We start from the raw sequence: 60,948 nt of genomic DNA, 5'->3' as shown, positions 1-60,948 counted from the left end.
TAATTATATTCAAATTATATCTTTGAATTAGAAAATATATATTAGTAACATAGATAAAATATTTTTTGTCTTTATTTTTGAGAAATAAAAAAATTTATAATTTCATCTTTATTTTCTTGCCTTTCTTGAGTTTGCTTCTTTGTGTGATAGATAAATAAATTTCCAAGTCCATTTATTTTTGTGTTATATTTATGTAATCATGTCTAAAAAATCATTTCTTATCTATTGAGTCAATGATTTTTAACATTTCACTTTAGTTAATTAAGTAGTTAACTATTTACTTCAGAAATAGATTTTTCAATTTTTTTTCTCTCCGATAATATTATGAAGTATAATTTTTTATATACAACATTCATAAATATTCTTTTTTGACAAAAATGAACATGATCCGAGTATGGAAAAGAAGGGTGAAAAAATGCGAAAAAGAAGCAGCAGCTGAACTGAAACACACCATAACAACTTGTAGACTTGGAAACCAAAAGAGAGTAATAAACATAAACCCCATTGCAGAAGCAGAGAGCGCTTAATCCCATCTCCAACACTTGTGGTCTTCTTGAAGCGTTTTTATCTCCTTCTTTTTTTCCTTTTTTAATCAGTTTCATAGGCACCGTTTGGTTTTCTTCACCATTTGGAGCACACATTTGTGAACGTTGTGCTTTGAAACGTGGAGGGGCAGTGCCAAGACTCTTCTTTTTTTAGTGGTGGAGTTGCCCTTTGATGCATTGCACGTAGATCCAGTTGCAAGCTCAGTTCTTGATCCCATCCCCATTCTCAAAATGGTATCTATTTTTCTTGGTCTTTTCTCGTCAATTCCAAGTCTGTTCTGTGAATGCCTTTTGTTTTAGTTGCTTGATTATGCATAAATTTATTTAGAGGGGCAAATGAATTCTACTATGATTAGTTAAGCAAAGTTGGACACTTTGTGCACTGTAGGTTGCTGCTACCACTCCTATAGTTGGGTCCCATGTTTGGGTTGAGGATTCTGAAGTAGCATGGATAGATGGTGAAGTCTTGGAGGTTAATGGAGAAGAAGTTAAAGTCTCTTGCACTTCAGGGAAGACGGTGAGGGTCCTTTCTTGTATTGCAATATGCCCATGCTTTATTGGGTGTAATGCTAACTCAAATTTTGGAATTTCCCTTTAATTTTGCCTTGAAATTCAGGTTGTTGTTAAAGTGTCCTGTATTTATCATAAAGACACTGAAGTTCCGCCAAGTGGAGTAGACGATATGACAAAGCTTGCATACCTACACGAACCTGGTGTACTAGAAAATCTGAGATCAAGATATGATATCAATGAAATTTACGTATGTATTTCATATTTTGATGATGTTGTATGGTTGGAAATGTGGAATATTATGCTAATTAGTCCAATACTTTGCTTCCAGACTTACACTGGAAATATATTGATTGCGGTGAACCCTTTTGTAAAGCTTCCTCATTTATATGATAGTCATATGATGGCACAATATAAAGGAGCAGTGTTTGGTGAGCTAAGTCCACATCCCTTTGCCGTTGCAGATGCTGCATATAGGTAATCTTCTTTGCTGCACTGTAAATGGCGTATACTACTACTACTACTACTACTACTACTACTACTGCTACTTTATAAGTCTGACCATATAAATTATTGTGGTATGAAAGGCTTATGATAAATGAGGGAATCAGCCAGTCAATATTAGTCAGTGGTGAAAGCGGAGCTGGTAAAACAGAAAGTACTAAGTTGCTCATGCGGTATCTTGCCTACATGGGAGGGAGAGCTGCTGCTGAAGGTAGAACTGTTGAGCAAAAAGTCTTGGAGGTAAGAGAATCAAACTTCATGAGTTTAGTTTCGCAAGCTCATTTGAATGCCGTAAATTTATTTCTTTGTTAATCATTTCTAGTACCTAGTTTTCATAAAAATTATATAAACATGAACATTTTTGCTCTTTTGTGATTTATAGTCCAATCCTGTTCTTGAAGCCTTTGGGAATGCAAAGACGGTTAGGAACAATAATTCAAGGTGGGAAATAATAGTAAGTTTTCTTCTTATTTAGTTATATAGCATTATTTTTATCCCATGCTGTCTTACTATAATTTGTGACTTCTGCAGTCGTTTTGGTAAGTTTGTGGAGATTCAATTTGATCAGAGGGGAAGAATTTCAGGAGCTGCTATCAGAACATATCTGCTGGAAAGATCGCGTGTTTGTCAGCTATCAGACCCAGAGAGGAATTATCACTGTTTCTACATGCTCTGCGCTGCACCGCAGGAGGTAGTGGGATTCTTTTTCTTGCACTAATTTGTTTCTGGATGAAATCACACATTTGAGTGACTGATAATTAAACAAAAATCCCCGACATAGGACCTCTAGAGTGTTTGGTATACAGTGTTTGTCGTACATTATGCCCTTTTGTTTAATTATGGTAATGCATGCGGTTGTTATTCATTGTGGTCTTTTTTCAGTGCTTAGAAGCTTAGAGCACGTCATTATTCATTATTGGTCTTGCTATTAGCTCTAGCTGATAATTTGAATGGGGTAACAGAAATTTAGCATGATAGGACTTTGTTTTGACAGGAGATTATGAAGTACAAGTTAGGACATCCAAAAACATTTCATTATCTGAATCAATCAAATTGCTATGAGTTAGAAGGGATTGACGAACATAAAGAATATATAGCTACAAGGAGAGCAATGGATGTTGTTGGAATGAGTTTTGAGGAGCAGGTATTTTATAGGAAGTTTCTTTAAATTCATGATTAGATTCTTAAATCTTGACCTGTGCTTCAATGCTTTGCCTTTCCATTTTCCTGTCATTCTTCAGGATGCAATATTTCGAGTTGTTGCTGCAATTTTGCATCTTGGCAACATTGAGTTCATGAAAGGGAAGGAGATAGATTCATCTGCTCCAAAAGATGAGAAATCTCGGTTCCATCTACAGACTGCAGCTGAGCTTTTCATGTGAGCAAATATTGCACTGTTGCATCGACTAAAGGTTTGCATTTCATATCTTGTCAACCTTGGCTGATAATTTAATTCAGGTGTGATGCTAAGGCACTTGAAGATTCTCTTTGCAAACGAGTAATTGTTACTCGTGATGAAACAATTACAAAATGGCTGGATCCAGAAGCTGCTGCACTCAGCCGAGATGCTTTGGCTAAGATCGTTTATGCAAGGTTGTTTGACTGGTAAGCCTATAACCAGATTGCATGAAAATGTATTTATTTGAACCTTGGTTACACTTTGGAAAATTTGATCAAATTGATCCAAGTATTAATCTCTATTTCTGTAATTTTGTCTCATGCTCTTTTAGGTTGGTTGACAAGATTAATAGTTCAATTGGACAAGATACTGACTCAAAATCCTTAATTGGTGTGCTTGATATTTATGGTTTTGAGAGTTTCAATATCAACAGGTGTGTTAACTCCTACAACCTTTGTTTTGTTTTGTTTCCTACTAAATACATTTTATTGAAATGCCATTGCTTGTCTTCACTCGTTACTACCAGTCAAGTTGCAGTTCTATCATCTGCAAAGGTGGCATTGTTGATTTGGTATATTATTTATGTGTACTTTGCAGTTTTGAGCAATTTTGTATTAATTTGACCAATGAAAAGCTTCAGCAACATTTTAATCAGGTTTGTTTGTTATAGAGATATTATTTTGTTTATAATTGCTGGTGTCTCTTGCTTGTATCGTTGAAAGATAAACACCATTACTTCTTTTTCAATTTAAACATGTACTCATGATCTAAAATATTTGTTCTCCAGCATGTTTTCAAAATGGAGCAGGAAGAGTACAAGAAGGAGGAGATCGATTGGAGTTACATTGAATTTGTCGACAATCAAGATATTCTAGATCTCATTGAAAAGGTTCATAGTTTTATTCGTAATTCTTAACGTTGATTGTCTCTTATAGCATGCATTTTGGTATATGATCTTAATGTGTTAAATAAGGTGCTTGACTATTTTCTTGAAATCAAACAAGAGACATGAAATGGACTTCCTTTTTTTCCCCAGTAGCTAAAGGAATGGAAACTTAGTAATCAGTAACATTTTTATCAATCTGGAGACAAGGTTGTATCAACAGCCTTTTCTCAAAAGAGGGGGAAAAATTATATTACTGGATTTGATTATCATGAAATGAATTTCTATGTGAACGTACGTACACATATTTACTCTTATCTTCCTCCCCTTAAAGAGTGAAATAAAATGTTGAACTACTTCCATTGTCATTATTCTTGTTAGCATACAAATGATGCAATTGTGCTTGTATTTCTTTTAAAATAATTTTTATGCATTCGTTTTCAGAAACCTGGTGGCATTATTGCTCTTTTGGATGAAGCTTGGTAAGTACTTTTAAAATTAATTATTTCTTAAAGTATTTCTGTTCATGCTCTGATAGCTCTGCATCACTCTGTGTGTGTGTGTGTGTGTGTGTGTGTGATGCAGCATGTTTCCTAGATCAACACATGAAACTTTTGCTCAAAAGCTGTATCAGACCTTCAAAAACCATAAAAGGTTTAGCAAGCCCAAGTTATCACTTAGTGACTTCACAATTTGCCATTATGCCGGTGATGTAAGTTGAGCTCTTTTTTTGGGTTTTCTTTGTTTTTGGGGGGCGGGGGTTCAGATATCAGACCATAAAAGTTTAATTGCTATGCACCATCAATATAAAAAAGTTTTACATTGTCATTCGATGATTGGATGTTTCTGAAGAACTTTTTCACACTGATGATGCATACAAATTAAATTCATATCATAAATAGAACACACATATGGTATATTATAAGGCCATAATGCTACATGTCTTCTGTTTCTTCTTTGGAACATTTGCAATTAATCTGTGTCAATTTTAGGTCACTTATCAAACTGATTTATTCCTCGACAAGAACAAAGATTATGTTGTAGCTGAACACCAAGCACTTCTTTATGCTTCTAAATGCCCCTTTGTATCGGGTTTGTTTCCACCTTCTCCTGAAGAATCATCCAAACAATCAAAGTTCTCTTCAATTGGTTCACAATTTAAGGTTAGTTTTTTTCCCTTGTTGGACAGAACTTATTTGACTTGCTTAATCTTTGTGGTATTGACGTATCATATGTCCTGCAGCAACAATTGCAATCCTTGCTTGAAACTCTCAGTTCCACTGAGCCACATTACATCCGTTGTGTGAAACCCAATAATTTTCTCAAGCCAGCAATTTTTGAGAATAAAAATGTCTTGCTGCAACTCCGTTGTGGGGTAAGACTGCTAGCATTTTTTCAATGGTTTAATTGATGGTTAACCTGAGATTAATGAGTTTATGCTTATTAAATAGTATGTATGGTTGTAGGGAGTTATGGAGGCAATTAGGATTAGCTGTGCTGGGTATCCCACTCGGAAAACCTTTGATGAATTTGTGGATCGATTTGGCCTTCTTGCACCTGATGCTTTGGTCGGAAGGTATCTAAGTTGTTCATCTTCCTTATCATGCATGTCATATTCTAAAAATGACCACTTATCTCATGTTTTCGTTATCAGCTCCGATGAAGTTCAAGCTTGCAAGAGGATTCTGGAGGATGTTGGACTTGAAGGCTATCAGGTAACCACTGCTATGTTATCCTGTTTTATATTATAGTTTGATTCGTGGACGTAGGGATAAGTTTGTTTGGGTAGTGGGGCACAAAGAACAGTCTACTAAATAAGAATAACTTGGATAATTACATGGTTATTGGTTAATCCTTGATTCCTCAAAAGATCCCTTAACTATATATTCTTCTACGTACTCTTTCTCCAGTGTCTTTGTATTTGAAAAACTCTATGCTATGATGTTTAACATCACATCAGTTTGATTAGAGTGGCAACATAAGGCTTATTCTATGCAACTAACTATAGCAGATATATTTATTGCTGTAGATTGGTAAAACAAAGGTTTTTCTTCGAGCTGGTCAAATAGCAGAATTAGACACCCGCAGAAGTGAGATCTTAGGACGCTCAGCAAGCATTATTCAGCGGAAAATCCGCTCTTATTTGGCTCGCCAGAGTTTTGTCTCCCTTCGTTTGTCTGCTGTGCAGATACAAGCTGCATGCAGAGGTCTCTGCTAGATTTGCTTCTTCAAATATTAGCTCGCTGTATGGATTTGGTGAAAACCTTGTGAAACTCTGATCATTCTGACAAGTTTCTTTATACTGACTGCAGGACAACTTTCTCGGCATGTTTACGAGGGAATGCGGCAGCAGGCTTCTAGTTTGGTGATTCAGAGATATTTCCGCATGTATAACGCTAAGAAGGCATATGAAGAATTATATATGTCTGCTGTCTGTATTCAGACTGGTTTGCGGGTAATGGCTGCTCGTTGTGAGCTATGCTTTAGAAGGCGTACTAGAGCAGCGATTATCATTCAGGTAGGGAATATTTTTAAAATCCATCATTATAAAAATATGTTTAACAGTTCTACTATTCATATTTTTCAAATATTCGAATTCCATACAACGGTTATTGTTGCTTAATTTTTCTGTTTTATTTGATTTTTTTTTTTTCATTTTGGTTCAAATAGTCCCCGCCCCAAACTCTAATGAATTTGTGTATTCCAGAGCCATTGCAAGAAGTACTTGGCAGAACTTGATTTTATGAAATTAAAGAAGGCAGCAATTGCAACACAATGTGCATGGAGAGGAAAAATGGCGAGGCGAGAACTGCGGAAACTCAAGATGGTAATCCTTTGAATCCATCAATGAGATATGTTAAAATAAAATTGTAGGTCTCGATTACCTAGGCTCAATATTTTAGAATTAAACAAATCAAAGCTGTATTGACATTGAGGTTAGTGGAAGAATCCCATCATAGCTTAGCATTGATCCTTATGGTTTACTTCTGGTTAACCTTCTGATCACTTTGAGGAAATTATGAGAAGAAAACCCGACGTATTCGTTCTTATTCATGAACACTCTTTCAAAGCTAACCCATTATCAATGTAGTACTACTGCCAAAACTTCATTGGTTTAGATCTGGAAATCTCGACTTCAGTGGGCAACATTCGGACCGTGAACAATTTTACTCTTCAGCATTGTCTTTCTATATGCATATATTATCCATTTTCTTATCATTGTGTTTGTTGTAGGCTGCAAGAGAAACAGGAGCTCTCCAAGCTGCTAAAAATAAGCTTGAAAAGCAAGTTGAAGACCTTACATTGAGGTTTCAGCTGGAAAAACGTTTGAGGGTAAATGACTATGCTTTTGCTCAATAGCATGTTCTATTTGCTCAATAGCAAAACTTGTTTACAAACTTTTCTTAGTTGAGTAAACTTGATTTGTGTAACTGATAGAAATGGATTTTGTCTCTCCTTATCTTCTGACAAATGTAACAGTGATGTATTTCACATCTGTGCTATTTACATCACTCCTTGCAAAGTTTCTTAAATCTTCAATATTAATTATAGGTTGACATGGAAGAAGCGAAAACACGGGAAAATGAAAAATTACAATCTGCTTTGGATGAGATGCAACTTCAGTTTAAAGAAACTAAAGTACTTCTTGAAAAGGAGCAGGAGGCTGCTAAAAGAGCAATGGAGATTGTACCTGTCATACAGGAGGTTCCAGTTGTTGACCACTCTTTGTTGGAGAAGCTTAGTAGTGAAAATGAAAAACTTAAGGTAAGGTTGTTAGATGTTGGCACTATATTCGAAAGAAAGGCTTATTGATATATTTAAAATATTCTCGTCTTTTGCATAAGATAGGTTTCGATTTCGTATAATTAATTAAGTGCTTCCTGGATTATGTTACAGAACTTGGTGAATTCACTGGAAAAGAAAATTGATGAAACAGAGAAAAGGTATGAAGAGGCAAACAGAATTGGTGAAGAAAGGTTGAAGCAAGCTTTGGATGCAGAATCAAAAGTAATCCAGCTGAAGACTGCTATGCAAAGGTTTTGTTTGTGATTAAATTGATATCGTTTGAATCATGACTTGCTTCGTAATTTAACAGTCTTCATACATACTCAGAATTGATGACCATTTTTTCCGTTAATATTGATAGGCTTGAAGAGAAATTCTCAGATATCGAATCTGCAAACCATATTCTTCAGAAACAATCTCAGCTAAACTCATCTGTGAAAACAATAGCAGAACACATCGCAACACCTATAGATGAGGTCATTTTACTTACTTTCTTATGCAGTTCCTCATTTTCTCTTTGTGCGTGCACTTTTGGAAGACTGACATTTTTATCTACAGAAGCTGGAAAATGGTCACCATGTCGTTGAAGAGCATAAAGCTGTTGTAAGTGCATTTTTTTGCTACTCTTTATGTCTGATCCATCCTGTATGCCTGTTTAGTGGAATCTAAAATGAGTTTTCTTTACAGGAAATGTGTGTTACGCCTGTGAAACTATTTGGTACAGATTCTAACAGTAAATTGAGGAGGTCTTACATTGAACGACAACATGTATGTGCTTGAAAATATGAAACTCAATTTTGTTAGTTCTCAATTGAGAGTACTTTTCTCAATTTTAAACTTGTTTCATTGTAGGAGAATGTTGATTTACTTGTCAACTGTGTTATGAAAAATATTGGCTTCAATAATGAAAAGCCTATTGCTGCTTTTACCATTTACAAATGTCTTCTACACTGGAAATCATTTGAAGCCGAAAGAACTAATGTATTTGATCGCCTTATCCAGATGATTGGTTCTGCAATTGAGGTAACTTTATTATTAAATTCTGAAGTATGGACATAGTAAAAGTTTGGACATAGCTCTTTAATGACTTTGACAAACTTGCATTTTAATTTACTTAGTTGGGTAAGTTTCCTCTAAAGTGAACTTCTCTTTAGTGAGAAAGTAAGGATATACTTACCATCATAATCGCAACGTACTGAATAATTTAATGGTGGATCTGGTGGTGTGTTTTAGTCTAATTCTTGTTTCTAGGATGCATTTTCTACATGACACTATTCTTGTTATGAGTAATACATTTAGCACTGGTTAGTTTCGTGGTTTGTTGTTCCAGTTATCCCTCCATCCACTTCTTTAAAGATATGGACATTCATACGTGTATTTGTTGAAAAATGAATTCTTTTATGGCTATTTATGCTACTTTTCTGGTTTAATAAATGGTATTATGAAAGCACTTGCTGAAAATAAGTTTCATCTTCTTCTTCCCTACTCTCTTTTCTACCATACAGGATGAAGATGGAAATAATCTTATGGCCTATTGGTTGTCTAATACCTCTGCGTTATTATTTTTACTCGAACAAAGCCTTAAATCTCATGGTGCATCAACTGCTACCCCAGCTAAAAAACCACCTAATCCAACATCCCTCTTTGGAAGAATGACCAGGGTAAAGTATCTTCCTTATATTCTTAGTAATCTAATTTTTTGTTTAGCTATAAGATTCGCTTATGTACTTAATGGCATACTTGCAGAGTTTTCTCTCATCCCCTTCTTCTGCAAACCTTGCCACCCCTGCATCGGAGGTTGTACGCAAGGTAGAGGCTAAATACCCGGCTTTACTTTTCAAGCAGCAGCTCACCGCCTATTTGGAGAAAATATATGGCATCATTCGGGACAACTTGAAGAAGGAGTTAACACCAATGCTTGCATTATGTATCCAGGTGCGAGCTTTAAACCAATACTATGTTTCATCCCATATAGTACTCGTTCATTGGACCCCACATACTTCATTCTTAATATACTTTCTAGAAGCATTAAAAAGTAAACTCAAAATAAAAAAATTCGAGTCATTTTATTGCTTTTAGTCAAGTATGCTTTTGGTTCTTTTCCTTGCAGGCACCAAGAACATCAAAAGCAACGTTACGGTCTTCTGGTCGATCCTATGGTAAAGATTCTCCTATGGTTCACTGGCTGACTATTATTGAATCCCTCAACACCCTCCTCTGTACTCTGAAAGAGAACTTTGTAAGAAGCAACTTTCCAATTCCTGAATATTTAGCAATATCTCCATTAACTTGTCCATGCGATTTCTGAATATGCTGAAACATGATGTGGGTTTTAGGTGCCTCAAGTTCTTATCCAAAAGATTTTCAGTCAAACATTCTCGTATATTAATGTCCAACTCTTTAATAGGTAAGTAGATTTACCCCCCTTTTTTCACATACATCATTTAAACATAGAAGAAACCTACTTCATTATGATGTTTTCATCTTAAAATGTGGCAATGCTAACAAGTTTTTGTATATTATTACTAGTCTTCTTCTGCGCCGTGATTGTTGTACGTTCAGCAATGGGGAATATGTGAAAGCTGGATTAGCTGAATTAGAACTATGGTGCTGTCAGGCCAAGGAAGAGGTGTTTGGTTTTTGTTTGACTGTAATGAGTTTTGAGTTAGTTCATATATCAATTGGAATTTATTAATTTAATGAAATATGATGACCTTTGCCATTCTCCGTAGTTTTAGGAACATACAAATCTTCCGAAAAGCTCTTAAATTAATCTCCTTTGGTGTGCAGTATGCGGGGTCATCTTGGGATGAGCTCAAGCACATAAGACAGGCTGTTGGATTCTTGGTAACTGTTTGCTGTTTGATAATCTGACATTTTTCATTGTTGGTTAAATCTTCATTTGTTATAGTTTAATCATTGTCATTTTCAATATACAGGTAATTCATCAGAAGTATAGGATTTCCTATGATGAAATCATTAATGATTTATGCCCTGTAAGTCGTTATCTATTTCAATCTTCATAGTGCCTTTTTTCCTCCTTTTCTTTTTGTTATGAAGGCGCTTTGAGATTATGCTTATGCATATGATCATGAAAGCATTATTTCTTTTTATCTCTTCATCTATGTCTTCTCATTTTCTGTATGTCTCTCTCATGTCTTTTTCCACCAACTCTTGGTACTATTACGGCAGATCCTAAGTATCCAGCAGCTGTATAGAATATGCTCGCTTTACTGGGATGCTAACTACAATACTCGAAGCGTATCTCCTGATGTAAGTCTGTATCTATATTGCATCTGAATTCAGTGACGGGCATAGCTGAAGTTTACGCATTCGATTAATGCCAATTTTTCTTCAGGTCCTTTCGAGCATGAGGATGCTTATGGTCGAGGACTCCAATAACGCTCAGAACGATTCTTTCTTGCTGGATGATAGCTCCAGGTTAGATTGCTTCCATAACATGAACTTTGAGTGAAACCTTGTATAGCAGGCTCATATCTTTCAGTTTTTTGGCCTAAAGTTGAGATGTTAACTAGGCAAAATGGTGACATGTTTACTTTCTTTCACAGCATTCCTTTCTCAGTGGATGACCTGTCTATATCACTGCAAGAGAAGGATTTCTCAGACATGAAACTGGCAGACGAGCTACTCGAGAATCCAGACTTCCAATTTTTAAATGAGTAGTAGGCATAGTCACAAATGGTTCTAGTTGTTGGTCCTTGCCATTGGTGGTGCCTTTGTAAATGCCATGTTTTCTTTTATTGTTTTTGGTTTATCCCTGATTCCCTGTATCATCTTGCCCCTCATGTAAATTTATTCTTTTCATTCTTTGGTTGGCATTCAATTGTAAAAATTCAAATCTTCAGCATTTCTAGGGGCAGGGATATATAATATATATATGGTAGGATTAGTGAAGGAGCTTTAATTGGTTTCTTTTGGTAAATCTGAAATGCTTTCCAACCAACTTTTTTACTTGTGTAAAGTTACAAAATTTAAAAATATGTTAATGAATAGGTTCTTTTCCCCACCTTATTTATCTGATCATTCATTTACTTTGCTATAGTTGTTTTTTCCTTGTGTCAAGCTCAAAATAGAGGAGCACAGAAACTTACAAGACATAATAGAAAACAACAATGTTATTCAGTTCAAATAAGTATCTTGGTACCTATGTCCATGGCCTTCTCAGTTCTGATAAATAAGTATGTAATTTTGGTAATAGGCACTTAAACTAATCCAAATACATATCATTTGATTGAGACACAGATGTTGCATATCCTGGTTCTTTCCATTTTGATAAGTCAATCAAGAGGAACTAGAATAGTTAGTGCAAGCTTTGTCTTGAAATGACACAAGGGAATTTCTTCAATTTTGTTGGATTTTTTTAAAAGAAGTAAATCTTCACTCTTCACCATATTACCTATAATAAAATCATATATTTCTTATACTTCTACGTGAAAAGTGAAAACTAATGTCTTAGCCAAGTTGCTAACTAAATGGTCGAGCTAGTGGGTGAAAGTTAATGACTCAATCACCTCACCAACTCAGATCGATCCACAAAAATGCATGTCGAATCGGGTTGAACAATGCGAGTAACACTCATTTATTTTTATCATAAATTATTGATACGTGCTTTAAATATTTGTGATATAAAAAGTTTAAGTATTATTTAAAAGTTATCAGTTTATATTTTAAAATATTTAGTTTAATTTGATGTATTTTAATTTTGTTTATTTAGTTACTTAATTGAGATCTATATTTGTGGGTTTAGAATTTTCTTTATTTTAATCTAATAAAAAAACTATTTAGTCGTCATATCTAAAGAGATTAGAGGAGTGTCAAAACACTTTTTAATTTCGTGATAAAATCATGGTGTGGACAAGTGAGGTTGAATGAATCACTCTCTTGTTGCATTGAGGAATTAGGTAGAAGATTGAGTGTTCATTTGATTCAATTCCCAAACTATGGTGTAGGCAAGTTAATTTGAGAAGTGCTTCTTTTTGTATTCAATTTTAACCCGTCATTTTTGTTTCAATTTCAATTTCAATTTCAATATATTTTTTATTCAATTTCAATTCATAATTTCATATCTTTTTGTTTATCTTTATTTCGTATCATTTGATATCAGATTTCAGGTATTAGATTAATCCTTATTTATTCTTCTTATGTCTTAAAAAGAAGTTACAATGCCTCTTGTATCATTTTTTATGTTCTTGTCGTCTTTGTCCATTATTATTTTGTCGTTCTTGTTAATTTCATTATTTAAAAAAAAAAAGACATACAATGCAAAAAGAAAACAAAAAAGTCAAATTTCATTACTCTTTTTATGTATCTTTTAGGTGTATCACCAAATTTCTTGTCACCACTTATCTTTTGTAAATGCCAATAAAGTTGCAAATTTAGCCATTCAAAAAAGTTTATTACGAATTAAAGGAGAGAGTAAATCTTCTTAATTTTTTTTAATTATTAGGTAAAATGTGAATTTTTATCATTTAATATCTTTTTTCACATATTTTTTCTTACACATGATTTGGATAAAGAGAATATGAAAGAAAAAAAGTGTGAAGAAAGAAAATTCATCAAAATATGAGTTTCTGATGTTTGGATAAGAAAGCAAAATGGGGTGCAAGAAAAAAAATAGTATGCCTCGAAGATGAGATGAAAATGAAGAAAAAATGTGTAAATAAGGATAAAATTACTAATTCACCTTTTAATTAATAAAAAATAAAAGACTTAAGAGTATTAATATAATTTTTTATTATAATTTTTTCTTTTTCTTTTTTTTTTATCTAAACAAAAGAATTTTTTTTCTATTTTCTTTCTATCTATTTTCTCTTTATCCAAACAACATATAAAATAATCAATTTTTACTTTTATTTTCTTTCTACTTATTGTTTTTCTTATTTTCTTTCTCCTATTTTTCATTATCTATCCAAATAAAATGTTAACCTCATTTACAAGTATAAAGTAAAAGATTATATTTTACTAGAAAATTAATGAAATAAATTGGGAATGAGCCTTCTAAGTTTGTAAATATTATATGCTTCAATTTTTTGAAGTTCTTTACTGCATGCTTCAAACTTTTTTTTGTGTCGGATGGATTCAACAATTCCTAATCTTAGGCATCATACACTTATAGATACTACATACTCACACACATATGACATATTTAAGGATTCTATCTATTAATTGGTTATCATCAAAATTTAAATTTAAATACAATATATTAAGAGACAACATATTTAGCCACTCAAACAAAATTCCAATTGGATGTCAGCGTCAAACTTAAATCAAATCTTTGACATTGTCATGCTGCATTATAAATTGTTTGGATAAGAAACTGTACACCAGTTGGGTTTTTCATACCAAAAAAGCCCAACTTTGAGTGAATAAAATTAAAAAAAATGGAATGAAAAACTGTGGTCTAGGAACACATGGGTTGTTTTGATTTTCTTATTATCATATCATGGAGAAAAGTGCAAAAATTCGTTTATCCTAACAATGATTTGTGTTATTTGTAAGTCAACCTAAAATTGAATGAAAATGAAGTCGCAACTTATTTGCTAATTGCTACGATATAATCCGCTGCTGATAGGAACTTCCCTTCAAAAAAGAAAATATATTTAATTTAAAATATAATGTGATTAAAAAATCACAAAGTCTTAAGATTGAAACTTTTGTAATTTGTTCCGCCAAACCCATTCGGAATTCACATGGCTCTGGCCCCAATAGTTTCCACCACTGACTAGCACAATCACACAAGGGTTACATTACATACCCATTACTCAAGAATAGGTACACCCAATTAAAAAAAAATAAAAAAAAGTTAGGGACCATGCTATATGGTATTGGACCCCCCCTATAGTTATCTAACATTTTATAGGCATCACAACTGTAATCTCACTAAGTTTATTAATGTTGATGATCTCACGGTCCATGATAATTGGGCCTCAAAAATTATGATTGTTGATTTGGATAAGCTTTGGTGAGAAAGAGAAAAGAGATAAAAGAGTTTGTTCTAGCTTTTGTTGTCATTATTATGGTCCATTCAAAATTTGTAGAAATAATACTAGTCCACAAGGTTCACCTGAAATGCAAACCAATTTTTGGTCCATTCCCAATGGTGTTAAGGTCCTCCACCCTATGAAAATCAATTTCTCTCACTATCCTATATATAGGCACTCCCTAGTTGTGGAAATTCCATTTGTATTCACATTTTGCCCATATTTCAATTTTTTTAGTATATGGCAATCTGCCATTTCTTTGGCCCACTTTTATTTATGATAATAACGTTATATTAAGGTTTAATTACTCTGTTGTTCCTATAATTTTGTGAAACTTTTAATTAGGTTTTTATATATATTTTTTTTAATTTCATCTTTGCACTATCTTTTTTTTTTAATTAGATCTTTTTTAACAGTAATTGGTTTAATTAAATAGGGACCCAAGTAAAAAAAATTGTGTAGGGACTCAAATAAAAAAAAAATATAAAAATTTAATTAAAAATTTGACGAAACTATAGCAACCAACAGAAATTAAACCTTATATTAATTCCAACCAACTTAATGGATAGAATAATCATTAATCAGTTCATTTATTCATTTAAATAAGTATAAGATATTTAAATTCATCTTGTGTATACAAATTTTTAAATTAAATTATCATTGGTAACAGATTAATTCTTAACTTGCCAGATTAAAAAATAATTTTAAAAAATAATATAATTTCTTGGCAATATTTTCAATAATAATATTCATATATCAAACACTCTTGATATTAATATAAAAATACAGTTATTATTAATTAATTAAATAATTGCATATTTAACTTTTTTAATTAATAAAATTAAAAAATGTATATTAATTGTTAAAAAAAATATTAATGTCAAAATAATGTTTACCATAAAAAATATTAATTGTCTAAGTAGTATGTATGTATGTATGTATAGTCCAAAAAAATATGGATTTTCCCCTATCAAGTGTTTAGACGAAATGGATAATGTGCGTAAAATCTTACATGCATATGCATCAAATACTACAAAGAAAAGCTAACTATATGTTTTAGTTTGTTCATTCATACATTACATCCATCTTCCAATACAAAAAAAAAAAAAAAAACGTTACATCTAACCATAAAGTTCTTTATAGAGGACAAGCTTTCATTTTATGTACTATGCAAAATCTCCAATTGAACCATCTAATATGTGTGTGGAAGCTTCTTCACAAGAATCTATAACAAACTAAGAAAATCGCGGAAAAAGATTTCCCAAAAAGGCAAATAAATAAATACCAACAAAAATTAAGAAAATGACTGTCACTATTTTTTTTCTTGTCAACTTTATTTCTGACACTTACTTAAGCGTATGAATGAGTTGACCACTCGACCAACCTAAGTTGGTTCTCTTCAAAACTATTATGTGCCTCCAAAATTACGTAAATACCTATGTTGGTAAAGATAGTAATAACTAATAACAGTATTATTGAAAAATTACTATTATGTCCACAAACATTACTAATATGAATTGTTTGGATTTAAAATCAGTATATATTAACACATCTACTTATTTTTCACTTAAAAAGTAAAAAACAAATGTAAATGTAAATATAATATTATAAATAAATTTCTTTATTTAATTTATTGACATTATATAAGTAAATATTACAAATAGTATGATACCAGATAAAAATAAAAAAAATAGAATAAAAATTTCTAGAATTAAAATAAAAAAATTAGAATTTTTAATTACATCATGCATATTTTATATTATTATATTATATTTTTATTTATAATATAATTTTTTAATTGAGTTAAACCTAATACTACTCCTATGTTAAGAATCTTTTATTATTATTATTATTATTATTATTATTATTATTATTATTATTATTATTAAATTTCAAAATTAAAAAAAATGAAAGTAACTGCTAATTATCTTGGACATGTCAAGTGATTAAAAGGATCAGGCTTGTTTGTTAACAGGGTATTAATTAGCCCAGTAAGTAGTGATCATTGATTTAGGTTAGTGTTGAATTTTTTTTTTTTTCAAAATGATTATGTCCAATAATCATTAATAATAAAAACGAACTAGCTAGGCAACAGCATTTATCAAACAATATCGCTATCACGAAATTCCTTGTCACAATAATTATATATTAGAGATTGCAATAATATATATTGTACTCTTAACTTTGTCTTTCTCTCCTCATACTTAATTATTCATAATAATTAAATAAATTGTGAATTCTTAGAATAACTCCAATTTTGTCATTTTCAATTTGCACATGCCTCCAAATATATGCATCCCCCGCCACGACTTTCCAAAATATGACGTCCCTATCTATCTATATCTATAATATACATATTTTTTTAAAAATTTATTCTCTCTTTTATTCTTTAGATTCGATAAAAAAAACTAATATATTTAAATATCATAAAATTATTTTTTTCTAAAAATTTAAATTAATAAAAAAATACATAAATAATTATATTTCTACTATACATTTTAAACTAATTTTTTTATTTGAATTTTTGTATAAACTCTTTTTTTCTTTTTTTTTTTCTTTTTGGCTTATGCTAAAATTAGTTCTTTTTGGAGTCCAATAAAAATCGAACTCTATATTTTTCGATCATAAAGATTCTAATTTTATATCATAAAATTATTTTTTTCAAAAGTTTAAACTAATAGAAGGAGACACATTAATTATTATATATATATATAAAATGCTAAAATTTAACTAAGGATACTTAGCTTATAAGAGTTTTTAATTAATTTGGATTAGTCAAGTAATTAGTTTATCAGTCTGCTTAAAAAAATATTGATGGTTTCAATTCAGTCTTGTAAGTATAGTAATTCATTGTCGAACAACAAACTCTTAATAGAATTTAAATCTGTGAGAAATCAGTCTTTAATCTGTAAAGTTGGGGTGAAAAAAATTTGTAAGAAATTTTTAATATAAAAAGTATATTAAAAAATAAAAAAATAAATACATTTATAATAAATTTATTAGAAAAAAGTTCGTTCAAAAAATTTCTAGTAGAAATTATCTTTAGAAAATATTCAAAACCCTTAATAAAATTATGGTTTGGGTCCAGGAAACAATATAATTGAAGATAGACACAGAATTTGCACTGTTTTTTTACACTGAGAGATATTTGGGAATGGAAGAACACTCACTATCTGGTAGACCTTAATTCTTGCTCATAACTACAAGAATTACGAGACATTCCATATATATATGGCCACCGTGATTTTTGTTTTAGTTTATTAATCAATTTACTTGAATTAATTCAGAAAAATGCATGTGAAGGGAAGGGTCCATCACATTTTCTCATTCTAAAGTCATGATAATAAAAATAGAACAAAACACATTAAAGTGACCAAAAAATACCTATTATAAAAAAAATATAATTAATTATATTTTTATTTTAATTGAATTACTGACGTTTATGCTTTTTTCTTATTATCAGAAATTTAAATAACCTAATTCAATTTAATTGAATTTTTACAAAGGAACTAAAGATATTTCAATCCTTTTTTTTCCTTTCCTATTATCAAAGTTTAAAATAAAAAAAAAACAGTTAATAAAAATTAAAATATTTATCATTTAATTTTAACCATGGTGTTGGTACATATATAATTCATGATATTATGATATTAATAAGTCTATGGTTTTTACACCAGTAATATATAAATGAGTTATATATGATGGTGTAGTTGCATTGACTAAGGAATCATATGGAAGCTGCTATTCAAGTCAAAGTCAAAGGCAGTATTTGATTATTATTTTACTTACAATTTATAAGCTAATTAACAGGCAAAGTCCAAATATTATTCCAAATTGTAAAATAAGCAGCCTTGCATGTGGTCTCATGTGTTTCATAGGAGAGTCCACATTCCCCTCTCTCTCATCATATTAATCTCTTCTTTAATTTCTCACTTTCACATTCATAAATTTAGCTAGTCAAGTAGCAATACTACAAGTAGTTAACAATATAATAAACAAGTTGGTTGAACAGTTAATTTACTCGTTTGTTTGAATAAGTGTTGAAAATTTGAATTTTATCTTATATATGTAATAATTTATTAACTGGAATTTTTAAATGAAATTCAAATTCGTAATAATTAGTCTTTAATTAACCCGTTGATGAGCTAAAAAATACCATGGACAATTAAAAAAAATTATTATTATTATTATGATTAGATGTTCATGACAATATAATCACCTATATTATCTCTTCGTAATATAATTCCATGATCTTTGCTTTGTATATTTTGGTAAACGGCCGGTCACGTTCAGATTCTGTTTTATTTCTAGTTGAGATTTGTATAATTAGTTTATAGAAGAAAATAGATTGTTGTGTCTATCTCTTTGCTTTTTTTTAAAGGGAAAAATTTTATATACTCATTTTTAATTTGTATTGCATATCTAATATATTACTATTTTTTTATTTGATAAAAATATTACATTTATTATATATCTATTTAATTCAATTTGGGTAAATAATTTAATTAATTTTTTGTTTTAAAAATAACTTATAAATAAATTATTTTGTATTTGGTTTTGTAGTTCTAAAAGTACTTATTTTTTAAAAAAATTGTGATAAAAAAATTTTTATTATGAAAAAAGTCCTTTTTTTTTACTTTTTCATAAATACTTAAATAATTTTTTAAAAAGTTACAATTTAATTTTAAAAATTATTCAGACATTAATACTACTATTTTTTACAAGTTAAATAAAGCTCAAAAAAATAACTTTTGAAACTTTTCAGACGAGTCATAAATAATTTAGTAATAAAAATATGTATTTTGGGAGCATTTTAATTAATTTGTTTTAAGGTTAGAAATTGTATTTTTATAGTTGAGAATAATATTTCTAGCAGGCGTATTTTAATAATTTATTTTTGTTAATATTAAAAATTCTTAGGAACTTAAAAAACAATCTTGAGAATTAATTAAGATTTTTTTTGTTATACAAATTTCAGGGAATCTATATTATAGTTATTAAGATCTCCTCTACATATGTACATATATATTCAATTATATGTTTTGTATTATTATTATGAAAGATATTTTAGTATTTTTACGTACTAAACCTTATTCTCATTATCTGCAAATATAAAAATTAAATTCTCAAAAATATATATCTAATACCTGAAAATATATTTTACATCATTAATTAAATAATATATTCCCAAACTAGAAAAGTCTATATACCATACAAGACATGTCCCTTGTTATATGTTATGTTGTGAGAGTTATTATATTTTGTTAAACAAAGGTAATTAATTAAGAATATAATAAATTAAAGAGATGCTACCATTATAGAGATCAATGATCCCTTGTAGGTGCAGTCAATAGGAACAAATCTAAACAGGTGTTGCAAATTTCTATATTTAAATTAAATTAATAAACTATAAACTAAGTTGGTCAAATTTAAATCCGACAAATTATATCTCTCTCTAGTGGGGGTGTATCTTTGTAGCCACTCTTATAGTGTCTCTTTGTCTTTTTCCTCTATAATATAGAGCACTTATTGTAATTAAAATTGATTATATATAAAGTTTATATAATGAGAAAATTTATTGTATCTCTAATAATTGGTGTATATATTAGTATATTATTCCACCGAAAATATTATATTGATATTATATTCAATGTATATCCTATGAAGTAGTTATTTTTGGTATATATTTGATATGATAAATAAATTAAATTAAAGATATATAGAAAGAAAACTACTAATAATTTGATTATGATTATTGAATAGAAATAATCATTGAAATAGAGTTGGTTAAATGATCGTCATGTGATAAACTGTAGAAAAAAAGTGACATAATAATTCTGTATGAATTGAAAGATATTCCCATAATTTATTTGCTCAAATACTACAAGTAAACAAAACAAATTTAAGAAAAAGAAATAAAAGAGAAAATGAAAATCAATAATCTTCATATGCAAGAATATGAATCACATTATTATTGTTTTTTAGATAGAAAAGATTAAAAGTATTTTTCCATTAGGTCACTTTCAAATGCATTCTAGAATTATAAAAGTTCTTTCTACTAACACGGCAAGAAATGTGTGCTATTATTGACAATTTTACTATTGATTTTTGCGACGGTTTGGTATTTAATTTTTTTAAAATTGAAATATTATTGTTGGATTTATATTTCTGTTAAAAAATTTGACAATAACAGACACTGCGCAATGTATTTAAATTGGTGCGCCTTTTATCGTCAATAACTCATTTTAATGAAACCAATTTTATTGTCAAATTTTTCTGTATTAATTAATCAAAGTTTTAATTAATTTTTGGGTATATTTATGTTTTGAATATTTACATAATGATTAGAGTTGTGAGTTTGTTTCATTTAATAAAAATTTAGTTACTTTAGATTGTGTTATTTATAAGGTTTTAATAAAATTTAGGGGAATTAGGATTATTTAGGTTTAATATTTTAATGCATCAAAATTTTAATTATATTGTAATTTTGGGTATATTCTTGTTTTGAAAATATATATATTGATTTAACTTGTGATTTCTGTTCAGTTATTAAAATTTTTATTTACTTCAGATTATGTTATTTATGGGGTTTTAATAAAATTTAGGGTAACTAAGATTATCTAGGTTCAATATGTTATTTTATGTACTTTAATAAAGTTACTTAGTTTCCTTTTCAGGATTTTGTTTTTGTTTTTGAATTTGGTGTAGCTTTAATTGTGGATTATTCACGCTGTTACATTTAATTTTGTGATTTTCTCATGTAATGATTAGGTTGATTTTTTATCTTTAAATATATTAAATTGTTTAAGTTTTATACTAAATTTAATTTTTTTAGGATATAGTTTTAGAATAAAAGTGTGAAAAAGTTGTCTAATGGCCCTTTTCAAAATCCTTCCGAAAATTTAGAGAATGAGGATAGGTTCAAGGATTGCCAATCCACAAATAAGGCCAATCAAACATCAGTCAAGGTGTTCAAGTATATTGGCAATTCAACCATTTTTATGAAAATAAAGGTCAGAATGGTATATAACTTGTTTTAATATATTAAATTTATTTTATTTTTAATTTTTAAATTAATTCACTTGATTTAACATATTTGTTCAATATGTATTGTCTAAATCTTTGTACCATGATGCAATGATGGCTGAAATCTTCAAATATACTCACATGTTAAAGAAAAATAAGGGGATTGGTGAGCCTGGTCTTAAATGTTCTGGGTGAGGCCGAGAACCTGCTCCTGCAAATCGACGACTTCAAGATTGATAGGGCTAGTGACTAAAGCGGACAAAGCCCTCAAGGTGGAGGTGCTGAGGCTACCGGCGAAAAATAACCCTATTCCGTGGACACGATTTTTGTAGTCATCCTCTCCATTCTGTTGAGATTACTAGCTCACGGTCTCCAACCTATGCGTATAGAATTTCTATATATTACGTTATATGCAACAATAAGTAAGACGCTAATTGATTGAAACATGACGTTATATGTTATGATTTAAAACATGATATTTACTCACATAATAATCTTGAGACTGCTGATCGAAAAATTTTTCCTTATTCTCCTTCAAGATGTGAGTATACTTAAAGGTCTCTGTCATCATCGTCTTACGATCAAATGACTTATACTGCACCTATTAAAACAATAGGATAAATCAATTGACAATTACATTATATGTCAAAGAGAAAACTAATTTAACATACTAAAACAAGTTACATACCAACCTGGCCTTTGTGTTCGTGAAGTCGCTGACCAACTAATATATTTGGATAACCTAGCAAATGCCTTGTTTGCCTTATTTGTGAGTCGGCAATGCCTAAACCCCTCATCAGTCTCCCAATAAACGTAGAAGGCCTTCTTAACATCCAGGTGGAGCCACTGAATAAAATGGTCGCACCTCTCACGTCGTCCTCAAGCATCTGCTGATGAAGCCGCCTTGCCATCCGATGGTCGAAGATCTTATTGATCATGCCATCGTCAGTCTTCTCTCATATAATTTTTTTCTATACAAGAAAATATTTAGTACTAATTAATCAAAATTAAACACATAATTAAATGAAATAGAAGATATAAACTAACTAAAGTTTGAATGTATAGAGCTTTTATCGTCCAGTTCTGAAATCATCGCTCTCTGGTCTCAGCAGGTATCTTTTTGTAGCTTGGTCATTAGTTGTCGTACATCAACATAACAACAGTGGTTCCCTCCTGTGTACATGTATTGTTATCTGGCACAAATCTATCAATAAAAAATTTAAGATTAGTAAACACAAATGTTGTTTAATTATTTTAAAATAAATTGCATTTAAAACCAATTAAAATAGTACTCACGTGGTAAAGTCATCAGACCAAATCGTCATCCGTACGATTACCAGCGGTGCTTGGGCATCTAGCTGGAATCTATGAGAGGATTGCGACATTGTTGTGACTCTCATTAGATGTGACGTCGTGGAGGTAGTGGGCTGCTGAGTGAGTGGAGGAGGTGAAAGGATCCACTCTAGTGAAGCAGCATGACGACTGCTTAGAGAAGGAATGGCACAGTAGGACCCACTTAGTTAGAATTAGGGACCATGATAAAGAACTGATCATATGATGAATCAGGGACAATCGAGGTAGAAGGTGAGGACTGAGAAGTCCCATGGGAGCCAATAGTCACCCTCCTTCTACCTTGACCACGAGGCCGGCTCGTGACACATTTACCCGTCGTTATGTCTACCTAATAAAACAATGTCTCATCTCTTCATTTAAAATGCCACCTTTAACAAGTTGCATGCTTACTTTACCATTCGAAGTAGAATTAGTAAGAGAGATACAAAATGTCTCCCAAAAATCTGGTAGAGTATTTAGCAACCACAATCCTTGAACCTCATCTTTAAACTTGATTCCCATGCTTGACAACTGATCAAGAACTCCTTGAAATTCATTCAAGTGATTTAATACTTGTGACCCCTCCTTAAATCTCAAATTCATCAACATATTCAACAAGTACAATTTATTATTGATAGACTTGAAAGCATACAAGGATTCAATTTGATTCCACAAAGCTCTAGCATGAGTCTCATTAGCAATGTGATTATAAACATTATCATCCACCCATTGCCTAATAAAATCACAAACTTGTTGGTGTTCAAATTCCCATTCTTCATCTATTTTAGATTCTGATTTTTGTGTAGAAAATACGGGTAAATATAGATTTTTGATAAACAACAAATCTTTCATTTTGCCCTTTCATAGATGGTAATTAGTGTCATTCAAACTTATCATCCTAGTATAATTATTTGCCTCCATCTTTCAAACAAATTATAACCAAATACCTAAAACTGAGCTCTGATGCCAATTTGATAGGAATAAAACACAATTCCCTAATTGCAAGAATTAGAGGAGCAATAATATCTACTCACAACAAGTATTAACATTAGCACAATAATATCCAATAGCAGCTAAAAAATCACATAAACCAGAAATTAGAAACAAGCTAACACACCAAGATTTTTAACGTGGAAAACCTCCTCAATGAGAGAAGTAAAAACCACAAGTCACCAAGACCAGGATATAGCTTCACTATGATAAAAAAAATAGGGTACAAAAGAGTCACAAATTACTGCATAAAACATGCATACAACAAGCCAAACAACCCAAACTTCAAAGCTTTCAAAACAAGAACAAGAAGATGAAAATACCACAAAAATAGAGCTACTGTGCGTGGCCAATATCTCTAGATACAGACATCAAATTGAAGATCCGAACGGTGAAATCAAAGAACTATATGTGTAGAACACACTGTCCAAATTTGAGCTCGATCCAATGGTTAACGAATCTGCAGCGACCAATTTACACAGACAACTTTGTGTATGTACGAAAATAACTTTCTCTCTTCTTTTCTCTCTAGTGTTTGGTATTCTCCTTTCAAAATGACCTTTCTCATTCAACCCTAACTCACCTCAACCACTTCAACTATTCATGGGGTTGGATACTAGCATTTGGATTTTTTCTCCACATAGAAAGGGAGCCCAAAAATCTAACATAATATACATATAAAATTAGGACAAAATATCTCAATAAACTAAATTCACATCAATATTACCTAAATGTCCTAAACTAGAAAATGCAACGTCAAAGTCCCAAAGTACATCTCTATATAAATCGAATTGATTAAATTCGATTTAATGAAATACCTAGTAAATTATTGGATTCGAATTAGGTGAAAAACGTTATTGAATGAAAATCGAATCAAGTAGATCCAAATTAAGTACATGGTCAAAATGCTAATAAATTAAATGGATTGACTTCGATTTACATGTGTACTTCGTCTCCCATAATTCAAATCTAATAAATTCGATTCATGGACTTTAACTGTAAAATTTTTGTTTTGAAAATAATTTATTAAATTAATTTTTAAAAAATAATTTTTAAATAAATTTTTAGTATTTATTTTTTATAAATTAAACTAAAAATAACTTTCAATAAGTACAACTAATAATAATTATATTTAATAAATAAATTTTTAATTTTAAAAATATTATAATAAATATAAATATATAAAAATTAAATAAATTTATATATTTATTAATATATAAAGTTATATTTAATTTTTTAATTTTAATAAAAATAAATTAATAACTTGCATAAATATTTCTATAAGAGAGAGAAATAAAAATATATTATACCCACGTTATTATAGACTTATTCATTCAACATCCTCTTATGGTATTCTTTTAAAATATTCTCAATAATATTATTTTTAATATTATTATTATATATGATCAACTTTTTATTTATTTTGTCCAAAAAGATCAACAATCTATACATAATAATCTTATTATTGAGAGTACCTAAAAAGAATACTAAAATATGTTATTTTATATATTATAAATACTTATAAAATTTTATTTAGTGCTCTTCTTAGGTACTCTCAATAATAAAATTATTATGTATGAATGGTTGATCTTTTTGGACAAAATAAATAATAATAATAATAATAATAATAATAATAATAATAATAATAATAATAACTTTTTAAATACTAAAAATTTTGTTTAAAAATTATCTTTAAAAAATTATTTTTCAAAACAAAAAATTTATAGCCAAAAGTCCATGCAAATCAAATTCATTATATTCGAATTATGAGAGAAGCAAACATATAAATCGAAATCAATCTATTCAATTTATTAGTATTTTAACCATGTACTTAGTTCGAATCTACTTGATTCGATTTTCATTCAATAACATTTTTCACCTAATTTGAATTAATTGGATTCAATTTATATAAAAATATATTTTGTGACTTTGACGTTACATTTTTTAATTTGAGATATTTAGATAATATTGATGTGCATTTGGTTTATTGAAGTGTTTTTGTCCTATAAAATTATTTAAAAAAACTAAATTGAGTGGTCGAGTTGCGGACAAGGTACAGTGGTAGCGTATACGGTACGCTGACAGCGTCGATTCGAGTTTTTTTAACCAAAATTTGACAAATAATTAAAAATAGGTAGGATTTACACTAACTTAAAGAATGCCATGGTGATAATGATAGAACTGAGATTGTCTGAACTTCTGGTGCCCTATAAAATTACCTAAAAAAACTAAATCTAGTGGTTGAATTGCGGGCAAGATATAGTGACAGCGTATCCAGTACGCTGACAGCGTCAATTAGAATTTTTTAACCAAAATTTGACAAATAATTAAAAATAGGTAGGATTTACACTAACTTAAAGGATGCAATGGTGATAATGATGAAACTGACAACGATGTCTGAATTATTAGAGTTTTTTTAACTAAAATTTGACAAATAATTAAAAATAGGTAGAATTTACACTAACTTAAAAAATGCCATGGTGATAATGATAGAACTGAGATTGTCTGAACTTCTGGTATCCTATAAAATTACCTAAAAAAACTAAATCTAGTGGTTGAGTTGCGGATAAGATATAGTGACAGCGTATGTGGTACGCTAACAGCGTCAATTAGAGTTTTTTTAACCAAAATTTGACAAATAATTAAAAATAGATAGGATTTACATTAACTTAAAGGATGCGATGGTGATAATGATGAAACTGACAACGATGATGTCTGAATTATTAGAGTTTTTTTAACTAAAATTTGACAAATAATTAAAAATAAATAGAATTTATACTAATTTAAAGAATGCCATAGTGATAATGATAGAACTGAAATTATCTTAACTTCCAATGACTTGACTAAGATAATATAGAAATAAAATTCATTTGTTTCGGAAAGAAGACACTGCTACGAGGACAGAAATTGTGGCCAGCAATAAAAACGGCGAACAAAAAAAAATTATAGAAATGGAGGAGAGTTTCTAGATTCGAATTAGGTAAAAGTATTTTTTCTTCTTAGCTGCTGCATGCTTTGGATATCTTTAATTTAGACGCTATTATATTGTAACAAAAAAATATACTAGATGGTATTATAAATATAATGATCATAATAAAATTCTTTAGACACTGTAAAACTCAAAAAGTTCCTTCAAACAATTGCTTTTTTTTTTCGGAATCACTAATATCTCTAGGAAACAACACTGTTAATCGCACTGATATTACATACACACAAACACAAATTTTCGGCCAAAAAATTTGGATATGAAACTTTTTTTTATATTATTTTTGAAAATAGAGATATATAATGCTGAACTTTAGATTGATGGACTCACTTTTCTTGCCGTTAGAGATTTTTTTTATTTTTTTAAATTACTCTTAAAACAACTGTTTTAAAGAGTTTTCTCAATTTTTTTAAATTTAAAGCATCTCGCTAAAAACGAGAAAGAAAATTTTTTTTTAAATATATATACATATATTCCATTGTTAATATTATGTTTAATATTAATATATTAGTATTTATATTTAGTTATATAAATATATATATAATAATGTATATAATAAAATATAAATTTAATAAAGATCATAACATACAAATAAATACATATATAACAAACAAATAAATGATTATATGTAAATCATTAATTAAATTATAATAGTAAAAATTAATTATATTCACTGTTAATTATTTATAACAAAAATAATAACATTAAAATATATCAAAAAATAATTCTTAAGTTTATAAGAGTTATAAAAAATTATATTGTTATAAATATTATCTAAGTTATAATATAATCATCTCTTCTTAAAATTTATTTTTGATGTTATTAAATTTGTGCTTCAAATTTAAAGAAAAAGATAATAAATTTATAGTTAATATTTATAAATACTACAAACACATCATGTTATACATATGTTCTAACTACTATAAATTTATATGAATAAAGTAATTAATATATATATATATATATATATATATATATATATATATATATATAGCATATGATAAGTTTGTAGTGTTTATTAATAAATATTAACTATAAAATAAAATTCAATTAGTTTAACGTAGAATAAAAAAAGTTATAACTTTTTTAAATAATATCAATCAATTGAATAAAATGAAATTAAAAAATTACATATTATTTATCCTTTAATTTATAATTTTATATTTTAAAAATTTAAATATATTTTTTAATATTTAAATTTTAACATTTAAAATTATTTTCTTAATTTATGTATGTATTTATTGGATATAAAATTTAAATATTTTTATAAAATTTACGTACGGGGAAGTTATTTTTTAAAACATTTTTGAATTATAATATTTATATTTAATAAATTAAAAACCTTTTAATAAATACAAAATACAAAATTTATTATTAATAAAATTACCGTTAACATCTAAAATAATTTTAATAATATAAATATTTTAAAAATATTTTTATTATATATATTTATAATAAAAATAGTTTTATTATTTCTAGAATTTAAACTCAAAACTTTTTAAAATAAAATACAAATATTAATCATCTTATTAGTTGTTTATATATTTATTATTATTTTTATATATTTAGTCAATAAAATGATAATAAATTAATCAATATATTAGTGTATTAAAATTAATAAACGAAAATTATCAAATAAATATTTATAATTTTAATTTTATATTTAAATAATTACAAATCGATTTTCTCTTTTTATATACTAAAAGTGTTAAGTTTTTAAAAAAATTTTAATGAGATGCATGTAAAATGGGAAGGGAGACGTGGCAACGCGCATGAATTTTGTTGCACCTAAAGCGTCCACGTGTCCTAGGGATTCTATTATCATTTATAATAAATTCACTTATTATAAAAATTTAAGTGAATAAATCTTATATTTTTTAATACATTTTTATATAAGAGTATTTTTTGTTTTTATATTTGTATAAATTTTGAATAAATTTTTATCTTTTTATTTATTTTATTTTAAAAATTTTTTTGGTCAATAGAATTAAATGTAAACTTTTAGTTTTATGTCATGAATGAAATTATTTACCTTAAAAAATTGTATTAATAAATAAAAATATTAAAATAATTATATATATAAGTTATTTTGATATAATAATAATATAAAATATTTTATATAATTATTTAATTAAATTTAATTAATATAGAATTAGTTATTTTATTAACGTGATATAATATAATTTTTTTTTTTGAAAGAAAGTAGTATGAACAAGTGAAAAAGTAGTTGCGGCCTTCAGTTTGAAATCAGTGCAAGGTAGTGTAAGTATAACACTACACTAATATATTTTTTTAATCAAGGCACATATTCATCATATACATAATTCAAAGCATGTAACACACAAGAAGATTATATGCTAAGCTTGATTATATTCCCTGATTACTGCTCCCAATATATGGGAGGCTAAGGTTAATTAATCTTTAATCAATCTACGGCCTACACTTGTTGGCCCGATTAATCGATAATTAATTTGGAAGTTAACGTAAGTAATCACTGATTTAATTAATAATTAATACTACTAGAAATATCAGAGTCATGTGATCACTTTGGTTAGCAGAGGACAAGGGCGACTTATTATAGAGAGATACGGAAATTTTAGTTGAAATTGAATTTTGCGGACCACCATGTTCATTCTTAATCTAAGAATTAATCCCAAAAATTAAAAAGGAAAAACAAAACCTCATCTAAATGTGTGTGTGGAACGTGGCATTTTTGCTATGACCATGGAAGGGCGGCACCTAGGAGTAAGAGATAATAAGTGAGGGGAATTAGATTATAAATAAATAAATAAATAAAGTATATCACAATTATAGTAAGTTAGTTAGATTAGATAAGATGGTGAGAAAGCTTAAAATTTGGGTAAGAGTTGCCACGTGCAAGGCTGTGGTTTAACCACGTACATAGTTCTTTATTTGATTTCCATTAAGAGGATGTAAATTAGACAAATGAATGTGGTCAAAGTCAAACTGCTTTATTTTCAAAGATTCATGTATCCGTCCTTATTAGTTGATATAAAAAGGAATGAAAATTAAAATATAATGATCAAGAATTCTAATTTATTTTTCTTAACTTTTAAAGTTTTGATTTTTTTTTGATAATTTTAAAAATTAATATATATTTAAATTTTTACTCCTTTGAATATTAAGAGAATAATTAGAGAGATGAATTAAAATTTTTAATTATTATTTAAAAGAAATATATAAATTTAATTAATATGTGTTTTAAAATTAATATTTGTATAAAAATTTAAAATTTAAAATTTCAATAAATTTATTATTTATTTATTAGAATTAAAATTTTAATTAATATTTTTATTAATTGTCACATTAACATGTGTCATTAAATGTATATTAGTTAAACCAATGTGTGCATATATATACGAAAATATTTAATAACAAAAAATAATTAAACAAAAATAATCAGAATATATCTTATTTAATATTTATTAATTGTTATAATAATTAATAAATATTAAATAAAGTATATTTTAGTCATTTTTTGTTTTTCTAACATTATTAATATATATAATACTTAATATTATATAGAGAGTAAAAATAAAAATATTTTTATATAAAAGTTGGTGTCTATATTTATATTTAAAAAAAAATAAAGTGAAATAAATAGATAAGTAATTAATGAATGGAGGAGACTTATATAATTTATATGTTTGCTACACATACAAATTTTTTGACATACAAATTTATATAAGTTGATCCAAATCTAATAAAAATAATTCTTAGTTTAAATTGTATGTAAATATGCGCTTCTCTAAGAATAATCTGAAAACTATGATAATAAACGATTCTTCTCCTTAGCTTCAATCAAAATCGCAACGCTCAAAATATAAATAAGGATCAAAATCTCTCAAAATTATCGCGAAAAGTAAAGAAAGTTTTAAAACTGAATTCGAAAAGAATTATGAGAAAATGAAATAAGAAGATTAAGAAGAAGAAAAAGCTACAATAGAAGTCGAAGAAAAAATCGATAATTCTTAAAAAATATACATAAATATCTTTGTTTTATACAGAAATTTATTACAAATACACAGAAATGTTTCCTTTAATAATGCATTTTTTTCTTCTTCTTATTTTTCTTACTTCTTTCTTTCTTTTAGTTCAATGAATGTAAATTCATCTTTTTCTAAGTAATTTTATAGCATTATGTGTTTTTTCTTTTTCTTTATTTGATTTCTTTTGTTTTTATTCTTGTTAAGAGAGTAAAAAAAAAAGCTTGAGAAGGTAAAACAAGGAGAAAAGATAAATAAGAAAAAAAAAAGAAAAAAAGATGGTGATGATGATGAAAAAAAAGAAACAACAGCAGAAGATGAGGATAAGAAAAATAAAGAATTTTGAATTACGCAAAACTTATTAGTACAAAATCACCGACAATTCTTAAACAATATACATAAATATCTTAGTTTTACATCAAAATTTGTTGCAAATACACAAAAATGTTTTATTTAATGCTATATTTTCTTCTTCTTCTTCTTCTTCTTTTTCTTATTTCTTTCTTTCTTTTAGTTGAATGAATGTAAGTTCATCATTTTTCAAGTAATTTAATAGCATTATGTATTTTTTCTTCTTTGTTGTTTGATTTTTTTTTGTTTTTATTCTTGTTAAAAGAGTAAAATAAAAAGAAACTTAAAAAGGTAAAATAAGAAGAAAATGATGAATAAGAAAAAAAAAGAAGAAGATGACGATAATGAAAAAGGAAAAGAAGAAGCAGCAGAAGATGAGGAGGAAGAAGAAAAATTTTGAATTATGCAAAATTTATCAATATCAAAACACCGAAAATTCTTTAACAATATATATAAATATCTTAGTTTTACACTAAAATTTAATACAAATACATAAAAATATTTTTTTAATACAAAACTCCTTCGTTACATTCAATTCAAATTATCAAGGATGAATAGCAATTTTCACATACAAATTAAAAACAACATTATTCACCTACAAAATTATAAATTACTAACAAAAATATTAACTAGATTCGGATACAAAATTCTTTCGATAAAGGAGTTATATATTTGCGGTTTGATTGAAAAATTTGTTAAATAGTGACGCGTGAGGTAAATTAGATTAAAGAGACTTAAATAGACTTGTATATATAAATAATTTATATATAAAAAATAATTATATAATTTAATCTAGTAATTAATTAGTGTGTAATAATTAACATGTTTCATGAATATGAATGGTTTTCTTCCATGACAAAAATCCTACCAATAATAAATGGCAGATTTTTAGTACTCAATCATATTTACTAAGATTCGATCGGTTCTCTTATCGTTGCAGATCCGAAAACATGGCAGAAAATATTCCGATCCATTAAAAAAAGTACGAATAATTTTTCTATCTGCGGCATCAAATTGGGTTCTTAGTTCGTCACATGAAATAAAAGAACAAGAAACCATATTTTAGGAAAACTGAAGATCTTCTAAAATCTTCTTAAGGTTCTTAATATTTACGAACTTAATTTATTTATCGATTTATTTCCCTTTTTTTTCCTTTTCCTTTCTTTCTTTTTTTATGATTTTCTTTTTGCAAAACAATAATTGTATTATACCATGTGACACTACTCAATTGCATTATTTAATTTCTATATCCTCAACTATATTATGATCATTGTTGCATTCCTTTTTTTTGTGTGTCTTTTGTTATGATATTATTTTTTTAATTTTAAATTAATAAAAGAAGACAACGTAAATAATTATATTTTTAATAATTTTAATTTTAATTTTAATTTCTATTTAATATAATCATATCTTGATATCAATATTAGTCATTGCTCAACACGTTTAATAATGTTTTATCTTTTATTAATATGATTTTCAATTAGAATTAGACTTAATAACAAAAGACCATATGTATGAATATAAAGATTCAAGATTGATTTTAGTTGATCTCTTAAATAAAAAAGTAAGCATAACAAAATAATTTTTAATTAATCAATTTTTTATTATAAAATTATTTTTTAATCTTTATTTTCCTTGAAGAGTTTAAAATTTATGATTTAAAATTAAAAAATTAAGACTTAAAATTTAAAAATTTATGATTTATAATTTCAAAAATATTATATAAATACTAAAAATCCGTCATTATGTGTATTTGAAAGATATATTTTATATTTTAAGATATATTTTATAGGAATAGTTGATTTTTAATTTATATGTAGCATAATTATTATAATTCAGAGGAAGAAACAATGCAAATGGTGGTTTGGAAATTTAGAAACCCTAACTAAAATAATAATGATCAATTAACGGTAAAGCACTATAATAATTGTGGGTGCCATCAGTATTCGCCAACTGTTTACATAACAATTATGTGGGTTGAATTTATTTGAGCCCCTTTTGTTAATCATCAACTCAACCTAATCCAATTTGTTTCTTCGAAACATAATGTATATATGTGATAATTTTACCTACCAATTATATTAAAATAATATATATACACACATGTATATAAATAAGTTATTTTTATAATTAAGTTTTATGTATTTCTTTTTTCTTATTTAGTTAATTTTTATTGTGCCAATTAAATTGGTTACTAAAATAACTTAATCATGTAGCATAGAAATGTCAATAAATTTTTTTACATCTTATCCCGATTCTTACCATGAGGGATAATTGAGTCCCATTTTCTATTCTTCATTTTTCTATATAGTCTCCATTTTCCATGAATCCATATTTTTATAAAAAAAATTAATAAACAATTTTTAAAAAATTAAAAAATATATAATATACTGAAACAATATATAAATACATCCCGTTTAAATTCAAAAATAATAAATTAATTAAAATTCAACATATAAATTTAAAATTATAAAATAACACAATATAATATAAAAATAAAAATATTTTAATATAAAATATATATATTGTTGCAAGTTTAAGACTTTTAGGTTTTTATTTTATTTTCTCTCTTTTCTCTTAAAATTGGAGATGCTCAGAGACAAATGAGCAAGCCAAGCAAAAGGAAGGTACATTATTAGTCTAGAACCACAAAGTATGTGAGAACTATCATAGTCAAGCTAGCTAGGATAAACCAAAAAACTGGCCCAGGTTATTAGCTTACAACACCGGACTTAATGCCCCATTGTTTGTTCTTTAGAGGGAAAAGATAGTCATTAGCTAACACCAATTTTCTTACCTTTTCTGTTTGTGGTAAAATAAATGATGCGCATGCCAAAAAGTAGCCGTATATTATTTAATTTATTTTTAATTTATTTTTATTTTAATATATATTTATATAAATAATTAATTTAATAACTAATTTTTTATATACACTTAATATAATTATTATAAAAATTGATCGCATAATTAATAACTTGAAGTAAAACGCAAGTAAACATTTCATAAATCAATAAATCATTATTGTCATAAAAGCATGTTATTAATAATTCATTTTTTAATTAAGTAAAAAGTTGAGAAAAAGATATTATATAAAGAACCAAAAAATGAGGTGGTGAGAGATAAAAGTTGAAGAATAATTTTCTTTTTATGACGGGTAAGAAAAGAAGTAAAGTGGGAAGGAGATGGAAGTGTAGAAGAGATATGGAGGGAGATAACAAAAGCTATTAGAAGAACAACAAAAGAAAATTTTGGTGAATTTAAAGGGATAGGATTAAGAGACAAAGAGTTATGGTGGTGGAATACGAGTGTACAAGAAAAGATAAAGACAAAAAGAGAGTGATTTAAAACGAGTGGTCTTTGTGCCACAATGTAGATAATTGAAAAAAAAAATATAAGGCGGCTAAGAAAGAGACAAAAGTGGTTGTAAATGAAGCAAGAATAAGAACATATAAGGGTCTCTACCAGTCTTTAGGCACGAATGAAGGAGAAAAGGGTACTATATAAAATCGCAAAGAGCCGCGAAAAAAGAACAAGAGACTTTGATCAGGTAAAGTACACAAACAATAAAGACGGAGATGTTTTGGCTCAAGATGAGAAGATCAATGAAAAGTGGAAGAGCTACTTACGAGTTATTTAATGAATGACAGAAAACTCTTCCAAACCTTGGTCGGTTATGTACGAGAGAATAAGATCATAACTTCGATTATTATCGAAGAATTTGAGACTTTGAGGTAAAATATATTCTAAAGCAGATGAAAATGGCAGGGCAGTAGGAGCCTATAATATTCCGATTGAAGTTTGAAAGGGTCTTGGATAGAAGGTATCAGTTGGTTAACCAAACATTTTAATGAGATTTTAAGGTCAAATAAGATGCCAAATGAGTGGAGAAAGAGCATATTGGTATCTATCTACAAGAATAAGGGGAATATATAGAGTTGCGAAAACAATAGATGGATCAAACTCATAAGTCATACCATAAAGTTATGCGAAAGGGTGATAGAACGGAGGTTAAGAAAAAAGACACAAGTAATAGAGAACTAATTTGAGTTTATGCCAGACAGATCTACTACCGCAGCTACATAACTGTTAAGAAAGATGATGGAGAGCTATCATAGTAATAAAAATGATCTACATATAGTATTTATTAATTTGGAAAAAGCATACGATAGGGTATCAAGGAAGGTCTTATAAAAGGTTTTAGAAAGGAAGAGAGTATGGATTGAATATATTTGTACAATTAAAGACATGTATGATAGGGCTACAACTAGCGTGAAGACTCAAGGTGGTGTGATAGAGGAATTTTCTATTGGGTTATACCAGGGATCATCCTTAAATCGATATCTTTTCACATTAGTTTGGAAGTAATCATAGACCATATCTAAGAGCATGTATCATGGTACATGCTTTTTGCTGATGATATTGTACTTATGAGAGAGTTACGAGAAGACCTAAATAAAAAGTTGGATTTATGGAGAGAAGCTCTAGAAATGTATGGTCTGTGCATTAGCTGTAGCAAGACAGAATATATGGAATGTAAAATTGGCAGTCGAAAAGAAAAAATTCTAATATAGAAGTGAAGATTGGAGAACACATCGAAAAGTTAAAACTATCAAGTATCTTGGGTGTATCATACAGGATAATGGAGAGATTAAACCAAATATAAATCATAGGATCCAAATAGGTTGATCAAAATAGTAGAGTGCGTCTGATTTTATATGTAACAAAAAAAGTGCCTTTAAAACTTAAAGACAAATTTTATGATACTGCTATCAGACAAGCTATGCTTTATGGTACAGAATATTGGGCGGTCAAATGAGAGCACGAACATAAGTTAAGTGTGATGGAGATGAAGATGTTGATATGGATGAGTGTTCATACGCGTTTAGATAGAATAAGAAACCAAGATATAAGAGAGAGAGTTGGAGTAGCATCTATTGTGGATAAGATGGTAGAATCGCATCTCAGGTAGTTTGGACATGTGAGAAGAAGACCGATAAAGCATCCAGTCAGGATGGTGAATGAGATATAAGATGGACATACAAGAGGTGAAAAGTAGAAAAAAACCTAAAAAGACTTAGAAAGATCATCCATTAAGTAGTCAAATAAAATCTATATATAAACGGTCTTTGTGTCATAATAGAGCTCAATAGCGTTATTTGATCCATAACCAACTCCATTTAATGAGATAAAACTTTGTTATTATTATTGTATAAAAATAATTAAAAATTAATAAATAATTTAATATATTTAATTAAATTATTATTATCTAATAATTATTTTTCCCATAAATTCAAGTTGGCATAGTAAATTATATTGACAGTATATAATATATTAAAAAAATATGATAACTATTTTAATATACTAATAATATTTTTGCTATAGGTATCTTAATAACAAGTGTTGTTACCTTTTCAATAAATTAAAGTGTGCATCATAAATTACATTGATAGTATTTAATATATTAAAAAAATAATTTTATGACACAATATTAAATATATAATAAAAAATTTAGAATAAATTTTGTTATTCACTTAACAAAAAAGAGTAATTTAGCATAATTAAAATTTTATGATAATTACATTTTGAAACCAAAAAGAAATTTTTAAAATACAAATAATTTCAAAAAATAATCTATACTAACTAACAAACATAGCTCCTTAATTAAACTCAAGAGAAATACTAAAAAATTATTAAAATTTATTATTTTTTATAATTAACTAATTATTAAGATTTAAAAATATAAAATAAAATATATTATTAAATTATTAAACTAAACTAATAAATTAATAAAATTAAAATAATAATTAAATAATAGTAAAAAATTATTATTTTTGAGTCCTTGATATTTTTTTTAAAAATCAATAAATAAAGAGTCCTCTAATTTTGATTAATTAAGAACTAATGTCTCCCTCGTATGTTTTTGCAATAGAGAAGACAAAGTATATAGTAACATCATTCTTTTCTGTTAAATCTTAGAATCAATGCACCACCATTACTATTATTAAAACAACATAAATAGAGATACACTAAAATTTGAAATAATGATTTTGTTTTGAGATATCATAATTTAAAAAATCCTCTAATCGTGATTAATTAAAAACTAAAATCTCTCTTATATATTTTGCAATAGAAGAGACAAAGTACATAATAATATTGGTTTCTATTGAGTCTTAATATCAATATTCTGACAAAAAAAATTTAACATGGTCAAAACAACATAATTAAAGATGAATGAAAAATTTTATTCTGAGATATTCATAACATAAAAAAAATTAACACGTTCAGGATATATATATATATATATATATATATATATATATATATATATATATATTGTATTAAAATTTTAAATAATAAATACTTTGAAACTAAATGAATAAAATTTATGAGTACACACTATTATATATCAATTATATTAGATGTATATTAAAAATAATTATTAAAATTAATTATTAATATAAAATATATATTAAAATATAAATATATATTAAAATTAAATTAAATAATAAATATATTTATACATAAATATATAATAATTTTATTTTTTTAAAAAATAAAAAATATTTTATTTTATTAAAAAGATATAGAATTTTAAGACATGAAAAAAAGTAAAAGATTCCCATAATACCAAAAAAAATAGTACTCTCCAAAAAGCGAAAATAAAAAAAGTTTAAATAAAAGTAAAATAAAAGCTTACATTAGAGAGTCAAAAATAATAAATAAATAAGTATTTCCTAATTGAATTTTCTAACTTCATGTATGATAATTAGTTTAATATACTAATAATAATTTTGTTATACATACCATCCAGAAAATAATGTTATTCGATAAATTAAAATTGGCATGGTAAATTACTTTGATAGTATTTAATAAATTAAAAAATTAAGTTTATAACAAAATATCAGACGTATAATAAGAAAATTTAGAATAATTTTTTATACTCACTCTAAAAAAAAAGTAGTTTAACTTAATTAAAATTTTATGCACAATTACATTTTAAAATAGAAAAATTTTAAAATACAAAATAATTTCAAATAATTAATCGATATTAATTAAAAACATAGCTTCCTAATTAAATTTTAAGAGAAATATTAAAAAAATATTAAAATTTATCATTTTTAATAATTAATTAACTATTAATATTTAAAAATATAAAATAAAATATATTGTTGAATTATTAAATTAAAAAATTTAGACTAATAAAATTAAATTAATAGCTAAATAATAATAAAAAATAATAAATTTAGAGTTCCTGATATTTTTTAAAATCAATAAATAAAGAGTCCTGTTACCGTGATTAATCAAGAACTAATATCTTTTTTTGTATATTTTGTAACAAAGGAGACAAAGTACACTCCCATTTATCTTCGTCTCATTAGTTTCATTCATCCGAATCTATCATAAAAAAAAGTCATTCATCTAAAAACGTCTGCAATGTAAGAGGAAGCTGAATCAGTAGACCGATTGAGAAATTTTAAAATAACATAGTTAGAGATCAGTGCGACATGAGAGGAGGTTGGAGGCTGAATCAGTGCACCATTAAAAAATTTTAAAATAACATAGTTAGAAATCAGTGCAACATAAGAGGAGGCTGAAAGCTGAATCAGTGCACCGATTGAGAAATTTTAAAATAATATAATTAGAGATTAGTGTGCCAATTGAAAATTTTCTTAGCATTATCAAAATACATAATTAAAGATGAAAAAAGAATTTTATTCTAAAATATTCATAATTTTAAAAGCTAATGAACATCAAAATATATATTGTATTAAAATTTTAAATAATAAAATTTGTATATTTTATTCAATCAACTTAAAATGGAGAGAAGTTAAGAAAAAATATAAAGTAAATCAAAATACTAAAATAGGAAGAATCAACCAGAAAATTTTATAAATTATGAATATATTATTTATTCATATACAATAAAGCAACTCTATATATATAAATTAAAAATATTTTTAAAAGTATGTTACATCAATTTTATTATTAAATATAAAAAAATTAATTTTTATATAATAAAATAAATAAAATAAGCTATCAAAAAAATAGATACAAATAGTTGTCCTTGTTTTTGTAGTAACGATGAAATTATCACTATTCTAATGGGACACACCGTTCAAAGGGAAAGAAACAAAGAAACAATTCCCATCATCACTATCCAGTTTCCAACACTAACTAGTAATTAATATCCATGTGTATGTATCGGTGGTGGCTATATATATATATATATATATATATATATATATATATATATATATATATATATATATATAAAAGTCTTATGAAAGAGAGCTAAGGACTATATAATAGCAAAGGTTTTCTGGTCGATAAGTCAACAGATCTTATAAGTCTTATGAAAGAGAGCTAAGGACTATATAATAGCAAATGTTTTCTGGTCGATAAGTCAACAGATCTTTCCCTAGGGAAGACAAAAAAAGTTCCGATTCTTTTGACTACCATCACTTCCTGATTTACTTGCTCAAACGATAGTTTAAGTTCCGGAAATAGTGCCTGCTCATAGAATCGCTGCTTTTGCCGCTTGAAAGCTTGTCGTCTCAATCTTTCTAAAGTTAAGAAGCCAGAGCAAGTGCATGTGAAAGTTCGCCTAATACTCCAATTAGGTTCTCTTTCCACTTTGACTTCGACTATTGCTACTTCCTCGACTCGATCCTGATACCTCGAATTCATAACAGACAGAGACTGCCTCCACTTCCCTTAATTATATATATCCAGTTTCCAACACTAATTAGTAATTAATATCCATGTGTATGTATTGGTGGTGGCTTATATATATATATATATATATATATACTTTACATGCAACTATACTTTAATATTAATTTATGATCTACTTTACATGAAACTATACTTTAATATTAATTTACCAGCGCCTGTTAGCTATCATGATAGTACTACAACACATAATTTATGCATACATTACAATACATTAACCATGTATAATATATCCTTCCACAAATATGTTTATTTGATCATTTCGTTTTTCGTAAAATATACTAAGTAAGATATTTGAGTCGGTTATAACACATTAATTAATGCAGTATTGATCATTTTGTTTTTTGTAAAATATACTAAGTAAAATATTTGAGTCGGTTACAACACATCAGTTAACGCTCTGCATTCAGAATATTTTTTTAAATGTTATTAGGAACACTTAATTATTAAAAAACATATATAGATAATAATTCATTGAAAAAATTCTTATATTGTTTTAAATACACTATTATTAAAAAAATATTTTTAGTAGTTATTTATTTTATTTTTAATAAAATAAAAATAATTATTAATATATTTATTAATAATATATTTATTTAGTTTTCTAGTGACCACAAAAATATATAACTATTATTATAAAATATAATACTAACGATAAATATATAATTATTATAAAAATATAAATTAAAATAAAAAATATATAATAATGATTATATTATTATCATTAAAAAATAATTATTTATTTAGTATAATTTATCATCTATATATATTAATTATTTTATTTTTATTATTATTAATTAGTATATAAATTAAACTAAAAGAATGGGAGAAAATATGAATAATTTGACAAGAGAAAAGCATTCTGACAAAAAAATTTAACATGGTCAAAACAACATAATTAAAGATGAATGAAAAATTTTGTTCTGAGATATTCATAACTTTAAAAACAAATTAGCACGTTCGGAATATATATATATATATTATATTAAAATTTTAAATAAAAAATACTTTGAAACTAAATGAATAAAATTTATGAGTACACACTATTATATATCAATTATATTAGATGTATATTAAAAATATTTATTAAAATTAATTATTAATATAAAATATATATTAAAATATAAATATATATTAAAATTAAATTAAATAATAAATATATTTATACATAAATATATAATAATTTTATTTTTTTTAAAATAAAAAATATTTTATTTTATTAAAAATATATAGAATTTCAAGACATAAAAAAAAGTAAAAGATTCCTATAATACCGAAAAAAATAGTACTCTCCAAAAAGCGAAAATAAAAAAAATTTAAATAAAAGTAAAATAAAAACTTACATTAGAGAGTCAAAAATAATAAATAAATAAATATTTCCTAATTGAATTTTCTGACTTCATGTATGATAATTAATTTAATATACTAATAATAATTTTGTTATACATACCATCCAGAAAATAATGTTATTCGATAAATTAAAATTGGTATGGTAAATTATTTTGATAGTATTTAATAAATTAAAAAAATTAAGTTTATAACAAAATTTCAGACGTATAATAAACAAAATTTAGAATAATTTTTTATACTCACTCTAAAAAAAAAGTAGTTTAGCTTAATTAAAATTTTATGCACAATTACATTTTAAAATAGAAAAATTTTAAAATACAAAATAATTTCAAATAATTAATCGATATTAATTAAAAAACATATTAAATTTTAAGAGAAATATTAGAAAAATATTAAAATTTATCATTTTTAATAATTAATTAACTATTAATATTTAAAAATATAAAATAAAATATATTGTTGAATTACTAAATTAAAAAATTTAGACTAATAAAATTAAATTAATAGCTAAATAATAATAAAAAATAATAAATTTAGAGTTCCTGATCTTTTTTAAAATTAATAAATAAAGAGTCCTGTTACCGTGATTAATCAAGAACTAATATCTTTTTTTATATGTTTTGTAACAAAGGAGACAAAGTACACTCCCATTTATCTTCGTCTCACTAATTTCATTCATCCGAATCTATCATAAAAAAAGTCATTCATCTAAAAGCGTCTGCAATGTGAGAGGAAGCTAAATCAATGGACCGATTGAGAAATTTTAAAATAACATAGTTAGAGATCAGTGCGACATGAAAGGAGGTTGGAGGCTGAATCAGTGTACCATTAAAAAATTTTAAAATAACATAATTAGAAATCAGTGCAACATAAGAGGAGGCTGAAAGTTGAATCAGTGCACCGATTGAAAAATTTTAAAATAATATAATTAGAGATTAGTGTACCAATTGAAAATTTTCTTAGCATTATCAAAATACATAATTAAAGATAAAAAAAGAATTTTATTCTAAAATATCCATAATTTTAAAAGCTAATGAACATCAAAATATATATTGTATTAAAATTTTAAATAATAAAATTTGTATATTTTATTCAATCAACTTAAAATGGAGAGAAGTTAAGAAAAAATATAAACTAAATCAAAATACTAAAATTGAAAGAATCGACCAGTAAGTTTTATAAATCATGAATATATCATTTATTCATATGCAATAAGGCAACTCTATATATATATATATATATATATATATACTTTACATGGAACTATACTTTAATATTAATTTATGATCTACTTTACATAGAACTATATTTTAATATTAATTTACCCAGCGCCTGCTAGCTATCATGATAGTACTACAACACATAGTTTATGCATACATTACAATACATTGACGATGTATAATATATCCTTCCACAAATATGTTTATTTGATCATTTTGTTTTTCGTAAAATATACTAAGTAAAATATTTGAGTCGGTTATAACGCATTAATTAATACAGTATTGATCATTTTGTTTTTTGTAAAATATACTAAGTAAAATATCTAAGTCGGTTACAACACATCAGTTAACGCTCTGCGTTCTGAGTATTTTTTTAAATATTATTATGAACACTTAATTATTAAAAAATATATATAGATAATAATTCACTGAAAGAATTCTTATATTGTTTTAAATACACTATTATTAAAAAAATATTTTTAGTGATTATGTATTTTATTTTTAATAAAATAAAAATAATTATTAATATATTTATTAATAATATATTTATTTAGTTTTCTAGTAACCACAAAAATATATAACTATTATTATAAAATACTAACGATAAATATATAATTATTATAAAAATATAAATTAAAATAAAAAATATATAATAATGATTATATTATTATCATTAAAAAATGATTATTTATTTAGTATAATTTATCATCTATATATATTAATTATTTTATTATTATTATTAATTAATATATAAATTAAACTAAAAGAATAGGAGAAAATATGAATAATTTGACAAGGGAAAAAAGCATTCTGACAAAAAAAATTAACATGGTCAAAACAACATAATTAAAGATGAATGAAAAATTTTGTTCTAAGATATTCATAACTTTAAAAATAAATTAGCACGTTCGGAATATATATATATATATATATATATATATATATATATATTGTATTAAAATTTTAAATAAAAAATACTTTGAAACTAAATGAATAAAATTTATGAGTACACACTACTATATATCAATTATATTAGATGTATATTAAAAATAATTATTAAAATTAATTATTAATATAAAATATATATTAAAATATAAAATATATATTAAAATTAAATTAAATAATAAATATATTTATACATAAATATATAATAATTTTATTTTTTTATAAATAAAAAATATTTTATTTTATTAAAAAGATATAGAATTTCAAGACATAAAAAAAGTAAAAGATTTTCATAATACCAAAAAAAATAGTACTCTCCAAAAAGTGAAAATAAAAAAGATTTAAATAAAAGTAAAATAAAAGCTTACATTAGAGAGTCAAAAATAATAAATAAATAAATATTTTTTAATTGAATTTTCTGACTTCATGTATGATAATTAATTTAATATACTAATAATAATGTTGTTATACATACCATCCAAAAAATAATGTTATTCGATAAATTAAAATTGGCATGGTAAATTATTTTGATAGTATTTAATAAATTAAAAAATTAAGTTTATAACAAAATATCAGATGTATAATAAAAAAAATTTAGAATAATTTTTTATACTCACTCTAAAAAAAGTAGTTTAGCTTAATTAAAATTTTATGCACAATTACATTTTAAAATAGAAAAATTTTAAAATACAAAATAATTTCAAATAATTAATCGATATTAATTAAAAAATATATTAAATTTTAAGAGAAATATTAGAAAAATATTAAAATTTATCATTTTTAATAATTAATTAACTATTAATATTTAAAAATATAAAATAAAATATATTGTTGAATTACTAAATTAAAAAATTTAGACTAATAAAATTAAATTAATAGCTAAATAATAATAAAAAATAATAAATTTAGAGTTCCTGATATTTTTTAAAATCAATAAATAAAGAGTCCTGTTACCGTGATTAATCAAGAATTAATATCTTTTTTTTGTATGTTTTGTAACAAAGAAGACAAAATACACTCCCATTTATCTTCGTCTCATTAGTTTCATTCATCCGAATCTATCATAAAAAAAAGTCATTCATTTAAAAGCGTCTGCAATGTGAGAGGAAGCTGAATCAATGGACCGATTGAGAAATTTTAAAATAACATAGTTAGAGATCAGTGCGACATTAGAGGAGGTTGGAGGCTGAATCAGTGCACCATTAAAAAATTTTAAAATGACATAGTTAAAAATCAGTGCAACATAAGAGGAGGCTGAAAGGTGAATCAGTGCACCGATTGAAAAATTTTAAAATAACATAATTAGAGATTAGTGCACTAATTGAAAATTTTCTTAGCATTATCAAAATACATAATTAAAGATGAAAAAAGAATTTTATTCTAAAATATCCATAATTTTAAAAGCTAATGAACATCAAAATATATATTGTATTAAAATTTTAAATAATAAAAATTTGTATATTTTATTCAATCAACTTAAAATGGAGAGAAGTTAAGAAAAAATATAAACTAAATCAAAATACTAAAATTGGAAGAATCAACCAGTGAGTTTTATAAATCATGAATATATCATTCATTCATATACAATAAGGCAACTCTATATATATATATATATATATATATATACTTTACATGCAACTATACTTTAATATTAATTTATGATCTACTTTACATGGAACTATACTTTAATATTAATTTACCCAGCGCCTGCTAGCTATCACGATAGTACTACAACACATAGTTTATGCATACATTACAATACATTAACCATGTATAATATATCCTTCCACAAATATATTTATTTGATCATTTTGTTTTTTGTAAAATATATTAAGTAAGATATTTGAGTTGATTATAACACATTAATTAATACAGTATTGATCATTTTATTTTTTGTAAAATATACTAAGTAAAACATCTAAGTCGGTTACAACACATCAATTAACGCTCTGCGTTCAGAGTATTTTTTTTAAATCTTATTACGAACACTTAATTATTAAAAAATATATATAGATAATAATTCACTGAAAGAATTCTTATATTATTTTAAATACACTATTATTAAAAAAATATTTTTAGTGGTTATTTATTTTATTTTTAATAAAATAAAAATAATTATTAATATATTTATTTGTAATATATTTATTTAGTTTTCTAGTGACCACAAAAATATATAACTATTATTATAAAATATAATACTAATGATAAATATATAATTATTATAAAAATATAAATTAAAATAAAAAATATATAATAATGATTATATTATTATCATTAAAAAATGATTATTTATTTAGTATAATTTATCATCTATATATATTAATTATTTTATTATTATTATTATTAATTAGTATATAAATTAAACTAAAAGAATAGGAGAAAATATGAATAATTTGACAAAGGGAAAAGTATTTTTTTATAATAAAATAAAAAATAATTATTTTTTAGAAATTTGATTTTTAAACTTTAATTTTTTAAATATGATTTTTTTTTACATTTAGGATAAATTCGTTATATATTTTCATAAATATCAGATTGGGTGAAAAAGAAAATTAAAAAGTTAACAATGACAATTATTATTATTGTTTCCAAAGACCAGAGTACATAGGAATACACAAGAGTATATAGGAATAAGTCATATTTTTACGGGGAAGTACTGATTTTTCTAGTTTATAATAAAAAAAATTTTATATACTGTTGGAGAAATTTAAATTTTAGTTGTTCTCAGTTAAATTTTTAAAAAGAATTCGAATGAAATTCGTTAGGATCGGACGAATTCTATAAAATTACAGAAATTTGTCGAAGTTAGGCGAAGTCATCTTAAACAAAAAAAAATCGCATTCTAGAAAGGAATTAAAATTAGAATAACGGTTTTAGGAAAATAATTATTTTTTTATAGAGGAGTGTTAAGGGACAGTATTTTTATTAAATTTTGGCCAACACTTAACCATTTAAAGAAAATTGAATGATTTTATACTATTAGATATAATCTTACATTATTAGAAATATTATTAATAACTAATTGATGGCTAAAAACCACAAAATCTATTTACCTTTAGAATTTCTCTTTTTTATATTTTATTTTAGAAAAAAAATCGAGGGAAAAGTGGTATTTGAATGAAGATATACTAAGAGAAGAAAAGGGCCTAGATTGTGCAAATTGCATTGGGGGGCTCCCAAGTCCCAAGCTGGCTGTGGAGCAATGCAAGGCTGGTTTGGAAATAAAACGCATATCCCTATCATATCATCATATCAATGCATATGGGGAAGTGGTCATTCTGAAAGGAACTTATATCTATGTATATCTCTTTGGGGTGTAGCATTTTGGAGCATTGTTTTTTGGAGCATTTCATTTCTAAGTATCATCATAATAATTCATAATAGAGCTACTATGCTAGTACGACTAATATTAATAATATGCAAGATTGGAATAATACACAATATCATATATCATATTCATATATAGTTGCTGTCAAAGATTTGGGGCCAATTTGTAATTAAGATCTAACTCAAAATTCAAAACGAACTTAAATTTGATTGCCATTAATATTGTTGATATAAAATTCATATTAGGTTGGGTTAATAGATTTCTAAAAATATTCTAACACTCAAATAATCAAACGTTTTATAGTAAAATAATTAATTTTTTTATAGAATAACGCTAAAAAATTAATACTATAATAGCTTATTTCAATTAATATTATAGTTTCAATTAATTTTTCAACACTTATTTAAGCGAATAGTGAGTTGATCACTTAATTAATCCAAGATAGTTTTAAACAAGACTAATATTAAATACACTAAATATAAACTTTTGTTAAATTTAAAATTTGGATTTTTTAATTAAATTTTAATTTTTTGTTTTTAAAAAATTTGGATTTTTTAAAATGTTAAATATTTATTAATTATAGCTGATATTTTATATATACTCGGCAGAATTAAAAATCACGCTCTAGTTTTTATGAATAAAATTAAATGACCGATGATGCTAAACCGATAAAATCAAACATATCTATATGCTTGCTAGCTCAATGATATCATTCATTCATTAATTCCAAAGCAATATTAATAATAATTTGTGGTAGATAGAACTTTAGGGAAACGCCAAGCTTGTAGCTTACAATCCTTTTTATGAAAAGGAGAGACTCCTATGAAGTTCAAGGCCTCTTTGCACATGCTTCCCTCTCCTCCTTCATTTCCCATGAAATTTTAACCACTTCTCTTCTAAGTGGAGGTGGAGTGGGGTACACCATGATTGTCCAACCAAAAAGCTCTTCATATGCCGCCACAATTGTACTTCCATCTATATATCTATTGCTAATAATCAAGGATTCCAAACTTAATTAATTCTATACTCAATTTTAATAATATACTTCATTATCAACTCGTGAAAGAGAGGGTTCTTGCTAATACCAACTTTAATTAATAATAAGCTAGTGTACTTTCATCATTGAAATTAGTTTTTTTTTTCAAACAAAAATTAGTACACCGAAAGTGACATCAATCATTTCTTGGCTTCCACGTACCAATATGAATTGTATCAACGAAGATTAACTCATCACTACTGATTCATATTTATATGTCAAATTCCAATTAAAGTTCATGCCATGCAACTTGCAATTAGAATAACTTGATTATGCATGTTGTAAAAGCCAAGAATTAATTAATATTTATTATTTAATTAACTAACTACAATGCAGATTAAACTATAAAATGCAAATGAGAACCTTCATTCTTCCTTCGCTTCTTCCATGTAGACTTCAATATAATAACGCTATAATCATTCTATGTATACTACTATTCATTATAAAAATTAATCTCTAATATAAAATACATATCAAAATATAAAATATAAATTAAAAATTAATTAAATTATATATATATTTATATACAAATATATTTATACATAAATATATGATGATTAATTTTGGTGTATACATAATAATTTTTACAAAAATATTATTTGTATATTAAAATTAGTCACTATATATTTATATATAAATATATATATTATTTAACTTATTTTTAATATATATTTTATATTTTAATATGTATTTTATATTAATAGTTAATTTTGATACGATAGTTGATTTTAATATACACGTAGTATAATAGTATTTTTTATAATATGATTATGTGATATATTATGTGGTAGAGTTTGTGATGCTTATAGTTATAATGACTATACAAGTGCCGTTAAAATTAAAGTGATATTTTTTTATATTTTAATAATATTTTTTTTATTTTAGAAATATAACTATTCGTATGATTTTTTTATTAATTTAAGTTTTTAAAAAGGTGATATAATAATATAGTATCAATTCAAATAAATTTAAAAAAGATTCTTACATAAAAAAATATATTAAAAATATAATTATTTATATATTTTTTTATTAACTTAAATTAAAAAAAAGAGATATTATGATAATTTATTAAATTAAAAAAATATTTGTTCAATTTTAACCGCCCGCGACAGCTACCATACATGTACCATATTATGTATATGGATTATAATATTTGTTTTCGTTTTTATCATGTATGATATATTCGAGTAACATACATTATTTTGTCAATAGTAATAGTGTGAGAATTATTTTATATAACAAAAAAAAGCATTAGTTTGATATACAAAAATAAGATGAACATATAAAATGTTTGTCACGTTAATGAATCAGTTAGCATGTTGCATTGCCAGAGAAAAGAAAGTCACAACACTACGAGAAGAATTATTTGCAGTGTGTCAGATTGTAGTTTGTAAAAATAATATTTAAAAGGACCCGGAGGATAAGAGTGAAAATACAAAATCATAATAAAAAGTATCGAACGAGAGAAAATTAAAAAATAATAATAAAAGAATTATCCAGTCTAAGTAAATAAAACACGTCACATATGATTCGGGCATGCATATATGAAAACGGAAAACCAAGAAAACGATAGCCATGAATACAAGATTAGGGTTTTCTTAGAAAAAGCAGGATATTTTGTTAGAAAAAGCTTATTAGAATAAAGAAAGAAAATGAGTGTATGTGGGAGTTAAGAGATTAAGAAGATAACAGAGTTGGAGTTGGAAAATGTGGGACCCACAGGTGGCAGAGGTGGAATGTGAAAATGGTGTTGGCAGAATGGGCTTTGTGGGCCTAAACAGCCCAATGCCCACGTTGGGGTCCATTCACCTAAGGCTCTCATTGCTCCTTCCTTCATCCACTCCACGTGGGTCTGGCTCCCTTTGAACCTGTCCTACTCAGCATTTTAGTGCCATCTCAGCATCTATAGTATATATGATCCTACTAGCTCATAGATTTTTCCACCGATGTGGACTACCATTTTAATTTTTCTTTTAGGGAAAGAATGGTCACTCTCATCAATACGCTACTATTTATTTATTGATGGAAAAGGAATTTAGGTCTAATCCTTATGCATGAAATAGTTTACTTCTCATTTCTCACGCGTAATTAAAAGCTTAAAACGATATTGCTAACATTTTGTTATTATTTGTGCTAAAATTCTCTGTTTTCTTTGAGCATTGTGTGGAGTGGACCCAATAGAATCAGAGAAGGGATGACATGTCACCATCATTGCACCCTAATTCTCCTTCTTATTATCTTCTTTTGACCATGCTTAATGTTACCTCTCAAAATTAATCTGATAAATCTTTTCTAAAGTATGGTACACCCTTGATTGCAAACCGACCTCTACTTTCTTCGCTTGGTAACATTGTTGACCTTGCTATATTCAACGGATAAAAGTGTAAAAAATATTAAAAAATTAAAAATTATTATTTTTAATTATTATTTTTAAATTTTTAATTTATTTTTTGAATTTAATAATTGAATAATATATTTTAATTTAATTTTTAAATATTAATAATAATTGTAAAGACATGTCTTACTCAAGCATGAAAATTTCTTTAGATTTATCACTGTCCACCGTCATCTAACTCGAAAACCGATAACAATAGTAGTAATATGTAGTAATATGTTACACTTAAAAGAAGCAAGCACGCAGAACACGATGAGAGTCGCAACAAAAATCACCATGTGACGCACTCAAGTTAAAATAAACGTAACTAATAAGATTGGTGTCTATTAAAGGGGAACGTGATATTGACAAGAGAGACGGGTGTGAATTGTGAGTCTTTCTCTCTTAATCTCTTTGAATTTTCTTTTTGTGATTTTTTTTGTTTCTGATTTCTTTCTTCTACTTTGTGCCTCGTGCAGAGTTGAACCAAGCTATCATTATCTAATTTTCAATTCCATCTGTCTCAATACTGTACTCACATTAATTTTATCTGTGATTTTTCGATACTTACATATGTATTCCCATTTATTTCATTTGAGACTTTCTATGCTTAAAGATAAATACCAGTAATTTTTGTTTAATTTAAATAAGCAGTCGTATATCAACATTAACAAAAATAATTATCTTTTATATTAATTACATAAATATTAAAATTTATTAAAAATTATTATTAAAAAATTATTAAAATTTTATTATTTATTATTATTATTTTTAATTTTTAATTTATTTTTTTAATTTAATAATTAAATAATATATTTTTATTTAATATTTAAATATTAATAATTAATTATTAATAAAAAATAATAAATCTTAATAATTTTTTTAATATTAATAATAATTATAAAGATATGTCTTACTCGAGTATGAAAATTCCTTTAGATTTATCACTGTCCACCGTCATCTAACTCAAAAACCGATAACAATAGTAGTAATATGTTGCACTTATAAGAAGCAAGCACGCAGAACACGATGAGAGTGGTAACAAAAATCACCATATGACGCACTCAAATTAGAATAAACATAATTAATAAGATTGGTGTCTATTAAGGGGAACGTGATATTGACAAGAGAGACGTGTGTGAATTGTGAGTCTTTCTCTCTTAATTTCTCTGAATTTTCTTTCTGTGATTTTTTTCGGTTTCTGATTTCTTTCTTCTACTCTGTGCCTTGTGCAGAGTTGAACCAAGCTATCATTATCTAATTTTCAATTTCGTCTATCCCAATTCCATCTGTCTCAATACTGTACTCACATTAATTTTATTTGTGATTTTTCGGTACTTACATATGTACTATCATTTATTTCATTTGAGATTTTCTATGCTTAAAGATAAATATCAGTAATTTTTGTTTAATTTAAATAAGCAGTAATATCATCACATTAGTAAAAATAATTATTTTTTATATTAATTACATAAATAATTATAAAAAAACAAATGTAATTACATGACATTTGATATTACTAGTACATCAAAATTAAAAATAATTTATATTTTTTTATTTTAATCAACAAAAAATATAATAAAAAATAAAATTATATATTCAACGTTATAGTTAATATTTAACACAAAAAAGATTATCTAAAATTTTTAAAAATAAAAACATCTAAAATTTAATTAAAAAATCTAAAATTCAAACTAAATAAAAACTTGATTAATTTGACAGCAGTGTTAAAATGTTAGCCTGAAATAATTAATTGTTATGCTATTGATTTTTTTAATAAAAAATATAATGTAATATTTTAATTACTTTTTTTATAATAAAGATATTATAGTTATTTTTTTATAAAAAATATTAATTTTAGATTAATTTAAGATTTAATTCATTATATTTTTGGCTAAATTAATTTATCTGATCTCATTTTAACAAAAATAACACAATTTAATGATTATAAATATTAAATTTTAATTAATAAAAAATATTTTATAAAAAAAATTTTAAGCAATATTTTAATCAGTTTTATTTGAGTGCTCCCCTTTCAAAATGATATGGCAATGTTTGCGCAAATAAGAAATACAGCATAACATGGTATAGTTTGAAATAAAAAAAAGGACACAGAATATGATGAAATAAAATATTGACATGAGAGAAAGCAGAAATAATAATAAAAATAAATGAATAAGAAAGACATATGATTTGAAAGAGCATTAACTCGCCACTTTCCATCACATGCAGAGACCTATGTGATTAGTATCTATCACAATAGGGTCCAAAATCCCCTATATAAAGAGGCTGGAAGGCCCTTCATTCTCCATCATCCAATCCAAGAAGACTCACAAACATTATTAAGAAAGCAAGAGAAATGGAGAACTTGTTTCGTCTAGTAGATCACGAGGAGTTTGTGTCAAAGAGGTGTATATGGGTGAACGGACCAGTGATTGTTGGGGCAGGACCCTCTGGCCTTGCAACTGCAGCATGCCTGAGAGAACAAGGGGTACCCTTCGTTGTTCTCGAAAGACAAGACTGCATAGCGTCGTTATGGCAGAAAAGAACCTATGACAGGTTGAAGCTTCACCTTCCTAAACAGTTCTGCCAGCTTCCTAAACTTCCTTTCCCTGAAGATTTCCCAGAATACCCTTCAAAGAAGCAATTCATCCAATACCTTGAGTCCTACGTAAACCACTTCGACATCAACCCTCACTTCAACCAGTGCGTTCACTCAGCCAGGTACGACGACACCAGCGGTTTCTGGAGGGTTAAGACCGCCGAGGTTGAGTATATCTGCAGGTGGCTCGTCGTTGCTACCGGCGAAAATGCCGAGTGCGTCGTGCCGGAGATCGACGGCCTTTCCAGCTTCCAAGGAGAAGTTATCCACGCTTGTGATTACAAGTCAGGGGAAAGCTTTAGGGGAAAGAATGTTCTTGTTGTCGGATGCGGAAATTCCGGCATGGAACTGTCTCTTGATCTTGTTAACCACCAGGCTTCGCCGTCCATGGTTGTTCGCAGCTCGGTTAGTTTAATTTTAACTTCAATTCTATTACTATTATTCCCTTGTGAAGGGTATTCATTCTGATGTGTTTGCTTTGTTCTTGACACAGGTTCATGTACTTCCAAGACAGGTTCTTGGGAAATCGACGTTCGAATTGGCGGTTATGATGCTGAAGTGGCTGCCGCTATGGCTGGTGGACAAGATCATGTTGCTATTGGCATGGCTTGTTCTTGGAAACGTGGAGAAGTACGGTCTCAAGAGGCCTTCAATGGGGCCACTGGAGATGAAGAACACAAAGGGGAAAACCCCTGTTTTGGACATTGGAACCTTGGACAAAATCAGATCCGGTGACATCAAAGTTGTGCCGGGAATCAAAAGGTTCAACGGCGGCGGCCAAGTCGAGCTCGTCGACGGCCAGAAGCTCCACGTGGACGCCGTTGTGCTGGCAACCGGATACAGAAGCAATGTCCCCTCTTGGCTTCAAGTGAGTAGCAACTCATATTTTTTTTCGTTACTCTTTGGATTCCAGATTATTTTTGTGAGCCAACTAAACTTGGAATTTTTGTTTTGTTTGTTCAGGAAGGGGAATTGTTCTCGAAGAACGGGTACCCAAAGATGCCGTTTCCACATGGATGGAAAGGGAATGGAGGAGTGTATGCTGTAGGGTTCACAAAGAGAGGGCTCTCTGGTGCTTCATCTGATGCTGTGAAAATTGCTCAAGATATTGGAAAAGTGTGGAAAGAAGAGACCAAGCAGAAGCAGCAGCGAACCACCGCTTGCCATAGGCGTTGCATTTCTCAGTTCTAAATGCTGCTGCTTTCTTTCTTTCTCTACTTTCATCACCACTTTTTCTTTTTTGTATAGAGCAAAAACAGAATAACACACAGTATCTTGTACAAATTTACACACACCCCACACACAATAGCACAGGTCAGAGCCCTCTCCTAAGACCCCAGTTTTATCCCAGTTGGTCAATTTTAAGGATGATGAGGCTTTCATTCCTTTACAATCTTTTTTTTTTCTTTTGTAATATGTAGCTGATGAGTTATTATATGTTGTAATAACTACTATACATACTTCAGTGACAATGTTAAATGACACAATTTCAGCTTCATTTCTTATTTCTTCTTATTGTTATTGTTTGTTTACTTGAAATTAGAAGTACAATTTACTTTTTGGATTAAGATACTAGTTAATTATTTTTAAACTAAGATGGTTGACTTCATCTACGATGACAACTACAAATTCAATGGTTATTAACGATTTTATTAGTTTTTTCACTTTCAAAAAATCTAAACTCTAATTTTTTTATGTTTATCTTAAATCCTAACATTCTGTACTAGTTTTAAATCTGTCTTTAAATTACTTATTTTAAAAGCTTTAGATCAGTCTTTAGTATTATATTTAACAAATTGTCTGGTACAAACACCTCCTTTTGGATTTGAATTCTAATAAATATTTTTTATTTAATTTATTCTTTTACTTAATAAATATAATTTTTTTTAAATATTTTGATTATAAAAATTATGATATCATGTCATAAAATTATTTATTTAAAAAAATTAAATTATTAAATATAAATAAATAATTATATATCTCATTGTATTTTAGATAAACCAATCAATTTTTAAAAGATAAAAATGTTAATAAATCAAAGCTTAAAGCAGCTTTTTCAGTCCTCAAAATATAATTAGTAGGTTAATTACATTAGTTATTTGTAATTAGAGGATTTTTATATTACTTAAATAGTGAATTTTATGTTATTTATTAGTTTCACATTATTTAAATCATGAAGATTTTTCTTTTTTTTATTAGCATAAATAACTCATGTACTATTTATTTATAAAATAAAATTGAATTTAATTTGAATATAAAATAAGTTTTTTGAAAGTAAAAAGTGCATCATTGGTTTGACCAACCAAAGTAGGTTCATGCTATTTTCACCATAATGAGGTTATTAACCTCACCAAGATTGGTGAATCTAAACTATGGCATCATAGTGAGGTTGTTAACCTCGTCAAAATTGGTGAGTGGTGACCCAAGCATAAAAAATTATCATAAAACTACTTCTCTTAAAAGTTTAAAGAATAAAGTATTGTTTTTAATTTGTCCCCAATGTTTGGGTAAGGTCTATTTGTGTTCCTGATGTTTAAATCGTACTATTTATATTCTTAATATTTATAAAATTGATTTAATGTTATCCTGTCGTCAATTATTCTCACTTGGATGTATTCATTTTCAATTAGGTCTTATTTAGATATATTCGATTTCAATATTATACCTACTATTTGTGTTTAGATTCAATTATGTCCCTAAAAAGATGAATTATGTAAATGTTATGGAGATTAATTTCAACTTTTGATGAGCTATGAGTCGAAGTGAATCATCAATTTTATCTCAGATATTTGTATTTTAACTTCAAGAAGAGTTTTTCAGAATTTCAACTAAAATTGGGATACAAATAGGACAATTTAAATGTTAGGGATACAAATAGAATTTATTATCCCAAACATTGAGAACAAAAACATACTTTACTCCAAGTTTAAATTTACATGCCAAGACACATAAATAATTATACATTTTATATTAGTCTTACACAAGATTATATTTGGGTTTGCGTAAATCCTTGGATATATTTTTTTAATTTATTTTATGTTAAAATTCTTTTTATTTTAGATCAACAAATATAGCAAATTTTAAATTTTTAAATTATAAAAATTTTAATATCATGTTATAGAACCACTTCTTTAAAAATTTAAGCCGATAGAATAATAGAAATGAATGTGAAATGGTTATATATTTTACAAAAGTAAAGTGCAATAGTTCAGTGTTTTGAAGATCAAAGTATATATTTAATAAATTTTAAATATTATACTTTTTGTTTTAAACATTTTATTTTTTACTTTTAAAAGAAAATTAAGCAATTTAGACATCATAGTAAGTAAAAGACACCATAAAACTCACCTATGTTTAAACACACAATTTTCTTTAGGAACTATATAGGCAATCTGTGTCGGTAGATTTTTGCTTGTTTTGGCAAAGAAGCTTGTGTTGTTGGTTCAGAATGAAAGTTATTTACTCTCATTCTCATATATAATATATCGTGGAGCAAATTAAAGACGAATAATAATGGAATATACCGGTTGGTTGCATGAGGAATCAAGTATGATACATTTTTATATGGCCAATAGTTTTTGGTTACATTTGGAAACCCCAGCACTTGATTAATAGAAAGGTGCAAAAGTTCACTAACTGCTTTCCATTTTGAGGATTCCATCTTCTGTTTCATCATTTTCAAAGTCCTTTTCTTCATTATTGATCATGATAGATGTACTGAATTTAGGATTGTACTGAAACTAAATCTTATTTGGTCAGATTTTTAATTTAACACAGCTAGCTAACAAAACTAATTGGATTATTAATTATATATAATAATAAATTGCTTTGTATGTGGGTTGAGTATCTTGCACTGAATCTCTCATGTGATGTAAGGTCCATTAGAACTGTTCACCTGACAAATTTGTAATTAAGATGTTATAACTTATGTTGTCTTTTCTCAAATTAGTAGTTAGATAAGTTGAAAGTCTTATTGGTTAGAAGCAATAAATGCAGATCTTATAATAAGATACTACTTGAAGCTAAGGAAGAAGAAGTGAAATTCATATATAAATAATATATAAAATAGTAACTAATAAGATAAGATCATGAGTCATTTTAAATATAGTAATGTTTATATCTTATTATTATTATTATAATAAAATAGAATATTTTTCCCTTTTTCAGTGAAAATCATAATTTATTCTATTATGATGGTAAGGAAATAAATTCTAAAATAATTAAGTACAAAAATAATAAATTATCATGATATTACTGATCTAAAAATTGAAATTAATAATAAAAATACATAAATAATTATATTTTTAATATATCTCATCAAGTAAGAATCTCTTTTAGATTTGTTTAAATTTTTTTATAATTCTTTTAATAATTTTTTTTTAGTTTAACAAAAAATTCTGATATCATATTACGATATTACTTTTTTTAAAATTTTAAATTAACAAAAGAAGACATATGTATGGTTTTATCTCTATCCAACACAAATTAACTATTTTTTTTCTATTTTTCTATGAACAATAACTAATATGATTTTAATTGCAGCATGTTACATTATTATTTAGTAATATACATTTTACAAATCAAGGTATCTAACTAATTAATCTCCAAAATTAGGTAATCATTTGTAGAAGTAGTATCCTGAAATGGCTAAATGGCCCACAAATTTCAGTGCTATTTGTGATTGACAAAACACAACTTGCCCACAAACTACTTCAAACATTTGATGAGTAGGGCCCATCACCCAAAGACCACGACCACCACCTCATTCAACTGGAAGAGTGACCTGAGACCAAAAAAAAAAAAAAAAACACTGTAAGAGTGAGTGAGTGACCAGATACATATGTTAGTTACATGTGCTATTGAATATAGTTATAATCTTATTTTCATTAAAAATAGGTTTAATTATTTTGTTATTTTTTATAATTTTACTAAATTTATAATTAAATTTTTATATAATTTTTTAATTGAATTTTTTATATTAATTTTAATTTTGTATTTAGATTTTTATCAGTGTAAAAAATATTAGAATTTATGAAATATTTTTTTACAAATTAAAGATATCTACAATTAAGAACCTAATTAAATTTTTGAAAAGAATATTCTATTAATTTTAATATTTTTGACACAAAAATAATTTAATTACCAAATTAAAAATAGTATAGAGATTCAATTAAAAATAAAAATAAAAAATATAAAAATTTAATTATAAATTTAATAAAACTATAAGAGTTAACAAAATAATTAAAATTTTAAAATATTAATTTATCTATAATAAGAGTAAGATTCAGTTTGGGTAACCAACTTAATTAATCTCTTTTTGATAAAATAACTTAAACAATAAATAACTCTATTAAAAGTAACTTATAAATAAGTTATTTTGTGTTTGAATTTTTAACTCTAAAAGTGCTTATTTTATAGAAATGTGATGAAAAATAGAAGTATTCTAAGAGAAGCCATTTTTTTAAACTTCTCTATAAACTCCTAAATAACTTTTTAAAAAGTTGTAATTTGATTTTAAAAATTACACCAAACATTAATATTACTACTTTTTATAAATCAAAAATAAAAAAAGGTACTTTTAAAGTTTTCTAAACGGATCCTAAATATAGAGTGTAAATTTTTTACACTTTATTTAATAATAGATTCAACAAAAAAAAAAAAAAGTGCAGGAGGATTCCAACGATAGTTGCACTGCACATGCTTGTAAAGGATGGAGTGACAAAGAGATCTTGATGTAAATAGTTACAGTCAAATCGTTCTGTAAAGCATGGCCCCAAACTATATGGTACAGTTCATCACATGATCACCATGAAACTAATTATTTAGCCCTACCACATAATGATTATTTTTCTTTTTTCTTTTTTTTTTTTTAATTAAAGGTGTATGAAATATTTATTAAAAAAAGTTTAGGAGTCAATATTTTTATTAAAATTTAGTCAGTATTTAATCAGTAAAAGAAAAAAATAATATCACACTATTAAATGTAATTTCATATCATTAAAAATATTAATAATGACTAATTAATAGTTACATATCACAAACGTGCTGGTTTCGTAGCACTCCTCTCGATTTTGCTAGGTAGACAATAACTCTTATAAACAATATAAACAATGGGTTATAGAATTGACCTATTAAAATAAAAAAACACTTTATTTCCAAATTATTTCCTAAATTTTAATATTAGGATAACTATCTGCACACCTAGTGAATTGAATATTCAGTCATTGTTAACTGTTAATGAATAAATTAAATAAAAAAATAACTATCTAATTAAAAATAATAAACATAATCATCTATATACCTATTGTAAACATCCAACGTATTTATTATTCACATTATTTAATATTCTCATTATTTATCTATACTTTTTCAATGAAAATATTTTATATTAAATAGAAATATAATATATACCAGTGCAGTGATGTAACGAGGAAATCTGAAAAATGAACGGAAATCATAACAATAATATATGAGTGGAAAATTAACCAGACAATAATGAGTCAACTCCGTTAATTGTTTGAACTAAGTGATGCACATCAACTTATGGTAAACGAACTACCCTCATCTAACAAAATGATCTACCTGCCAAGTTAAAGAATGAAGAAGATAAATAAGTCTTAACTTATGGAGCATTTCTTTCGTTTTCAAGTAAATAATTATTTTCTAAAAAGTTTTCAGCAAATAGTGTATAAGAGAGGATAAAAATAGTAAAGATTTCCTGTGAAAAGTAATTTTAATTTATTTTCTAACATTTATGATTCTAACACATTATACAATATATTTGAGACAGAAACATTGATTTGATGACCCATTTATTGTATATTAATTTTATAATATTCACTTACTTTATTATATTGGGATACTTACAATTTCTATTCTATATATAATAATGGCATAACTAAGTTAAATTTATTGAATAATCAATTCATTCTTTTATTTAAATAAGGTTTAGGTGTTCAAATTTCATTTTTACGTACAATTTCTATTCTATATATAATAATGGCATAACTAACTTAAATTTATTGAATAATCAATTCATTTTTTTTATTTAAATAAATTTTAGGTGTTCAAATTTCGTTTTTACATATAATAATTTATTTGTTAGTAATAAATTTATAATAGAATTTAAAAATATAATAAATTAATCATTAACTTACCAAACTAAAAAATATCGTAAAAAATTTAAAAAAATATAACAATGATATAGTAAATACAAATTAAATAAAATTAGTTACACAAATGTTTTTTTTTTTAAGCCAAATACCTTGCATGCAGGGGTGGAGTCTCATGCAATAAAAAGGGGGAGAAAGGCTCCTTTCAAATTTTAATTTTTTTTATAAATTATGTATAAATTTTAGTTTAATTCTTTTTAAAAATTTTATTTTATTTTTTTTTTACAAAATTAATATTTGACCCTTCTTTGAAATTTAACCTTAACTCCGTCGCTGCTTGCATGATCAAATCCCTAAAGAATTTACAAGAAACTTACACGTTTGTAGGACGTATATATGCTGATAAAAAAGCCAAATTAAAACATGCAAAGATTTTTTCTTAATTTAATTAAGAAGGATTTTAATTTGATGGATAATATACACATAATCTAGAATCATTTCCCTTGCCTAACAAAGAGTATATATACAAAATAAAGCTGAACGCGTAAGTTCATATAGTAGATATATCTTAATGTGGTATACATATCTGAATCTTAGATATTATTATTACTATTACTATTATTATATAATCTACTAGTTATTAAGAGAGGATAATAATAACTAACTAACCAAGTATATATAATCCACATACATGTACATTGATCTTATACATGTGCCTATACTATATAAAGTTCAACAAAAACCTATAACATTCAAGCCAATGAGCTTTCAAGCATCTAGGAATTGTACAAGTGGAAGCTTATTAGTTATTACCATATATATTTCCACAAATTAACGATATTGTCACATTTGAGGTATCTAACTACTACATGTGGCAACATATATATCTATATTGTGTAAGATAATTTAGACGTCTAATACAAATTTA

General features: G+C 26.3%; 2 protein-coding genes across 3 annotated transcripts; both read left to right on the top strand.

Annotated features, from left to right (window-relative positions):
* Positions 1-385: 385 nt before the first annotated feature.
* On the top strand, positions 386-11,659 carry LOC112695128 (myosin-6). Of its 2 annotated transcripts, XM_025747342.3 has the most exons (39): positions 386-779; positions 934-1,062; positions 1,162-1,305; positions 1,387-1,532; positions 1,643-1,799; positions 1,942-2,000; positions 2,091-2,250; positions 2,554-2,703; positions 2,801-2,937; positions 3,018-3,164; positions 3,290-3,391; positions 3,556-3,613; positions 3,746-3,847; positions 4,286-4,323; positions 4,427-4,553; positions 4,834-5,004; positions 5,085-5,216; positions 5,308-5,417; positions 5,496-5,556; positions 5,871-6,048; positions 6,154-6,359; positions 6,549-6,668; positions 7,076-7,174; positions 7,394-7,606; positions 7,739-7,878; positions 7,989-8,103; positions 8,186-8,230; positions 8,315-8,395; positions 8,480-8,650; positions 9,133-9,288; positions 9,374-9,562; positions 9,738-9,866; positions 9,964-10,034; positions 10,157-10,256; positions 10,418-10,474; positions 10,567-10,623; positions 10,820-10,900; positions 10,986-11,068; positions 11,197-11,659. In XM_025747342.3, the coding sequence occupies exons 1-39, from the start codon at positions 777-779 to the stop codon at positions 11,309-11,311; spliced, it is 4,539 nt and encodes a 1,512-aa protein (XP_025603127.1). In that variant the 5' UTR covers positions 386-776; the 3' UTR covers positions 11,312-11,659. The 2 variants fall into 2 exon arrangements, with proteins under 2 accessions (XP_025603127.1, XP_025603126.1); XM_025747341.3 differs by having other exon boundaries at positions 5,308-5,556.
* Positions 11,660-52,501: 40,842 nt separating this feature from the next.
* On the top strand, positions 52,502-54,413 carry LOC112695127 (probable indole-3-pyruvate monooxygenase YUCCA5). The gene is made up of 3 exons (XM_025747340.3): positions 52,502-53,313; positions 53,402-53,776; positions 53,872-54,413. Exons 1-3 carry the CDS (start codon positions 52,666-52,668, stop codon positions 54,097-54,099), a joined length of 1,251 nt encoding a protein of 416 aa, XP_025603125.1. The 5' UTR covers positions 52,502-52,665; the 3' UTR covers positions 54,100-54,413.
* Positions 54,414-60,948: the final 6,535 nt, after the last annotated feature.

This window comes from Arachis hypogaea, chromosome 6 (assembly GCF_003086295.3).
Source record: "Arachis hypogaea cultivar Tifrunner chromosome 6, arahy.Tifrunner.gnm2.J5K5, whole genome shotgun sequence".
NCBI classification, from domain to species: Eukaryota; Viridiplantae; Streptophyta; class Magnoliopsida; order Fabales; family Fabaceae; genus Arachis; species Arachis hypogaea.
Note: the sequence above shows the minus strand (reverse complement) of the source record. Positions and strands in the feature narration are given on the sequence as shown.

Bases quoted from the DNA above. Each gene is read 5' to 3' on its own strand.
- LOC112695128 (XM_025747341.3), top strand. The intron at 7,175-7,393 runs GTAAATGACTAT...TATTAATTATAG, and splicing joins AGCTGGAAAAACGTTTGAGG to GTTGACATGGAAGAAGCGAA. The intron at 10,901-10,985 runs GTAAGTCTGTAT...ATTTTTCTTCAG, and splicing joins CTCGAAGCGTATCTCCTGAT to GTCCTTTCGAGCATGAGGAT.
- LOC112695127 (XM_025747340.3), top strand. From the start codon at position 52,666: ATGGAGAACTTGTTTCGTCTAGTAGATCACGAGGAGTTTGTGTCAAAG. The intron at 53,314-53,401 runs GTTAGTTTAATT...TTCTTGACACAG, and splicing joins CCATGGTTGTTCGCAGCTCG to GTTCATGTACTTCCAAGACA. The intron at 53,777-53,871 runs GTGAGTAGCAAC...TTGTTTGTTCAG, and splicing joins ATGTCCCCTCTTGGCTTCAA to GAAGGGGAATTGTTCTCGAA.